Raw genomic sequence first — 71124 nt, forward strand, 5'->3', positions numbered from 1 at the left:
TTTGGTGGTGCCCGGGCTAGGACGGACCGGACCGAGCACCGACAGCCCGCCCCCAGGGTCTAGGCTCCCGACCGATCAAGCAGCTCGAGCCGTGAGATAACCCGAGAACCCCAGAGGCTCGGTAGTGCCCGGGGCCTTTTAAGTGGACCGAACACCACGACCACCATGAAAGACTTTGGTCAGACATTGCCGTATGTACAGTACACCTTTCTATTGTCTGTTCTGTCATTCCAGGAAAAGCGGACACGTGGCAGGGTTTTGTGCGCGAGGAGACCATCTCGCCGAACATATTAGAGTACGAGGGCCCCGAGGACAACTCGGGAACAATATATTACTGAATGTAAATTCATGTGAATTTAACCACTCACCAGACAGCTGTCAGCTTTTCGGCCAACCGATCCAGGAGAGGCATGCGCTCCGAGCTCGGAGTGCCCGGGAACTTGGTTCCCATGGCTGGGGCGCCCGAGCACTGGGGGCGCATGGGGAGCCCGGGGTCAGGCGATCCCGACCACTCATCCCCGAGCAGTAGGACCATGCGAGGACCCTTAGGGCCGAACAGCGACCTGGGCATTGAGGCCCTCGCGGTCGAGCTGCTTTTGCTTTTGATTGTCGATCTATGACTTGAGAAAAATAGAGAAATTCTTTGCTTGGTACGCTCTGTTAGTGCGGTACTCATTATAGACTGCTCTCGTTTTCGACCCGAGACCTCTCAAATACCCAGAGGTCCTATGGTTCGGTGGCGCCCGGGTATGACAGACCAGACCGAGCACCAACAGCCCTCCCCTGGGGCCTAGGCACCGGACTACTCGAGCAGCTCGAGCGATAGGATTACCCGAGAACCCCAAGGACTCGGTGATGCCCGGGAGACAACCACGACACCGAACACCACAGCCTACCACGACAGACGTAAGTCAGCGGCAACTGACCGCGCGCATACCGATCGGGATTCTTTTATCAATGGGGAAAATAAGAGAGCAAACTTTTCTCGCACAATCGAGCATCTCACCAGACAGATTAAACATATGGAATCTAGAAAAAAATAAAATTTTGACATAAGAACGGTACATTGATATATGTATTGTATTGACATTTTTTTACAAGGTTGGGTGGCTTACCCAGTTAGTGGTAGCCCCCGGTCAACTTGGGCGGGGGGAAGCCCCCGGCCTGGTTGACCTGAGCCTGCATACATGGCCATCTACGGGAAGAACTTGCGCAGGTGCTCGATGTTCCACGCGTTGGGGAGCGGCTGCCCATCTTTTGCAGCCAACCGGAAGGAGCCTTCTTGCGGGACACCGATCACGGTAAAGGGGCCTTCCCACATAGGGGATAGTTTATTCCTTCCTTCGCGCGACTGGACGCGTCGGAGAACTAGATCCCCCACCTTGAGAGACCGGGCCCGGATGTGACACTGATGGTAGCGCCGCAGGCTTTGCTGGTAGCGGGCTGCTCGGACGGCGGCACGCCGCCGGCGCTCTTCCAAATAGTCGACGTCGTCGCGCCTTTGCTGCTCCTGTTCGCCTTCAGAGTAGGTATGCACCCGAGGGGAGCCTAGAGTGAGCTCGGAGGGGAGGACCGCCTCAGCACCATACACAAGGAAGAAAGGAGTCTCCCCGGTAGCGCGACTTGGCGTGGTCCGATTGGACCATAGCACGGTAGGCGGCTCGTCGATCCACCCTTTCCCGTGCTTTGCGAGCACGTTGTAGGTCCGGGTTTTGAGCCCCTTTATCTCCGCGTTGGCGCGCTCGACCTGCCCATTGCTCCGAGGATGAGCGACGGTGGCGAAGCAGAGCTTGATGCTGAGGTCTTCGCAGTAGTCCCCGAACAGGGCACTTGTGAACTGAGTGCCATTGTCGGTGATGATCCGGTTCGGGACACCAAAGCGACTGGTGATACCGCGGATAAACTGGAGCACCGTGTTCTTGATCACTTTGACGACTAGAACCGCCTCTGACCACTTGGTGAATTTGTCGATGGCGACGTAGAGGTACTCATAGCCCCCGATTGCTTGGGGGAATGGACCCAGAATGTCTAGCCCCCAGACCATGAAAGGCCATGACAGGGGGATGGTTTGAAGAGCCTGAGCTGGCTGGTGAATCTGCTTTGCGTGGAACTGGCATGCCCTGCAGCGCTGAACCAGCTCGGAAGTATCCTGGAGGGCTGTAGGCCAGTAGAAACCTTGCCGGAAGGCCTTCCCGACCAACGTGCAGAACGATACATGGCCACCGCACTCGCCCTCGTGGACCTCAGCGAGAAGCTCGCTGCCTTCTGCCTGGGTGATGCATTTCAGGAGGATGCCGCCTGCGCTACGCCGGTAGAGATCCCCATCTACTATGGCATAGCGTTTGGACTGCCGAGCAACTCTTTCAGCAGAGGCCTCATCCCCGGGGAGGAACTTTTCCTTCAAGTACCCTCAGATCTCGTCCATCCACGAGGCATCTTGAGAACTGAAAGCAAGCGCAGCGCACTCACCAGACGGTAGCACCCTGCCGGGGCTTCCCACTAAGGACGCCGCCGGGGTCCCCTGAATTGAGCTCGAGGTTTCCCCTTCGTCCTATTCGGCAGGCAGGACGGAAGGCCGTGTGAGTCTTTCTTCAAAGACTCCGGCAGGGACGCGCGCACGGGAGGAGGCCAGGCGAGAGAGGTCATCGGCCAAAGTGTTGTCACGGCGAGAGATGTACCGCAGCTCCAGGCTGTCGAAGCGCTTCTCTAGCTTCCTGACTGCCGCCACGTACGCCGCCATTTGAGGATCCATGCACTGGTGTTCTTTCGATACTTGGTTGACCACCAGCTGGGAGTCTCCCTTGACCTGGAGGCGACGAATCCCGAGGCCCACCGCGGCTCGGAGACCGGCGATGAGGCCCTCATATTTCGCCATGTTGTTGGATGCGCGGGACTGCAGCTGCACGACGTACCGGAGTTCTTCACCCGTTGGGGAGGTGAGAACCACTCCGGCCCCCGCACCTTTCAGCGTGAGGGAACCGTCGAAATGCATAATCCAATACCTGGGCGCATCGTGCCCGGGATATGTGGAGATTTCTTCTCGAACGACCTCAGGGACGGGTGTCCACTCTGCCAGGAAGTCAGAGAGCGCATGGCTTTTGATCGCCTGGCGGCTGATAAAGTGCAGGTCGAACTCCGCTAGCTCCACTGCCCACTTGACGACGCACCCGGTGCCTTCTCGGTTTTGAAGGATGGGTCCTAGTGGGTACGTGGTAACCACCGAGACCTTGTGCGCCTGGAAGTAGTGGTGCAGCTTCCGGGAAGCAATGAGCACGGCGTAGAGCAGCTTCTGAGCTTGGGGGTACCTTGTCTTGGCCTCCCGGAGGACTTCACTGACTAAGTACACCGGTCGCTGTACCCGGCGGGCCCGGGCTGCGGCTTCACCCGAGGGCCTGCTACAGCCCCCAAGCTCGACGACGTGGTCGGGGCTGACCGAGTGCTCGGGCTCGACTCCCTGGTCGGGAGGAGCCAAGTGGTCGGGCTCGACCCCCATCTCGAGGGGAGCCAAGTGCTCAGGCTCGACCCCCTACTCGGGGAGAGCCACAAGGACAGGGGAGTGCTCGGGGGTGGCCGGGAGCTGGGACCCAGCACCTAACCCCGTGCACTCATCACGCTCCACCACCAGTACCACGCTCACGACCTGAGGAGTGGCCGAGACGTAGAGCAGTAGTGGCTCGCCCTCGGATGGGCCCACCAGTACGGGTGGCGAGGTGAGATACTTCTTCAGATCGCAGACAGCCTACTCGGCCTCCGGCGTCCAGTCGAAATGACCGGTCTTCTTCAGAAGCTTGAAAAGGGGGAGTCCTCGCTCCCCGAGTTTGGAGATGAAGCGCCCGAGGGCCGTCATGCAGTCGACGAGACGCTGAACCTCCTTGAGTCGAGCCGGGGGTCGCATCTGCTCGATGGCCCGGATCTTCTCTGGATTGGCCTCGATCCCTCGGCTGGAAACCAAGAAACCGAGGAGCTTGCCCGCAGGCACCCCGAAGACGCACTTCTCGGGGTTGAGCTTCAGGCGGGTAGTGCGAAGACTGTTGAAAGTCTCAACAAGATCTTTGAGCAGGGTGGCACGGTCTCGGGATTTGACGACGAGATCATCGATGTAGGCCTCGACGTTGTGGCCAACCTGCGAATCAAGGGTGATGCGGATAGCGCGCTGGAAAGAAGACCCAACGTTGCGCAAACTAAAAGGCATCGACACATAGCAATAAGTCCCCACCGGGGTGGTAAAAGCAGTTTTTTCTTCATCCTCTATGGCCATGCGAATCTGGTGACAACCAGAGTTTGCATCTAAAAAATACAAAAGATCACATTGCAGATGGTGGGGGATACTACCAAGGGTAGTCGCCCCACGCCTGCAGTACTGGCGGGGTGGTCGGCCAAGCTGAAAGTGATCGGGGCATCCGACCACTTCAGGGGCCTTACGGCCTCTTCGCCCGAGGTCACCGAGCACACCTCGCGCCGCATGGTCTTGACACTGCGGCGGGAGGAGGGTGTGTACGTGCCTCCGTCGATGAAGGCGACGATGTGCTCAGGCTCCTGGAAGCTGAGCTCTGGGTTGTTGGGGGCGGCTTCGTCGTCGCCACCCTAGCGGGGCTCCTCGCGGTCCCTTTGGTGCTGCTCGATGAGGCCCTTGACCGTGCGGCACTCCGTGAGGTCATGCCACCTAGTCTGGTGAATCGGGCACCACTTCCCCGGCTCAGGCCCCGCAGGAGCGGGGGCACTTGCCGGAGCGGGAGCCCTTGCGGGAGCCAGAGCCCTCGCGGGAGCCGGAGCCCTAGGAGGGGCTCGAGCCGGAGCCCTCACGAGCGCGGGCCGTCTGTCGGCGGCCGCCCGGCGTGCTTGCCGGCGGTCGGGCTCCTAGGCCGGCCCACGGGCGGGGCCCTGGGCTGGCTCGACGGGGACAGCCTCGCACCTCCTTCTCATTTTCTTTTCCCGCCTGTCGGAGCGGGAAGGACCTGGTTGATCGGCGGCGGGGTGCTCAGGGCGCGGAACGTGCCACGCCCGAGCTTCCGCCGCCTTGGCACACTTGTCGGCCAGCGCGAAAAGTTCCGCGGTGGTCTCGACCTCGTGCGTGCCTAGCTTCTCGAGCATTCGCTCGTCGCGGACACCCTGCCGGAATGCGACAATGATAGCGTGGGGGGCTATCCGCGGGATGGTATTACGGACCTGGCTGAAGCGCTGAATAAAGCGCCACAACATCTCTCCCTCCTGCTGCTTGACGGCGTGGAGGTCGCACTCCAGGCCAGGGCGCGTGAATGTGCCATGAAAATTAGCCACGAACTGGTGGCAAAGATCATCCCAGGAGCTGATAGACCCTGGGGGTAAGTTCATAAGCCAAGAGCGGGCAGAGCCCCTCAAGGCAACATGAAAGTAGTTAGCCATCACCTTCTCGCTGCCACCAGCCGCCTGGACAGCGGTGGTGTATATCTGGAGGAACTCGACAGGGTCGATGGACCCGTCGTACTTCTCTGGCAGCTCGGGGCGGAACTTGGTGGGACATTTGACCCGGCGGAGCTCACTGGTGAACGCACGGCAACCGGTGCCGTACCCTGCGACGCGGGCAGCGCCCTTGGGAGGTGAACGCCGGCGAGCCAGCGAGCCCCGGCAATCATGGGCCAGCAAAGAGGAGGCCTAGTCCTCGGCTTCAACCTCCTGCCGGGTCTCCCGCTGGCGCTCGAGAGTGACGCGCGCATCTTCGATGCCCCTCCGCTCGTTGAGGTGTAAGCGGAGATCCTGGGTTCTGAAGGTGGCCAGGGGGGCGGCGCTCCGCCTGGAGGCCCCTCGGCCAGCGCGACCGCCACCTGACGATGGGCCGGTCCTAGCGGCGCCACACTGGGAGGTGGCGCGGGAACTTTCGGCCAGCACCTGGCGGTGGGCCGTGCCGACTAGGGCGGCGACTTCCTGGAGCCAACAGCCCTCCGGGGTTTCCCCCGCCGCCTGGACTGGCGGATACCTGAGGAGAGCGTGCACCGCAAGCAGCACGCTCCGGAGACTGGCCTCGCCGAAGGCGAGCCTACGCCGGAGCGGCGCTCGGCGTTGTCCAGACGCGGACCTAGCGGCAGGAGTTTTGGCCACCTGCTGGGGGTTGGGTGCTGCACCGGCGATGGCGGCGGCGGCCCTGCTAGGCCCAACGCCCTGGTCCCCTTGAGAGGGGAACGCCGTGCGTGCAGATCGCGGCTGCTGCTAGGATGCAGCAGCGACTGGGGCCTCCTGAGCGAGGGGCTCCATTTCCCCGCTGGAGCTGGAGCCAGAGCGCTGGAGGTGATGACCACCGGCCATTTTTTCTACAGAAGAAAACAAACAAATTCAGGGATGCTTCCCCCCTACCTGGCGCGCCAGCTGTCGGAGGGTGAACTCCTGTCGCAAGGATCCTGAGGGACCCCTTTTTAGAGATTCGGTCGGGGGGATGATCCTGAATATGTTCGCCAGAGAAATAAATGGGTATGAATGCGATGGCCGGTGGGGTGGAATGATCTAGTGCGGAATGGAGTAAATGCGCTGGTGTTTAGACAGGTTCGGGCCGCACGGAGGCGTAACACCCTACTCCTGTATGGATATTATAAATGCCTTGAGAATGTCCCTCAAGGATGTTGCTGGTTACAAGAATGTTTGTCTATCTTAGAGCCTGAGGCTCCTTATTCTTCGGTCTGCGTGTATCTGCTGGCTTTGGGTGCTCTCGATCTTCTCTTCTCTTCGCTACTTCGAAAACTCTTTTTTTTCCAAAACCCTCTTTGTCCGTGCTGTCGGCGGCTTTAAATATCCGCCGGCAGTAGCGTGCCCCGAACGGGAGGGGGGCACGAGTTCCAAGATACCATAAATGGAAAGGGTGTCATCATAGCCTCTGTGCGAAGTGACCGGGGGTGGAAAATGCGCCCCACGCCCGGTATTCCATCACCATAAATGCACTGGCAACGTGCCCGCCCTGTCTTGTTCTCTTGCCACAGCAGCGCGGCAGACGGAACACCTCGGCCCTGACGACGTTATCCCGAGACGGGCCGGATGGCACTGGATGGGACCCGTGCATTCAATGACCCCACGCCCTTCTGCCAAAATGTGGCAGGAACTGACACTGAGCGTGGCGGGAGCAGTTGGGAGTGACAGGCCACGCGCGCTCTTTAAATGCGACCTTGGGCCTTTGACTGGCTGACACCTCATCAGTGGGCCCCTTGGGGGCCACTGTCAGGGGGCTCTCTGAGTCGTCAGGGAACCGAGTGCTCGGGGGTCACTGTTCACCTCCCTGAGCACTCTCTCCCGAGAATGCCCTTTCTTGATCCTCGGGGAACCGAGTGCACGCAGCCTCGAGCACTCTCTCCCGGAACTCCCTTCAGTGGGTCCTCGGGATACTTGGGTGCCCAGGGGGCCACCGCTTGCGACCCCGGGCACACTTCTCTCGGTACTTAGCTTTCCTGATCGTCGGGGGACTCGGGTGCTCGGGGGCCACCGTATACCTCCCCGAGCACTTTCTTCCCCGTATTTTAGACTTCGCAGATCATCAGGGAACTTGGGTACTCGGGGACCACTGACTGTGGCCCCGAGCGCCCTCTCCCGGGTTTTTTACCTCGCGGAGGAGACTCCGTGGGATGGCGCCATGTGGCGGATTGCTGGCCTGGTCTCGGGATTCGGGGACCTCCGGTTCCTAATTCATCGACACTATCATTCCTCAAATGCAACCAAACTAAATCACCCGGTTCAAATTTTATTTCCTTCCTACCTTTACTTCCAGCAATCCTATACTTTTCAATCATGCTCTCTATATTTTTTTTAGTTGTTTCTTGCAACTTAAGAATAAATTCAGCACGTTTCTTAGCATCTAAATTAAGTCTTTTAAAAATAGGCAAAGCTAGTAAATCAATAGGAGCACGGGGATTAAATCCATACACTACTTGAAACAAACTTACCTTGGTGGTGAAATGTACCAACCTATTATAAGCAAATTCAATATACGGTAAACACTTTTTCCAAATCCTCAAATTTTTGTTTAGAACAGCCCGTAACATGTTTGATAATGTACTGTTGACAACCTCTGTTTGACCGTCGATCTGAGGATGACATGTAGTAGAAAACAGTAGCTTCCTTCCCAATTTATTCTAAAGTGATCTCCAAAAGTGACAAAAAACTTTGTATCACGATCCGAGACGATAGTATTAGGCACTTCATATAGTCGAACGATTTTTCTGAAAAACAAATCAGCTATGTTTATAGCATCATCGTTTTTATGATAATGTATAAAATGATTTTCCTGAAAGATGATATCTATTTGAGAAAGGACGTAGTAGTTTGTTTCCTTTTGCAGTGAGTTGACTATGTATACGTGTCATATGTCTGGATGATGTGCTATTTTGATATGGATACATGCTATATGTATGGATAATGTGAAGGAATAGTCTTGAGGGTAGTATGGTCATACATAATTGCAATGGATGGAAAAGGAGCCATAGTGTAAAAAACTGAATATTAGAAATTTCGGTGCTACGTATTAAAGTGTCTCGAAATCGAATGGATGCTACATATTAAAATGTCTCAAAATTAAAACGAAGTTTCCTACACCGGTTTCTTTGGATGCTATAAAACAAATTTTGCCTTTCATATATGAGGAGGAAGACGCAAACAATTATAGTTAAAAGTACTACGCATCACGTAAATAGCTTTGGGCACCATTCCACTTTTCCTTGCGACTAGGCTATAGGGATGGAGAATGTCACTCGTAAAGAGGGATGGCAGCCTAACTATTTGATTGTCGATGCTGGGAGGTGGAACATAAAATTGCAAGCTAAAAACATGTGTGTTGTTGTGAAGAAAAAATAAAATAAGGAGCACCGAATCAAATTGCTATTCATGTAGGTTTAGAGAACAAATAAATAGAAACGGATATAAACATACACTTCTCGTTTGACCATGTGCCTACCAAGCAACGCCACTCACTCCTTTCCGTCCAATGCTTCCGCCGTCAAAATTTCCCAAATCTCTCTATAGTATAGACAATTCTTTTTTTTTCTCTCCAATCCAGTGCTGTTCATCCTTCACTTGTCAGAGTGAGTTATTGTTAGGGGAAGTAGTATTTGGCACCACGGTGAAGTGTCCAATGGTGGCAAAAGCATGGAGAGAAATGTAGTAGAATTCCTCAATGGCTTTTCCCTTCTATTTGTTTTTTTTTTTTGAAATGGAAGAAACAGTTACCAAAGGGGACATTTGTACGTTCCAAAAGCATTTATAGCTAATAATTCTAGATGAATTTCAATTCTTATTTTTCCTTTGGATTTCCACAAAACTATGGACGATAATCTACTTTTTTCACATATATCCCTTGATCCCTTCTTTCTACCCATAACCCAAACAAAACATAATGCATTTTTCAAAGGGCCTGCATACAAATGTGTCTCCTCGAAATGCAGGACAACTACCTTTTCTAAATTTCCTTCAAAGGAACGAAAAGCGCAGGTTAAAAGGGAAAAGAAATCGAAATCAAAGGCCATGGTGTCTCTCTCGTCTCAGCCTTCCCGTGTCAGGCTCTCTCCTCGTCTCCGCTCGGGTGAGTCCCATCCTCATCTTATATGACCAGGAGTTTGCGTAATCTTGGGCCGTGGCCATCGGCGATGCGTGTCCCTGGGTTTCGCGCTCGTTTTCTTGGTCTGTTTTCGGTGCGGATTTCGTCCGATTCGGGAACCGGTTGAGCGATTGAAGAGCATATTCATGGATTTGGGTCGCATTTTGCTGGAATTTGGTTGAACTCGCCGACCGAGCTATGTTTGATTCGATGGTCTGTTTTGCAGAGTATGTTTGATTCCCTCGGTTTTACCCGCTTGGAGAGACGTTAAAGTAAGTCCTCGGTGCAGGTTGGTGCATTTTTCAGATATCGATTTATGCTGAAATTTGGGGGAGTTTGGGGTTTTGTGCCAATCTGTGTGCACGTTACGCTATTTGCATCTGCAATAATTTAGATGGGTTGTCGTAAAGGTGCCACTTTTACATATATCTTCCCCTTTCTGGTTCTGTTCAGCATAAAGTTGTTCAATTATGGAGGAAATTAGTGATGGCACTATTCATTGGTTTTGGGTTCCTTTTACAGCATTCGAGATGCACATTCTCAGGGCTGTTTTTCTTATGGGGAAATTATCCATGCTTTCATTTGGTTCTTGCTTATGTGAAGTGAATCTTCTTACTTGCTTTTTATGTCCACTGTATAGAGTTCTGCTGTTTTAGCGATCAGTCTGCCTCACATTTTGCGCCCCTCATAACTTCTGAAAAGTTGGTTGCCCGTTTCTTTCAGGACTTGTTCCTATTTCTATTTTTTGAATCAATTCATGGTTGCACACATGGAATACGAGTAGCTTACTTTTTTTGCTGAGATACTGTCAAAATTTGTGAAGAATTATTTCAATTAATGCAATGAAGAGTTCTTGTCAATTTCACAATAATGTACACAATAATTTCTTTAATGACTAGAGATTAGGTCACACAATAGCACTAGGCCAGTAGCTATCAGTACTTGGCAAGTTTGGTGTCATAGTCTTGACTAGTAATGTATACTTTGTTATCTGTGAGAATGGCAACCACCTGATAGAGTAATGCCAGACAGAATATAGTGGTTGCTTCCGATCATATCAGTTTGGTTATTTATTGCATTAATCACTGGATTTAATAAATTGTGCTCATGATGCTTATTTTCGTTGTTCATGTGAAGACTCTTGTATATCTTTGTTCTTGTTTCAACAACATGCATGTGCTAGCAATTTGTTGCATTTGTACTACTAGACATTGCTTGAAATTCTGGCAATTGTGATGTTGAGTTTCTCGGTTGAGTGATAGTACACATCCTCTTTGTGTTTTAACTTTAGTTTTAAGCAGAAGGCGACTTTACTTCTTTAGTGCAATAATCACTGCAACATATTGGTCTTAGGTCATTGAATTAGCGAAAGGGAAGGAGGGGTTATCATGGGTATCTCATCCAAGTGGTTTAAATCGTTGGTCGGCATAAGGAAGCAAGAAAAAGGGCAGAATGCAGAAAAGCAAGAAAAGGGACAAAATGCTGAGAGCAGTGAAATTGTAAGTCATTTTATTCCACTCAGGGTTTGTATTTTGCATTTCACAATGGCTTATGCTTGACAGTTGGTCCATTTAACCATATTGCGACGCATAATTCTTTTATCTATGAATTTTCTTTTCTTTTTTCCTCGTTTTTGTGGGCACAACTTGGAGATGCAATTATTCTTGTTCTTTGTCTTTCTCTGTGAGAACATGACAAACCTTGAAGAATCAGAAAAACTGCAAAAGAATAAAAGTTTTACCTAGATTGGTTCGTTGCCACACTACTTCTGTTGTTGGCATGTCTTTGTGATGAGCTTGTCCCTCAACCAATATGCTTCACTCTCAATAGTGCCACATAAAGAGATAACTGTATTCCATTAGGTATTGGTGGAATTTTTAGATTTTGGTCCTTTTTGAAAACATTTTCTACGCATGGATCTATGGGGAAACAATGTAAAAAATGAACCCTTTTTACGGCGCCATGACATTTGGCGCCGTGGTTGAATAGCACGGTGCCATGATAATTGACGTCGTGGTAACTACCATATACAATCTTTCAAGTCCAAAATAGAAGATCGCTAGCATGGCGCCAAATATCACTGCACCGTGCTATTCAACCACTGTGCCAAATGCCATGGCGCCGTGCAAAAGGGTCCATTTTCAGAAATTGTTTTCCCAGGCGTCTATTTGTAGAATATGTTTTTAAAAAAGGTCAAAATGTAAAAAAATCCACTAGGTATTGTACCAAGAATACATGATTACATGGAACATGATGAGAAATATTGTTAGACATTATATGGCTAATGCCGGCAAATCTGCATATTAATTGTGCACTGATGTAGCAAACGGTGGTTAGCTCATAATATGTAGTAATTGTCAGTGTCAGTGCTTCTATCCCCCCACCTACTGAAGAGAAGAAAAGAACAAAAGCATAGTGGGACAAAGTTGTGGTTGAGCACTTGATGGCATCTTTCTGATTTTAATTTCTAATTGGTCTTTTAGTGATGGATAGATGATTGATTTGTGGACCATTATTGATTGAATTGTCCTTTACTCTAGGGAATCTTCTTATTTTTTTAAAGACTTGATTTGTTTTGCTTCTCTAGGCACTAAAATGTGAATGTGACTAAACTCAAGTGCTTCCGAAGCAGTTAGCTAGTTGCCTAGTTCGTTTATAGTTGTTTGAAGTTCTAATAGTTCTAAACCTTTTTCATGCACCAGTTCATTTTGATTGTTTACTTCCATAATTCCGTCCAATTAATTACCATACCAATGAACTATGTGTAGTCTGTCTGTCATGTGACTTGCATGCATTACAATGTTTTGATTTTTTTCGAACATCTGTCATACACCTACAGTCTGACTTGAATTGTTGGTTGTCACCATTGTACTTTTCCCTATTAACTTCTGCTTTTAATTGGGTTAGCTTGTCACCATGAAAATGAATTGTAAATGTTGCAGAGGAGCTCTTCTGATCAATCACTGCACAAACGGAAACATTCTTTGGATCCTGAAGGTGCACTTGCAGTGGAAGAAATTGCAGTACAAAGTGAAGCATTGACTGATGACAGCAACACACAAACAATTTCAAATTCGATTTGTTCAGACAGTACATTACTTGAAGTACGTGTTTCTCAGACTGACATTGGTAGCAAAGAGGATTTGGCAGCAACAGTTATCCAGTCTACGTTTCGAGCATTCTTGGTATGCTATGTCTTTAAAACACTCCGTTGCCTACTGATATAATAATAGACTTGTTATGCCATGTTGATAAACTAATTATACTAAATATTGATTATGTTTGCATTCATTTTTCAATGATTTATCCAACTAAGCAACTTGGAAACTTTCAGCTACTGTGATCTATATGAAAATCAGACAATGCAAGAAAAGGAGAACTTTCATGAGAGTTCTATCATTTTTGGAATACTATAAGGTCCTATTATTTTTCAATGGTCAAGAAGGCAAAAACACTATGAAACTGAGGCTTCTTTTCATGACTTAAAAGTATTCAGATACAACTTATGTTCTTGTAAAGCATGGGTTAAGGAATCAATATTTTAGTTCATGATTTTCATAGTGCTCTGGTTTAGAATTCTGATCTTTTGTGTTGCCTTCATATCTACCAGGCTAGACGTGCTTTACGAGCTTTGAAAGGAATAGTTTTACTTCAAGCCCTTATCAGGGGTCATGCTGTAAGAAAGCAGACATCAGAAACACTTCAGTGTATGCAAGCACTGGTAAGAGCCCAAGCTCGTATCCGAGCAAGACAAGTTCACGTTGGTTTAGAAAATCAAGTGGCACGGAAAAAGATTCCTGAACAAGATGATCATGAGAACCATGTCCGAGAAGTTGAGGTAGACCACATAATCCTTTGGATGTCAACATGCTACCATATGTCTCATTTGTTACATAAATTTGCGCTATTTCTTTGTTTGGGACATACATGTTATAGGAGCAAGTCAGCCATACTTAATTTTCTCTTTTAAAAAGGAAGAACACACATTGAGGGGGTCCTATGAGGTTGCTTTTATCCTTTTGATGGTAATAAAACTACACTATACTATCACGATGAAGGCTGTGTTTCTTCTGACCTAGACCGGGTTGTACCCGAGTTTCTATGAAATGCTTCACATTTTTCTGCTTTTATTATTTGGGAAAATTGCAATAACCCACTTGCAAGTCAGTTTTTTTTTTCAAATACCCACCTACATCTCAATTCCTTAGGGTCTAACACCTACAAGTTTTATGTGCTTTCAAATTCCCCCCATGTTTGTTGACAGACCAATGTGGCTGTCGCGTGTCCTCCAAGCATGACTCGGCTCGTCCAGCATAGCATCGGGAGGTGCTAGAGATACTCTAGGTGCAAAAAATTGTAATAGAGCTCACCTGAGTGGAAAATGATAAATTAAAGAACGGCGATGGCGGTTGGATTTAGTGAAGATGGATGAATCTTGGTGGTAGCCGCACCAAACTCTGAGAAAACTCGTAGGCAAGCTTGTCTTGGCAAGTTCAGCACTTAGGCGAAGGTTGGAGAGGCTACCACGCTCAGTCAACGAGCACAGGTTTTTTGGGAAACGTATAAAACTTGCAGGTGTTAGACCGTAAGGAATTAAGATGCAGGTGGGTTTTTGAAAACCTCCGTGACTTGTAGTTGGGATTTTGCAATTTTCCCTTATTCTTTATTACCTTTTTTCTGACATTTTACCCTGGCCCATGGTGACCGTGAAGGGAGGCAATGTCAGTTGGGTGGGGATGGTAGAGGGAGTTTGGTGGTAGCAGGGGATTATGAGATGACTTGCTCTTAACTACCGCTATAATATTCAATTTTTGTGTGATTCCAGCTGAATATCCTGAATTAGCAGTGTTTTTTGGGCAAGCTTTGATATGTTTCCATATATTGAAATAACTATTCCAGCAATATTTGTTTCAGTCCCCATTGGCCTGAACAATAAACATCATTAGTTATTTTTATTTGTCCATCACTTTTCGCCAACTCGGAAATTTGAGTGAGTCATATAAGTGGGATGATACTTCCCTACTGTACACTGTTTTTATATATATATTTCTTTGCTTCTGCAACTACGATAAATGCAGGGAGGCTGGTGTGGTAGTATCGGTTCCATGGAGGAAATGCAAGCTAAAGTATTGAAAAGACAAGAAGCTGCTGTCAAGCGTGAGAGGGCAATGGCGTATGCTTTGACTCATCAGGTAATTTTTGGGGGTACATCTACAGTGCTGAAAAGTGTGAATTTGTGAACTGACCAGAACTTGTTGAGTGAATTAGCTTATTGATCTAGCACCTGAGGATCTGTTGAATATTTTTTCTTGATTATAGTCTGTCAGTCAGAGATGTAGATATGACAATGATAAAGGATGGCTTTGGATAATGGATGCTATCTTCATGAATGTATATGCCCCTTTCATTAGGTAAATAATGATGTGTTACATGTTTGCTCAGCCAGCAAATTATTTGATAGGTTAGTGAAAAGACATCTCAATTGTTACGAGGGAAACATGAGCTAAGAAAACCATGACTATTGTGATTTGTGATAAATATGAAGTAGTAACTACATATATACCTTTTGTTTTGTTGAAATACATTCTTTCTTTGCTGCCCGCAGCACATAAACCATCACAAAGAGCTGGGAGCTTGATACACACTTTAACATGACACTCCACATATTGCACTAGTTTACTACAAAAATTAACAATCTGAATGGATGCTCATAGAAAACTATCAGTAGCTTTTTATATGCTTGTACAATATAAACAACAATTATTGCCCCTCCAACATTTTGCTTATAAGTGCGCCTATAAGTGCTGAAGTCACTAAGATGTGCTTTTATCTTGGTCAGCGGCAAGCTGGTTCCAAGCAACATAAATCTACAAGTCTGCAAGGCCTCGAACTTGATGACAACCACTGGGGGTCAAACTGGTTAGACAGGTGGATGGCTGTACGTCCATGGGAGAACAGGTTACTTGAGAATAATGCTAAAGAGAGTATACCAATGCATGAAGATAAGCAGGATGAGGAAACAAAGTCTCAGACCACACCAAAGGGGAAAGCGGCAATTTCAAATACTCCTTGTGGCCTGAGCAAGAAGAAAGGTGTAAACCACAAAAAGTCATATTCCGATGTAAGTTGTGCTTCATTTGTGCGACCAAAAAGTGTACTACCGTCCACCTCTTTGGGATCATCCAAACAAAAGGCAAAAATTTCGGATAAAGTTTTTGAGGAAGTCAGCTCCCAGCCAACAGATCTAGCTTCTAAGGCTGTGCGCAATCAGAAAAATAGGCTTGTGCAAACTAATACACCAGCCAAGAAGCGGCTATCCCTACTAAATAATGGTAAACACACAGTACTCTCAAGTTATCCAGTCTTTTTGTAATTGATGTAGTGGATGCTTGCATACTAGAGCAGTTTCTCGTCATGTTATTGGCAACCATTTAGAAAATTGTTGGATGGTTGTAGCTGAAAGCAATTAGAACCATCTAACACAGAATACCAATTGGTGTATCATGCAAGAGTTTTATTACTTTATATTTTCCCTGCTAATTTGGAGTTACAAATCATGTATTTTCCCCATTTTCCGTTGTCAAGCTCAAGTGATATGCTTGCCAAAACGTTTTTTTTTAAATGATAAAATAGCTAATTTAGGCTGCATGCTTAGTGTCTTACTGTGTATGGTTTAGAAGCACAGTAGCTAACTAGCTATACAACTCTGCTTATGTTGTCTTGCATTTCCAACACTCTGTAACTGAAAGTTTTAGTTCTTTTATTATGTATGTGCCCAAACAGTTGGTGGGGAAGCAGGAAAGGGACCAACCCGCAGAAATTCAATGAACCGGCCTGCTAGTGCTCAGTCTGATCCGAAAGCACGGGCAGACGCTCCTAACCAAGCTGGGAAGCAAGCTGAGTTAAAGGCCTGATAACACATTCCTGTTCCAGTCCGACGTGGGTAAGTTGTTCTTGGTGTGTTTCTCCAACTGTGCATGCTACATCTGTGTACATAGCATTTTCAAACAGCATCCTGCATCTAGGTTGGTGCTGTGTTTCATATTCCTGTTGTGCAATGTTGCTGGTGTCTTACTGCTGAAAGAAGGACCTGTTGTGCCTGAGGACTGTAGTCTTGTGCAGTGTGCACCCTTCTTTTCTCTCTGATTACAAAAATATGCGCGCCTTTTTTATTGTTCACTGCTAATGTACCAGGAGATGCACGCGCGCATACTTTAAAATTGACATATTTTAGGATGCACGAGCCCATGCTTTCCCTATGTTTTTTATTAGCATGTCGAGTAGTTTAGGAGCCATGGTTTCCTTTAAAAATGCCTTTTTTTTTATCCTGCTTTGTTCCATGGAAAGCTCCTCCATATTCTCTGGTTTGATAGGGGCCTTCGAAAAATAGTAAGATAAACAGAATATTGTTGATTGAGGAGAGCACTCCATGATTGCTGTGATCCTGCTTTCTGCAGAGCACCACCCTCTGCTGGTACGCCTTTGAGTACAATCATTCAGGTCAAAGCTGCATGCTCTGCAGATTTTTTTGTGATTGTTCATAATAAAGGCTAGGTCATGTGGTGTGTAAACTGTAAACTCCCCCTCTGTCTGTGATGGGATCATGTCTGGTCTGGAGTACACAAATTTGCAGGAATTATTACATCTCAAAACTTCCCGATGAAATACTCCCAATCCAAACATTTTGGCCAAAGATGTGGCGAAACAGTAAATTACTGCTCCTAGTGTTACCGCCAGGCCAGTCGTGGAAGAAGAAAGGACAGGCGTTGCACGATGCAGATCCGATGGTTAGAAATCGTCGTCACAAAACGGTATTTTCAGGCGTCCGAAGGATAGCAACTCCCTATGATCTCTGTTGGTGCCGACCAATCCTCTGGATCCAGACTGACATCGATCCGGATCAGATCTAGCAGCATTCTACTCTAGATGGGTAGCTGCATGTTCTCACGCTTTTTAAAAGCCTCGTTTCAATCAGATGTGGATGTGAATGTGATGTTGTAGAAGTGCTGTTGCAGATTGGAGAACGTGTGCAGCCGGGGCCGGGCCCTTTGGAAGAAAATGAACGAAGAGCGTGTACGAGACTCGCGCGCTCTTGTGAGGAACAGAAAGAAAGAAAAGCGTTTATGAAACTGGCTCGGGAGTGTGTTTTTGCAAGAGGAAAATCGATCGGGATTCATGTTAGATTCCCGCGTTTGAGAAATCTGAGTTGAGACAATATCCGTCATCATAAAATGTCTGAATGCAGATCATATGTTGCTGAAAATCAAGAAAAACTTCTTTTGCAGGGGAAAAATCAAGAAGAACTGAAAAGGAGAGTTTGTAGTGAGACTTGCTTTCAGCTTCTCTTTCAATCGTGCGGCAAAGTCCTTAGATCTTGACACGGGGTACTACCGTACAAGACTACAAAAGTCAAAACAAGATGACGTGCTCGTGTTTTTGGGCTTGAAATTTTCATTGTTTGTCCACATGGGAATAGTCCTGCTTAGCTCGCTCTACGACCTACGAAAAATGCACACATTTTTTCTGTCAAAAATCGCAAATGCAGAAAAGACATGCGGATACACAAGGGCTTTTCTAGAAAGCATGAAAAAAAAACATACGGACATGAAAAATCAAAAATGCATGAATTCAATGTCATGCATCATGAAATCTAACTCGAAATTAAGACACATGAATTATTCTTAGGCAGAAACAGCTGCATTATCCAGTTGCCCCGGCATAAACGGCTACAAACTCGATCAACAGTTGAACACAACCATTTGTTTATGTACTCGTGGAGATCGAGTTCGAGCTGCAGCGTCTTTCGTACATAGTAATTCCGCTAGTAAGTACTAGTACAAACAATATTAAGCCGTCGCGACCGACGGTTAGAGTTTCTTCCAACTACATTTATCTCGGAGTAAACATCACAACCTTGCCGGACAACATACTCATCTGTCACTGTCCAAAACGACATCCTGCATTTACTTTATTCGAGGGAATACAATTTATTCTTGATATGGTCTCATAAGTTGCTTAATTAATTGCTCCAGAATGTCCAGTACAGGAATATACGTTACCTATCAGGATAAAAAACGTACAAAATATTTCTGGTCAGCCACAATGCATGCACGGCAGCTAAGTTTTCGGCCAGCATCACCATAATGCATACACGGCTACCATACAACCATACAACGACTTTATTAATCTTTAAGTTTTATATCTACATCTTAATATTTAATAGATATAACATAAATACATAAATGTGATGATGTAAGACTGTCCCCAACGGTTTCCTTCCCTTCCCAGCCCAAAATCTCTTCCCAAAGGGATTCCCTTCCCAGATTCGTTCCCTTCAAATTCCTGCACTCCAACAGCATTTCCTTCCCCATTCCCTTCCCTAACAGACTTCAAATATTCTATTATTTCCTCATACCTGCCATAACGTATACAATACGGTTGCGTATACGTGCTGAGTAGGGGACGCAAACAAGATTGCCATGACACGAACAATACAACTACGTATACGGCCGCGTATACAAATATTCTATCATTTGCACCATAAATCTCTAAACCACTATGTTTCTTTGTATTGTTCATTTCCAAAATCCGAAGAGCAGAGGTCGATGCCTGGTACCATCAGTATGGATATGTGTTTCGTACAACGGTATTTTTTTGAACCCGTATCGCTTTTACGTTCGTGTAGTACATCCTTCTCATGGAAGAAAGGAATCACACGTGTCCTGTGTTCGTGTTGAAGTGTCTTCCCCTGGAAGCAATTGAGCACATGCCTGGGAGCTTACAGGGGAAGCCAGGCGCGGGTTCCTTGCACGGGAAGTGTGTTGTCGCTATAAAAGAGTGCACCTACCATAGCAGATAACCACAATTGCCTCCACATTTGACACTGGCAAAATGGGCTCATCTTCATCCGAAGATATGTTCATGTTGTCATCAGACTCCAGCGACGAGGAGGATGATTTGCTGTTCAAGGTCGCCATCGAGGAGGAACAAATTGGTGCCCAATGTCACCGCCGCCACCGCGGCTCCGTGCCCGGACATGCGGTCATAGACTGTGGGCACCAGGAAGGAGCTGCTAGGCTATTTCAGGATTACTTCGCCGACATGCCAGTGTATGGTCATACATTGTTCTGTTGTAGGTGAGACCATTTTTCGTACTTAACAAAGGTGTGGGTTGTGATTCGTAGTAACGAATGTTCACCTTCTTAGGTTTCGGATGAGTCGTCCATTGTTCTTGAGAATCGCCGCTGCTGTGGAGAACCACGACCCATGGTTTCGGCAGGGGAGGGATGCCGCTGGAAAGCTGGGCCTAAGTCCCCTCCAAAAGATGACAGCTGCCATACGTCAATTGGCATACGGAGTCAGTGCGGACGCAGTAGATGAGTATGTCCGGATTGGGGCTAGCACAGCGAGGCTCGCCCTGAGAAAGTTTGTGCAAGCCGTTGTCTGGATTTTCTCCGAGCAGTACCTCCGTGCTCCCACCGCGGAGGATACTGCTCGACTATTAGCCATTGGCGAGCAGAGAGGGTTCCCCGGGATGCTGGGGAGCATCGATTGCATGCATTGGGTTTGGAGGAACTGCCCGAAAGCATGGCATGGTGCATATACCGGTCATACACGCAAACCCACTATAGTTTTGGAGGCGGTTGCATCGTATGATCTTTGGATATGGCATGCTTTTTTTGGGATGCCCGGTAGTCTTAATGACATAAATGTTTTGCACCGCTCTAACATTTTTAGCAGGGTCACGGATGGAACTTCGCCCCCTGTGTCATACACCATTAACGGTAACACGTATGACATGGGGTACTACCTAGGTGACGGAATTTACCCCGAATGGGCGACCATAGTTAAGCCTATTTCAGCGCCTAGGGGGAACAAGAGCATGTATTTCTCTGCCAAGCATGCATCTGTCCGGAAAGATGTTGAACGCGTATTTGGCGTGTTGCAGTCGAGGTTCGCCATAGTTCGCGGTCCAGCAAGAATGTGGGATGAAACCACACTGCACAACATTATGACTGCATGTGTCATAATGCACAATATGATCATTGAGGACGAGGGGACCGGCCCAGATGTGGACGAGGTGTTTGATTACATGGGCGAGAAAGCGACCGCCCGCCGCAATCCTGACCAGGCTGTACTGCAGTACATAGAAGTCACTGAAGCAATCAGGAACCGGGCATTGCACCACCAACTACGTGATGATCTCGTGGAGCACTTATGGAGTCGTCATGGAGCACATTAGATTTGTCATCACGTTCCATCTAGATTACGCGCTGTCGTTGCGTTGTCAGTCATCGCTTTATTCAATGTCAATGTTTACTATCGCAGTGTATCGTAATGTCTGTTTCAGTTATGTCAGATGTAATCGTAATGTATCAATGGATTTGTAGCAATGATTCAAATGCAATCTGTTTTAGTTGTGTACTGAGCAATTGGAGTTTTTTGCCTATACGCGCATTGCGGTCAAACCAGTCGGCCAGGGCTCCCCTCTTCTTTCCTTTTCGAACATACCAACTCATGTACTTGTGCGTACAGGTTTTGCATATTTGGAAGCAACTTGATGTACCATAGGAAGCACACAAGTGAAATCATGGAAGTGAAGCAAACTGATATAGGTTTGTAGGGACTTTAGCCGACCACATTCAGCTCACACACAGGTCCACACAACAATTCATAACAGATTACACGACACATGTCTGCAATGGATACAGGTCTCGCAAATCCACACATCATCAACTACGGGATATGTCCTGCGGCCTTCCACCGCGCAAGGATCTCCTCCTGCCTCCCCTTGTAGTAGTCTCTGAGGGGACCAGTAACACTATCCAAATCGACCTTCATTATACGCTCATCCTGATCATTTACTCGGACGGATGCTTGAAGACGCATGACAGAAACCTGCTCCTTCTTCAGCTCCACCATAACCTTCTTTGTTTCAATGATTTCAGTTAGTTGTGTGTCATACATGCCGAGCGAAACGGTAGGCAAAGATGCTGTGGAGGCTGATTTGCGAGCACGAGCCGCTTTTGCTGTGTCCCTTCCAATGGGCCTAGAAACCTCGGCCGATGCATTGGATGCTGCGTCGTTCGGGAATTCTGTCCCTGCAATATGGCTGTTCTGTGCGTCGGCCACATCTTTCATCTTCTGCGCCTTGGCGGACTCATGCGCGTGCCACTTGGGGTGCTCGGCAAGCATCACCCAGCAATGCATGTAAGCAAAAGGCCTGCCCTCAATCCCCTTGTATGCTGTGCAAGCCCGCGCCATCTGCGAATAAAGGAAACCATGAGATACAATCTACAGAACTGGCACATTGTGTACAAAACTAAATATACATCAACACTTGTACCCAGCAAGCAGACAGGTAGCAAGGGTTCACAAACATCAAGCATACACCTGTTGAACACAATGGGTACTGAAGAGGCCTTCTACACATGTGATGCAAAAAATAGAATTCTACAATATCATACATAGGATTCAGTTACGTTCGCAAGCACGAGTTCACAAACAACCAGCATGCAGGATTGATTTGTGGACAATATCATACAAGTAAGGTTCATTAGCTTGTGTTAGTTACCTTGTCAAGCTCGTTGGTCCCGCTTGGATTGAGCTGCTCCACCTTCCTCACGTGCACAGCAAATTTGGTCACTGCGTCCGTGATGAGCTTCATGTGGTTCACCAAAGCCTTGTCCGACCTCGGCATCATATTCGGCTTCCTATACGTGTTGAAGTACTTGGCGATCCTGCCCCAGTATGTCTCCTTGCTTTGATCAGTTCCCACTACCGGATCCTGGCTCACGTTTAACCATGCGGACACGAGCAGCTCATCCTCCTCATCTGTCCACTTTGTCCTGTCCGTTTTGTTCTCCACCTTCTTCTTCCTCTTTGCGGAGGTCACCTTCTTCGCCCCTGTGTCATCGCTGCCAATGTTGAAATGACCGAGGTCCGGTTCCGTTGCGGGCTGGAATTCTTGACTGTCCGCAACCACGAAATGCCCCAGCTGTGCTGATGGTTCCTCACTGGACGGTCCCCCCTGCAGCGGCGGCACCGACCATGCCATCCGCTGCACGCCGTCCTGCAGAAAGCTTTCATAAAATGGATCCATAGAGCAACTGCAGAGCACAAGGACAAGTATACATTAGCATGATAATGAACCTAATCCTCGAGTATAAGTAGTTAACAAATATTGCAAGGCTCTCATGGGGGCACATTACCAACAAAAGTAAAGGTACAGGTTATGTTTTCAATAGTTTCAAAGATAATTAACCCAATGATACATCCAGGATAGAAATAATGGATTTGATTTCAGAAACAGAAATCACAAATAACTTTGTTTTATGTAATACATAAAAGAAGCTGCATGATCAAAAGGATACCCTTCTTGCCAACAGTTGTTTGTCTCAAATACTCTCCATACAGGATACTCCATACGACCAAAGGATACTGCCTATTCAGACTATGGTGCAGTAAGGTTGTCTCAAATACTCTCACAGCTTAGTTCATGCACATTAGCGAGAATCACCAATCCTACCACAAATTGTAAAAGAGACAAAGACAAATTACTGCAGTCCTGAGGTTGCCATACAGACAGTAATGCACCAAATTTGACATTAATGAAAGATCTGAGACTAGCATGGATATAGACAGAAGGTTTCATGCCATACTAGTGCCATCCTGTACAGGACCTCCTTCAAAGAGAACCATACTAGTTACCTAGGAAGAATAATGTAACTCATAATGTAAGATCTCAGATTACCACGAATAATAGGACTCATGGTACAAGTGCTTTGGTGCCAACAAACTGGTACATTGTAAATTTAAATTCTTCATGCCACAACTTGCCTCGAACAAAATTGAGGTAATTGACAGCAATGAACCAAGAAAAATAACCGCAATGCAACAAATTTGACAGTAAAGACGCAATAGTTAACCTTCATATCTACACATACAGACCTTAATAGCTACACATACTGGATCTCCATCGAAGACAAGCATACAAGGAAACCTAGCAAGAGATGAACAAGACATACAAGAACCAACACCTGAATTGCATATGAAATTGGAAGGAAACCCATACATAATAATGCTTCATAGTTCATACATTGCAGGGACTTAATACATCGCATAATGCTTCATAGTTCAGACATAGCACTCCCAAATCCTACCGATTTCAAACTAAACAAGTCTTGCGTACATAAAACCTAGCACAGCATACATCCATCATCAACAGTGTGGTTGCTACATTGATCATATACTGGCCTTGCCGGGTTCAAGTGACAGCTGAACCACAAATTATCAAAAGGCATCATGTCCAACAGTCCACACCATATGACACAACTATTTCACAAAGTACCGACCCGACTACAGCCTCCACGAACGATCGGATTCAACGGAGAAGCCGTCGTCCGTATCACCACATGGTTCGTCTTCTGAGGTCCAGTCGGCCGGAATGACATCATCGTCGTCAAGGTCGTTCGATCTCGAAGGTTCATCCTCAACAGCCTCACTGCTATTGTCGGCCAATACAACTTGGTTCGCCACGACACCACGTTGGAGAGCATCCTCTACTTGGAACACAATCTGCTCCAAATCCGCTGCAATTGACTCGACCTCCATAAGGGCTAAGTTGAACTCCGCAGCAGCAGGAGTGCTCTCCGGACTAAAGTTCTCGTGTGCCACCTTCTTCAACGCGGATGCCGCCCCCTGCACATGATCCTGCAGGTTGGACACAAGCTTGGCAAGCGTGGTGGCGTCCATCTACAACATGGAGGAGGGAGTCTCAGTACCCAGTGCGATTCTGTGTCGCCGGCAGGCATGCCGAGGCCGACATCGCATATCCAGCTGCCTACCGCCGGTCTACCGGCCCTACCCGAGACGCCCTTCCAAATCGACATGGCGCCCAAGTCCACAGGTCCCGTCCCCGTCGCCCACCTCCCCTCCGACGGCGCCACCCCACGCCACGGCCGAAACGCCTACTACCCCAACCGGCGCTCGTCCCCTGGACCTACTCCGCCCTACAACCTGCCGCCTCTCCTTCAGATCCGATGGAGTTTGAGGAAAAAAGGTGTACCTTCTGGACAGATGGCCGCTCCCGTCCACAGCAACGAGCGGATCTAGCCTCTGGGAGACCAGCGCCGGCGGCGGCGCCAACCGTCCGTTGCCTTCCTCGCCCTCCTCGTGCTCGCCTGCGTCGACGCCCCTCGCTTCCGACGCACCGCGCGAGCCCAACCGCATACGACTTCCCCGGACCGCTTCTCCGCGAAGGGATAGGAGAGAGGTTCCCTCGGGCGAGGGAACCTCTCTCCTATCCCCTCCCACGCCGGCCCGCGACGGGACTCCGTTGGACCTCGCCCGCGGTTCCCCTCGCGTCCTTTTTGCCATCGGGAAGGGAAGAGGAATGGGGACGAGACACCGTTGGAGACAGTCTAAATATGTGTCTTTATGCTGAATTGGGATTTCTTAAAAAATGGCCGAAAGGGTGCAGCACCCACGGCCGCCGACACGTGGGTCCACTCGTCAGCCTCCACCCGCCCACCACCATCCGGCCAGCAGCGGACGTGACGTGACGTGACTGCGCTGGATCATCGTTAGCCTCTCTCTAGTAAGACGGGTCTAGACGCGCGGAGGAGGAGGGGAGGGCGCCTGGAGATTCGCGCCCGCAGCCGGATCCAACCGCCGTGATCCAAAAATAGGCGAGGCGGCCCCCGAAACCGAAGTAACAGTGGGCAGCCACTAAGCACCCCTAATGGCGTCATCGATTAATTGCATCGCCCGCCCCTAATTAACTCGAAGGTCGGGCCCACCGTCCCGTTAGAGCGACGAGCAGGCCCCGGATTTAACCGCCCATCGTCCTCCTCCGCCGCCTCACTCTCCTCCTGCTCCGTTCCCATTCCGCCTCCCCCGTTTCGTCCCTCCCCTGCTCGGCGCGACCCAGAGATCTGTCGCTGGCTACCTCCTCCGCGCCGGGTCGCGCTCTCGGATCCGCCATTCCCCATTCCGCTCCGGGTTTGGCTTTGGCCCCGTTTGGGTTCTTGGCTCGGCTGTTCTTGGCCCTGGGTCGTTCTCGCGGTTTGCGGATCTTGCCCCAGGCTGGGATGGCCGGGGTTTGATCGGGTTGGAGCCTAGAGGCGCGGTGCCATTGGCCATTTCTGGAGGAATCAGCTACTCGATTCCTTCGGTTGCTCTGGTTCTTGCTATAGAGCAGGAAATCTCCCGATTGTTCTTTTTGTCGTGTTTCAATCGCCTTGGTAGCTTGTCCCTAAATCGCAAGATCCAGTTCGCCGGGCGTTTTCGTCGTTCCTAATTTGAAGGAGACTGTCTCCATCAATCGCTCTCAATCTCTTCTTCTTTTTCCCTTGGAGGAAAAAAAATCTGATCTCTGCCCCCCACCAAACCACGCACCCAAGATCCGCTGCATTGGCCGCGAGCTGCTCGCATTCTGCGAATCCTAGTCCAAGAGGCAGGTGCGGCAGCCGCTGGCCGGAGATGATGTCGCCGGCGACGGCGTACACCTCGCCGTTTGTGCTCTCCGTGCTCCTGCTCGTCTCCATCCCGGTCGTCTTCCTCCTCGGGCCTCGCCTCCTCCCGCCCAAGATGCTCCCTGCCATCCCGGACGCCGACGAGTCGGATGACCTCGCCCTCTTCCGCCGCGCCATCCTCTCCTCCTCCTCGGCAACTCCGATGCCCTCCGCGGCCTCCTACTTCTTCCGACGCCGCCCCGCTCCCAAGGTCGCCTTCCTCTTCCTCACAAACTCGGACCTCGTCTTCTCCCCGCTCTGGGAGAAGTTCTTCCGCGGCCACCACCACCTCTTCAACCTCTACGTCCACGCCGACCCCTACTCCGTCCTCGAGCTGCCGCCCACGCCCTCCTTCCGCGGCCGCTTCGTCCCCGCCAAGGCCACGCAGCGTGCCTCCCCCACTCTCATCTCCGCCGCACGCCGCCTCCTCGCCACCGCGCTCCTCGACGACCCCTCCAACCAGTTCTTTGCGCTCCTGTCGCAGTCCTGCATCCCGCTCCACCCTTTCCCCACTCTCTACAACGCACTCCTCTCTGACAATGCCGGCCCTCATGGCCGCCACCGCAGCTTCATAGATATAATGGACAACATGGACAACGATGCCACGCTGCTGCACGACAGGTACTATGCCCGAGGTGATGATGTGATGCTCCCGGAGGTGCCATATGATCAGTTCCGTGCCGGGTCGCAGTTCTTTGTGCTGACCAGGAGGCATGCCATCATGGTTGTGAGGGATATGAGGCTGTGGAAGAAATTCAAGCAGCCCTGTCTGATCAAGCGCAGGGATTCATGCTACCCGGAGGAGCATTACTTCCCCACGTTGCTGGATATGCAGGATCCTGAGGGTTGCACCAAGTATACCTTGACAAGGGTAAACTGGACGGATTCAGTTGCGGGCCACCCACACATGTACCAGCCTGGTGAGGTATCGGCACACCTGATCAGGGAGCTGAGGAAGTCGAATGGAACATATTCATACATGTTTGCTCGCAAGTTTGCCCCTGAGTGCCTTGAGCCGCTGATGGAGATTGCAGACTCAGTCATCCTACGTGACTAGGCCATCAGCAACCCCCATTTGGGGGTGTTGGAGTTTGTACACTGAGATGAATTGAGGTATGGTAATGTGCACTTGCTGCGGCATTGCTGAAAGAACTAATCTTCTATTTAGGTGTTGTGTTGGAGAGAAATGTCACCGAATGGAGTGTACATAGTACGGAATGTGAGGGTATTAGGCTGTTCAGTAATCTGTATGCTTAACAATTTCATAATAAAGCGGCATACTACATTAGATTGTTGTTGTGTCATCAATCAGAATGGTTGCAACTTGTAAAATTAGGTTGTTGTGTCAGGCATTGCAAGTTTTCTACTTATGTTAGACCAACTACGAAATGCTGGCCTATATGGTTGATCTAGTATTGCTGAACAATGATAAGGCCATCTTTGAATGCAGACATTTCCTTCGTTTGGTAGTTGTTTCTGTGTGTAGTGGAAGAAATTCTCATGAGGGCCCTACACCACAACCGTTGCATTATGATCTAAGTCACAAGCAGGTCATGCTAGATTTAATGTACATTGATATTCCTTACTGTCTGTTTCTTTATTCTGTCAAACCTGCAATGCCTTGTATTGTGATCTCAGTAAGAGAATACATTTTTGTGGCTGATACTTCAGTCGTTCATATGCTAGATCCAATGCAATGTTCATTGTTACGACCTATGGAAATCCTTACCGTCTATTTCTTGATTCTTTTGAATCTTTGCTCATGTAATTTGCTCGACCACATTGTAATGCACTGTCAATGCTTCCATGGTTCTGCGGAACTTGCTATTCTTGTTTCAGGTATCGAAGAATGTTAAGCGCAATGCAATTTTGCTTTCACTCCAGGGCTGTGATCGGATGGAGAAACAAGAAGTTGTCCATCTCTGCTCTCCAAAACCTTCTTGAGGAACAACGTATGCCCTTCTTGCCCAGTTTATTACCTGGAGACGTGGTGCTGCTCGGAGAGTATGGCATGGCTACAAATTGTCTATGTGAGTACACTGTTGGAACGTGACACTTTGTTGGCAAGTAATAGTGCAGTAGTTAGTGCAATCATCCTATGTGTTACATGGAGGCACACTGTCAATACGATGGATTGTAAATTCTGTTGAATATATACCAATCATGCAGCTTACTGTAATCCTCTTTTGATGGTTTAGCCTGTGCTAATGCCATGGTGTTGTTGCCTTGTTTTTTTAAGTCATTCTGGCCCTTTGAATAGATAATAAATAAATTAATAATAATAGACCATATTTGACTTTGGTTGTAGGATGCTTTTGCATAAAGTCTTTGTAAGGAGAAAAAGGAAGAGCCAATCTGACCTAACAGGGCAAGTCATGCAAGCAACCTTAAACCCTAGTATACCCTTCACTATTTCTAAGATTATTCTTTTCAATATTTTGAATCTACTGGGCGAACTTTGTTAGGTTACCTGTTTTCCCGCTTACACTGATTGTTACGTGCCCTGCATCTGCCCCACCTCAAAATTATACCAACCACTGTTATGTACTTTTGTGTCTAGATCATGAAAAGGATAGGACATGTTGTGTTGGTTATGCTGCTAGACTAGTAGTGGGCTACTACTACAAATGGTCTAGCCTAGGAAAGCATGTAAAATTTCAGGTCACAGATTCTGGATAGAGTGCATTTCTGTATATCCTGTCAGAAACAAGAAGCTATTTTTGATCAACGTCTGCTAACACCTTGCATTTCTTGCTAGATTTGAAAGTAAACTGTGAGCAATTGAGGAGCACAGGAAACGTCTTTCTCTGCCAAATATATATCTATGCCAGATCTAGATGATTCCCTTTGCTCCCGCTTTGCGGCGGCTGTCATTTTGTTTTCACATTCGCCAATTAGGTTTTTGGTTGCTCATTTTGACCTTTCTGATGATTCTTTTCAGAATGGTTGATGTTGACAACTAGTGTTAGCAATAACATTCTCCAGGAAATTACCAAACCAGACCGTTCTTATCCGGTGATCAATTTTTTTGTTACCTCTCGCGATAGACACCAAGCTGACTGCGTAGCATTTTTTTTTCGAGCACGTGTTTGATGAAGAAGATTGCCTATCGTTTGAAGTGTCGCACTACGACACCAAATCCTTACTGTGTGGTACACCTGTTCTCTTTTACTCATCGTTTTGGATATCAACATGGTGATGCATGCATACACTCGTTTGGTTATTAGTATTTCTAACTACATGGTAGAAAATATTTGAAAAAAATATAATGATTCAAATAAATCGATGATAATTCTAAAACTTATATGTGTATATAAATTTGTAGGACAAACTTATATGTATCGTGTTGGAAAAAGGAAGATGCCTGGTAAAACTTTGGCGTCTATCTTTGCCGAAAGGAAGTTTCAAGTTGAGGTTCCCCAAGCCTTTTCTGATTTAGTGCACCTTTTTTTTATCTGCTACATTCTTCAGCAGTTCAACGTTGACATTGAAGGTGGCCAGCTCTAATTCTGCGATTTATAAAAAGACAAAACAGAGAAAGGAATATACATCACACGCAAACATACTGCTACAAATAAAGAATGTCCACAAACGTTCGGCTTATCGGATAGTGATAGACTGACTCACTATCACATTTGTCGATTGCTACTAGAGCTGCTCGCCAATTAGAAAAGAGTTCAAGGCAAGTAATGAGGTCAAGGCAGCGACTGTCAGGTGCAAAGACAAGTATCTGCTCTAGATTTTCCTGACAGATCGATATATGTAAACAGTCGTACATGTTATAGAACGGTTTATGGAAAATCTAGCAACAACATTTTCGTTTTATCTAACAGAATTCGTTAAAACTATTATTATTTGAATTTTATGTGGTAAAGTTAACTGTGCTAAAATCTGAAAATGGAAGGAGTGCCGGCGGTACCGCTCCATCATCTTCATCTGTGGGCCAACATTACTGACGTGGGCTCAACACGCAACCTGAATACAAATCCAGCCCAAAAACAATCCCGACTTCCGCAAAGAGCTCGGCCCGTACAGTCGACGGCCCAAAAGGCCCACATCCAACTGAAAGGGATGGCCCACCACTCTCACCTTGTCCACTCCCTCACCCCACGAGCTCTCCCCTTCAAACAGAGGAGGAAAAAACGGCCAGCTCCCTAGCCTACTAGTGCTCCCACGGCCCCGCAAAATCTCGCCGCCGCGCCGTCGCGGATGCTGCTCGCCGCCACCTGCCTCGCGCAGCTAGCGGCGGGGGACACGAACGGGGTGTATGAGCCGTGCAGCGACGCGCGGATCCAGCTCCTTCTTCTCCGGCCCCACGCAGCTCTCCCCCTGCGACCGCCGCCTCAACCTCGCCTCCACCGCGCAGCTCGCCGTCTTCCGCCCCAAGGTCGACGAGATCTCCCTCCTCACCGTCACAGGCTTCAATCCCGTAAGAGATCCCTTCCTCCCCGCTTCGTCTTCTTGGTTGCTTTGTGTTTTACGATTTTCCGCTCGGAGTAAGTAGGTTGGGTGGATCCGGAGGGGTTGCATTGTACGTGCTCGTGGACATATCGGAGTAGGTGGATGTCAGTTGGCTTGGCCCTGATAACGTTGTTTTGCATTTCTTGGTTGTCCAAAGCTGGAGGTGGAGTGCTAGGCAGCACCTATTCGGCTACGGAAGTACGTCATTTTTCTAAGAAACCCAATACATAGATACGTTTTACTTTTTTTTTTTAAAAAAGTAACAGGTTACTTCCATGTAATACCTAAGCTCTACTACATAACATACTACAAGTCTCAAATTTAGGACATATTAAATTCTAGTAATAAGCTGCCGCTGCCATCAATCTGTCACTCGGTCACCAGTCAGTCTCCAAGCATCTATAAGAGTACAGATAAAGTTCTAGCAAGAATGTAAGACACATATAATCATACCTAGCTGAATTTCGATAAAAGCACAAGCTTGTAGGACATGTTTATATCATCTGAATCACTCAGAGGCTACTACTATTGCCAGCATGTCCTATCAAACCAGAGCATATTCCTAAATTTAACTCATCAGTAATTTGCATATGAGATGACAAAAGGTAGTTCAAATTATGCAGTATCAACACTAGTTTGCTTTGTCATCTTCAATTCTTCACAACATGCAAAATTGTTTCCACTCCATACGAATCATAACCACCATCCAATTTTGTTAACTTCCAGTGCACTAAATAAGTATTCAACACGCCATCCTTGCCGCAACGGGTAAAAACCGGAAGTTTACTCCAGCAACCGAAAAATCAATGCACCATCCACTCCGCAACCCGAAAAAACCGGAAGATTACTACCGCAACCAGAAAAAACAATAATTTTACTCCCGCAACATGAAAAATGTGTAATTTAGCGCGCAACCGGAAAAAGCCACCCTGCTAGCCTTTAAATATAGGTTATTTCCTTCTCCTCTCAAATCCCCCATAAACCATCGAAGATCTCCAGATCCGGATTTGTAGTCAATGCCTGGTGGGGTCGATTTGAGAGGGATGTGAATCCCTCCGTCTTGCTATGCTCGCTCCCCAACGTTCACCGACGAGTGAGACGTCGTTCATTGGTGCAAGTGAGGTTGTACATGTGGAATATCCATCGGCATCTCCATCCATTGCTCACGCATCTCCCATCTCCGCCATTGACCAATTGACGTAATTGGCGATGTCGGCGTGGGTTTTAGTCCAAGCGTTGAGTTTCTTTTGTGTACAATTTTGATCTTAAGTTATTGTGATGTGTAAAGGGATTTTTTTCTGTAATCTTTTCTAGTACAGAAATAAACCTGTTGAATCATATTGTGACAATTGTTTCATCTTTGTTTGGTAAAATTTCGAGTGGACAGATCATTTAGTTCATGTTTTTCTCGTATTTTTTTATCTTCCTGTTCTTTACTCAACTGGAAACAATAATTGTTAGAACCAGAAAAGTACTGAGGAAATGATGAAATATTTATGTTAAACACGGAAGTTGTCTTTTACTCAACCGAAAAAGATAATCGTCAGAACCGGAAAATAATGTAAATAGCAATAAAACAAGTGATTTCACGATATTAAAATAATAAAACAAATTATTTCACACATCACATATATGACCACAACAATAAAATAATAAATGTCCCGAGGAAAGCATCAGTTGTATTGTGTTATCACCTAGGTTGTATTTTGTTATTACCGATCAAGTTTACATTGTCATGGCACATTGATGGTCACTTGTCAGCTCCAAGTAGCTTTTTTGTTTTCTGTATTCATGGTTAAACGCATGCATCTAATGTTGGAATTGTCAGTCTATTACCCAGATCTTGTGCATATTTTCTAGGCTTCAGTTGGTGGATACATGGTAGCATTTGCTGGTAGGAAGTATGCAGCAATATCTGTTCCAATCTTTGTCTCCAACTCCTCGGTTACAGTGTCCAGCTTCACCCTGGTAAGGAACTACAAATGTACTGTTATGTCCAGCATGGGTGAACTTGGAGACTAGAAATTCTGAATCTTTCTGCTACCTGATGACACTTCTCTAGGTTCTTGAGTTCAGCAAAGTCTGACTTGAAAACTTGCACTGGAAGAAGGATGGGTGTGATGCTTGCTCAGGCAAGTCAAATTTTGTTTGCCTCGGCAAACAAACTTGCGCCATTAGAACACAAAGCTGCAAGAACCAAGGCCTGTCGATTGCAGCATCGGCATCCAGCTGGCTTTCTCTGGCACCGACAAGCACGAGTCAGTCCTGAACTCATGGTATGAGGTGTCCAACCTGCGACAATACTCCCTCTGTGGACTCTATTCAAACCTCAAGGACACCCTGAGCGGCCAGTTCAACAAGATCTTCTAGGCTGTTTGGCCCGGCCGTTGTTTATTCTCTACTGCTCCTACCACTTTCGATCTCCCTGAATCCTGATGTTGCACGTAACGTTGCCCCGTCAGGTTGCTTGCATTCAGACTGATTTTAGCTTGTGTGGAAGGCTCAACCATATGCATCATTGGTGTCATTTTCTCTGAGTGTTCTTTTTATTGCCATTTGCACTTAACTTTCATTTTGTGATGACCTGTTGCTGACGATGTTTACTGCTCAAGACAAATTCATATTGTCCGGTTTGCATAATTGTAAAGTGTATCTTGGTCCTCGTGATATCGACAGCTTGTACCCATCATCGATTGCCTCGGATTTCTGAAAATGTCCTGTGATCGCCCGGTAGTTGAGCTGGTTCAGACTCTTGGATTTTCCTTTTTTAATTCTGTCCTACCTTGTTGAGTAATTTTCCTTTGTCTTCTCCACAAGCTATTGCGATTGTTAGTGACACGCAATGGCATTATTGAGTTGTTTATAAATTCACAAAACAATAGAGTATGTATCTGACTTAACTGGGAATTCATGCTCCTAAGAATAGGTTGAGCACTATCGCTGCCCCGTTTGGAACGGAATTTTTTGTATGAATTACACTGTTTCCTGCAAAATCACAAGTTTCTCGTAGTCCAAAATACAAATATCAGCAACATGCGAATCTGAGTAATTTCCGAAGGGAGCAAAAACGAGCCGTCTCCCCTTCGGCAACAGAGTCAGAACAACAAATTATCGCCGATGGAATGACAGATGAAAAGGGAAAGAAAATGTGAGCTGGTGAACTGAATATCCAATGCTGGGTTGTCCCATTTGCACATGTATTATACGCTAAGGGTTATCAGTAAACTAGGATGCTGTTCCTTTAAATTCGCCAGACTGACTTAAACCTCCCATTTCATTTGGTATTCTTGGAACAAAGATTTGCCGGTTCTTTTCTCCAGAGCAGTTTAGCATTTCACAGGCTGCTGCTCTGGCCTGCATGAGTTACATGAGCTAGGTGAGGACACGCAGAAAAATGCTGGATGACCCACAAGCATCACCACTCCAGGGACCGTATTTGCATCCTGGGTTTCTTGGCTTCTTTGCCGATTGTTGATGGACCACAGGACCAGTGCATGATATCACTCTAAAAAAACCACCTAGGCAGAATGGCATGAAAAAGATACTCCCTCTGGTCAAAATACATAATGTTTTTGATTTTTTATGGTTTTTAATATGCAACTGTGACTGCTATTTTCTATTAGAATACAGTTATAATATCTAATAAAATATAATATTATAAAAATATTTTTCAAAATAAATCTGCATATCATTTTTAGTTTCTAAACTAAAATTTTTAAAAGCTATTGACAGTCAAATTTTAAAAATTTAATCAGATTTTAATTAAAATATTAAATATTTATGATCGGAGAAAATACACATATACAGCTCACCAAAGCTGAAGCAAGGGGAATCAAACTTTGTGTCATCCAAAAGAGGTTAAAGATGCAAAAATTTGCACTATGAGAGGACAGCCAGGAGACAGAAGCAGCGCTAAAGGGCAGTCAAACTCTTGCACAAAGGGAGCATTTAAGGGTATATTTGGTTGCTCGAATGATATTTTATAGAGCTGCATCGTATAAATAGGTTGAAGGGAAGCAAGTTGAGTGGAGTTATATGTGTTGAAAAGAAGAGTGTTTGTTTGGTCGTATCCGTCTAGATATGCTAAGATAATTTTCTGTTTGATTGACTGAATCTGAGGTTGCATGAGCGGATGCAAAAGTTGATATTGTGATTAGTTACTTGTATGAAAATGATTTTGTGATACTAATAAGTGAATTCACCTACATGAGCAAATACAGAGCCTACATCCGTCGAGCCAGGCTAAGAAGTGAAGATCGAACTCCTCAGCCAGAATAAGACCATATATTTACATCCGCTCTTAATAAATATAAACAACTAAACACATTTCTTTATAAGATTATACGTATCTGCTCATACAGATTAAGGAAAATTCAAGAAACCAAACTGACCTTAAGTTTATTCTACGGCAAATGAGTACTACCTTCGGTCCGATTTACTTGTCGGTTGGGATTTAGACGCATCCAATTACGTACAGATTTGACCATTGGCCATTAAGTTTTCTAAATATGTATAAATAAAAAATAATAAAATTATATGTTGCTAATGAGAGAGAGAGATATATCATTGATAAGTTTGAATACTTTTGTATATAGTCAAAGGGTAAAAGTTGGGTTGGACGTATTCTAAGACATACTCTTTTCGTCTTAAAATAGATGATATTTTAAAATTAAGTATAAGTATTAAGATGAAAAATAAAATAATTATCTTACTCTTTTTTAATATCATTAATTACATTAGAAATGAGACTCAAATTAGGAGGAAAGTTACTTAAAGAAGGGATAAAATTGAAAAACTTTGACTAAAGTTATTTTGAAATTGAAGACACCATTTTGAATATTATACAAAATGCTAAAACATCAGCTATTTTGAAATGGATGGAGTATTTATTAGTAAAAAGCTGTCTGAATCAACTCCATGTAGGTTAGAATCTGAATCTTCGTTCTCTACTAGGGCAAAGTGAGCAGTATATTTTAGTCCTAGTAGGATGAATGCAGGAAGTTGCGAAGGAGTAGAACATGAGGGTGTCAACGATAGGCAGAGGATAATGGGGGCTTTTGTTGCTCGAATGTTTGAGACTGTTCGTATTTACAAGTTAGGCTTGTCTCAGTTAGACTAAATGTATGTAATAGTAATTTGTTTGGTTAGTTATATATGTTTAATCTGGTTAAGAAGAGATTGTGTTTGGTTGAATGTATGAGTATATATTGTATGAGATTAAAATAAAAATTAATTGTTAACGTGATGTTTATTTTGCATAAATACACTATATAGTACTTAATTTATCATATTAAATCTTAATTCAATTTGAAATATACTAATATAAGTTATTACTCATTAACTATATACTAATAGCATTATTAACTGTGCTAGGCATGCATCCTGCGAGTCTAGCTCTAAAGAAATGCAAGTTAAATCCATTTTTCAGGAGCCAACTCATACAGTGATTTTGCATCTCATAAATCAAACTCCAAGATGGCACAGGCAATCAAACACCAAGATACTACATCTTGTGAGTCTGTTTGGAACATATACAGCTAATCAAATAAGCCTTAAAATAATAACATAAGTCTGTTTGAAATATATACACCTAATCAAACAAGCTTTAAATTAGTAAGGTGAGGATGGAAAAGTGGTAGGAGGGAAAGAGCAGTGGTCACACATCAGGGCACCACCAACCAATGTAAAAAAGATTTTGAGTGCAGCATCGGGAAGGAACTCAGTGCAGAATCAGCCCCACAGCTGAGCTGGAGATCCAACACACGTTTGTATTGTTTGCCATATCAAAACCTTTTTGAGGAAAACTATTGCATGCCTTACTATTGAAGTGATTTTAAAAAAAAAGAAAGTCACTGACAATTTGTATTCTGTGCTTTTCACTATATTGTACCAGACTGATTCTTCACTACTTTTATGGTTGCACAAGTGGAATTTGACTACTACTCCACTGAATTCTTTTTTCTTGTATTCTAAGTCACTCGCTAACTGTGTATATTTTATATGGATCTAGTAATACCATTATATATATATGGTTAGAACTTAAAAAAGTTTGACCAATATAGATAAAACGACTTATGTTCTGTATCACAGAGAGTACACGAAAAGTCTCCACGGAACTAGTGTTAATTCTTACCCTGCACAGACACTCCGTTTACTAAAGAACTCATTTTATTGTCTTCTATCTACACATGTGGATAACATGTGTAAAGTGGAAGAACAAGATGAATCATATCTCTCAACCTTTATAAATTTTACAAGCTGTAAATGCAGGGCTTGCAAGCACCCGCAATAAACTAGAGTCCGACAAATTGCACATATTTATTTACTCTGATCCTTAGTGTTAGAATCTCACTTAAGAATGCCCAAGTTGTCAATGAAACCCTTTTGCTATAACAACTGGTCTATACAATTATTATTTGTTGAAAGGTTTTAAACAAGCATCACTCTAAATCCTATCATTTATGGACAGAATTGAATAACAAGGACGTACAAAATATTTCTAGCATACCTGTCGTGCATTATTTATATGTCTCCAAATTAAAAGTGCATCTCAACAGCTCAATCGAATTTCTTCAGCTGCAACTGTATAAATAAATAAAAAAAAGTGGCTCCAATGACGATAGCGCTTCATTAGATCTTAACCTACCACTACCTAACAAGAGTTCTATTGAAACCAAAAGCAAACTTGCAATGCAGGAAATGACCTCCACTAATGGTTTTGTTCATCAAATATGTTGGTCATATATAGTACTTCCTCCCAAAACTAACAAGAACAGGATCATGTTGCAAAGGTTGCTGATACTGTATCTCTGCAGTTTAAAAGATTCTGGCTGCTTCTCCACTAATGAAAATACTGCTAGATCACTTTGCACTTTTTTTCCATGGAGTTTATTTTGTGGATAGAGTTTGGCATGATGGCCCATGTTACATGCAGTGGCTTCTTTGATCTTTCTCTACTAGCAAGTGCTCAGTGCACAAGTATCAGATGTGGGGTATACTTCTATTTTCACTTAATAAAAGTTTCATAAATTTTAAACTAATGGTTAGACACGATGAGTTTGTACTATATGATGGAAATTTTAATATGTCCTTATCCGTACGTTGAAATGGTGCAGCTTGACGTCAGCGATGATTTTAGAGCGACCCTTTGTCACAATGGTAATGCAAATCCAGGAATCAAAAGTGGGCTCCTTAATTTGATAGTTTATTTGGACCCACCTTAGTGGAGATTATTATTTTAATTTCCTCTTAATTTTTTATGCTCCATTTCATATGTATCTACTAGTAGTTCATAATTTTATTAGTATGACAGCCCAATTATATAAGAGAGTTTCTCCAACGCATTCATTGGTTTGGTGCGCGCGGGCATGTGTGATATGACACATTATTGTCCCTGCTTCATCACAAATTGATATATCTTTTTTAGAAAAAGAATGATTATTTGTTATTCCCCTTTATATAAATGTATTTATTTTTAATATGGCACAAGGTTACTTCCTACCATCATAAAAGAGCAACATTTCAAAAATGAATATATTATTTAATACACAAATATGACAATTTTATTGCAATATATGCTTAACACATGATAATATTATGCAATTCTTTCTGTCATGAATATGCACATATCATTTTTTATACGAAACTGTTGTATAATGGGCAGCATTTTTGTATAGAGCATATTAGCGCTACTTTCACTTGGCCAATATGAATACTTCCTCTAATCCAAATATATGTTCATTTGGACTTGAGCACAAGAATTAAGGTGAGAGGTACAATAACCCTATTGCACATCTATTATTTTTTAAAGTTAAGGTGGGTGACAAGTTTACTGTATTGATTTGGTACATTTAAGTAGGGGTAGACATAGAAGAATGAAATAAAAAGATGCATTTGAATTATTGATGGACTTATATTTGTGAATTGAAAGAGTGTTAAATGGATTTAGGCTGGTTTGGCAGAGCTCTAAATAAAAAAAAAAATTAGAGCTAGGTATTTCTAGTTTTAGAAATTCGTGGAGCTGGATCTAATATGTACATCGAGGATGTTTGGATAAATTCTTTTATCTCGATTTTAGTCTAAAAATAAAAGTTTAAATCATATTATCTTAATCTACAAACTTAAGATCTAATATGGAGCTGAAGCCTACCAAGCATGGCTTTATATTTGGGATAGAAAGAAGTATGCTTTTTTCTCATATATATTAGCGGTAAAATTTAAAAGTCAGTGCCCCTTATTGAAATGACATACATTTATAAATGAAAGTAAGTAAGAACACATCTCTTTGATAAATTCCATTACTTATATTTTACTATTAAGAAAGTACTTGAACTATAAAAGATGACATTTAAGACAGACCCTGGCACGATTATGGAACTTGCGCAGGTTCATCTACTCATTGTGCACTGGCTTCACTCCTGATCCGACTCCTTGAGCACTACGCACTTATTAGGTTTTTAATACGTTCGTTTACCTAATAACAAGCAGTGTTGAGCTGTCTGTTATTATTAACCAGTTTTATTTATTTTTAATTAAAGCTATGTACAAATAATAATGTATAAGGGTTCACTACTTCAGAACAGGTTATTATAGACAATTATGTGTTATGTCTCTATAAAAGTCTATGTGATATCAAACTTGTTATAAACGGTTACAATTTCGTTTGTAACAGAGTTACACATAGACAAATATAAATAAGACTTGTATCTGTGATATAGCTACACGTATATACACATGCGTATTAAGGGTTACATACGATTTTTGTTGAAGCCCACCTATATAAAAAAAACATTTGTGTGACTATTTTCCTCTGAGAAACTATTTTGCTTCTTGACTGCTTTCATGATATGACATATATCACACTTCATAATATATATAAGAACATCACAGACATATACATATCACAAATAAGAATATCACACAAATATATAACGTATAAGAACACAGATATATAATACATAAGAATGTATTTTTCTATATACATAATCACAGCAGCATACATTATTCAGAACATAAACCTATATACAATCTCTAATTATATCGTTTGGTCTTCCAAAAGGATAAGATGATTGACAACATTGACGTCGTCTTCTAGAAAAGATGAGATAATTAGCATCATTGATGTCATCTTTAAAAAGGACGAGATGATTGACATCATCTTAGTTGCATGTGTTTCACCACAATGTCAACCCAAACATCACATTCAATCATCATCTCGTTGTCCTCTAGATCAGGCTTTATCCTGACTAACTCAGTCATGTGCTAGAACCAAACTACATTACTTTCAAATTATCAGCCCTTATTAAGTAAGAGATGACGGTTTTAAAAAAGTCTTGCAATTCACGAAAGTGTTTCCATTGTGAGAAACAACCATAGAGAAGTTTTCATCGGGAATAAAAGACAATAGAGCGTGATTCACAACAAAAATTAAGTCTACGATGGTGCCCTTCACAGCAACGAAGAATACATGTTCCACAGGACCAAAATCAACACTAAGCATCCAAGCAGCCATAGGAAAGACCCTATCCTCCCAACGCTTGACAGCAGTGAACAAAAGCAATGCATATATGGGACACATAAACACCACATTACCCTCAGTACATAGATCGAATTGAACCCTAACAAAACCACAATACAAACCCTACTCACCTCAATTCAGGAAGGGGATTCGGTACCCAGATCTCAAACCTCCTTTGAGAAAACAAACCATAGAAAAACTTTGCGAAAGGGGCTCGGATGGCAATGAGGAGAGCGAGGGGGATGAACTTCTAGTTGCTTTAGTAAAGGAGATGAGTGGTTTGTGTCTATGGGTGGTTGGGAAGCTGAGGAGCGGGCATCAAATTTAAAATAATACCTAGGTCTTTAACTATATATGGTTTTTCAGAAAATTTGTTTGTATCTATCATACAGATGCAGACAGATCTTACAAGAAACTATCTGTAACAATATCACAGACGAATTTTTCTAAACTCTATCTGTATCTGTATGATAGAAACATATATATTTGTAAAAATCGTATGTGAGTTCTAGCACACCTAGACAATAGTCGTGTTACAAACGTAGTCTTAGCAACCATCTATAGGTATTTTTGTCAGTGATGAGTCTAAGAAACCGTCTATGACACTTCATCTGTTTTCACTAATTTTGTAGTATTGATCCATTTGGAACGTATGAATGTCACAATAAAAAAGTTTAATTCTCACTGGAATAAGAAAAAAAGACTCCCATGTTCCGGACATGGCCAGTGAGTGCACAAATCCTGAATTTCTCTTTGTCCTATATGATTTCCATCTTATGAAAAAAAAAAGCACATGAATAGGAACTGGCTACAATGAAAAAAGAAAAAATACTAAAGGTCAAGGGCGCCCAAAAGAAAATTCTGGATTCTAGATCCTAATATGATTGTGGGTCTCATCTTTCAAACAACAAGTGCACCATGCATATAGAATGTTCACACCTAATTTATATTGTCCTCGTGAGTTCTTATTATTAATATCATCTGTTTGGGTTATATATGTTATGTGAGGAAGAAAAGTAGTGATTTTGTTTTGTTTCCTAACATTCGTAATGACAGTAGGAGTTAGTAGGTGGGTCTACCATTTTAACTATCTAAATGAAAGTTTATTAGTTGTAATACAACCATTTGGTAGAGCATGTTAAGAAGTTTCGAAGTTTTCGTTAGATTTCAAAATTTCCAGTTGGAGCACCATATCCACTCAACTGAAATTGATGGAGGTAACATTACAAGAGAAATTATTTGTATAGATGGTTTAGAAATCTCGTGCGGAATACTTTTTAGAACCGTCTATAGAAAAGAGTCTATACAAATCATTTGTACAGACAGTTCCAAATAAAACCGTCTGTACTAAGTTTTATAAGCTAAAAAACTATTTTCCAACCCACATCAACCCTCTATATTATTATATAGGTACGATCGTAAATTATACAATTTTTCATGTGAAATGTCACGAGTGCATTTTCTAGGAGTCGAATTCTCAACCTCTGACCTCGTGCGAACCTTTCTTACCATCTCACATGTCGTTCATTGCTAATCATTGTATGAAAATAATTTGTATAAGAGATACGCTCAAAATAAGTGAGATATTATTAGTACCTATGGTTACAAACTACAACCATCTGTACTAATAATATAGATAGTTCTAGTCTAATTAAAATTGTTTGTACTGTTCTTTTTTATATAGATGGTTCTAATACTATTACAGTATATAGTATAGACTGTTCTAAACTAGAACCATCTGTATAAAAGGAACAGTACATACGGTTCTAAACTAGTACATACTGTTGGTACTAATAGTACAGACGGTTGTAGTTTATAACCGTATGTACTGTAGCATCTTATTTTGTTGAAATTACTCGTTATTATTTTCTCAGACGGTTCTAGTTTGAAGTCGTATGTAGTACCCTTTGTACAAATAGCTCTATAGATCTGTCTGTATAGAGACGTCCCACTATATAAATTTTGTAGTAGTACAAACAAACTAAATAGGCATGTCATTTGTACAGTGTTGATGAAGACAATATCGTCTTCACCAATGTGATCTACGTCAGCCTATATGATGAGGAAGATGATCCTGCACATAGTTTAATCCTTATGAGGGTTTTTTTTTATCCAAACTATTTTATATGTGGTTTGTAGTTAATATTAAGTTATGTAATAGTTGTAATGAATTATCTATTATTGTTAGTATTTAATAATAGTATTTAATGACTATTCGCAATTTGCATCTCCCTTGTGGCAACCTGTAGTCATTATGTTGTTTATATTTAATATTAATTCAGACTACTGGTTATTCACAATTTATATCCCTGCTCGTCATAAGCTGCTTGCTACCTTTGCTATCCTTTATTATCATACTACCTATTGAGGAACAGTTTCTATGCTTTATAAATCTCCTTTCCGACTTGTATAACCGATGAATTGCGTTGAGCTTGTAGTGGTTGGGAACATACAAGTGGCTTTCCTAGCCTTGCACCTCAAACACCGTTTTTTTAATTTATGTTGATAGTATTATTGCCAGTTCTAGTTACTAACCGGCAATGATAAACTATCATTGTTGGTTGCAGTTGTGAATCGACAGCGATAGTCTATTATTGTCAGTTGGTTATTTGATCTAACAGTGATAGTATCACTGCCCTATATAACTTTCCTTCTCCGCCTTTCTTTGACATGCCCCAGCTCCCGCCTCATTTCGTGTGACCTCATCCACCGCACAACCTCCTCAACATCTCAAAACACCATACACCAGCAGCGATAGTCTATTATTGCACGTGAAGGTGCTAGGAAGACATAGAAGCAATGAATTAGGTCGATGCTCAATGGATAGAAGGGATTTGGTGATGGCGTCGTGTCGGTTTTGGCAGCCAGAGCTGAGGAAGATGAGCTCTGAGCTTGGTTTTCCAGGCCGAGGAGGGGTGTAACAGCTCAAATTCCTAAAACCAAGACAATAAAAACTTTTTCAAAAGAAATTAAAAAGAGTTTTGCAAAATTAAATAAATCTGTAAGTGTGTATGTGTGCTTTATACATATATCCGTATATGTGGATATATGTGTGTGTGTGTGTGAGGATAGATATATATATATATATATATATATATATATATATATATATAGTATATGCGATGTATAAGTATAATATACATGTGTATATACATGAGAGAAAATGAGAAGGAATAGAAAAGCTTGTAGAATGAAAAAGGCCGAAGCCCATTATCTCACCTCTCCTCTCTGCTCTTTGATCCGACCCAAGCTAGCCCAGCCTGGTCTTTCTCTTCTCTCCCTCTCAGCTCAGCTCAGCGCAGCATGGCAGCAAGCAGCCGACCACCACCGCATGCGCCGCTATCGTTGTCGTTGTGTCCGAACCAGAGGTCAACCACCTAACCGCCAAACGAACTCGCCAGGACATCTATAAGCTCAAGCTTGTGCCAATTTTGCTAAAGCCCGAGCTAATCACGTGGTGTGAGCTTGAGTTCATCCCCCGATCACCTGAAATATAAACCAAATTCACGGTATAAAGATAGAGGCAAGCAATGGATCAAAAGGAGGAAGAATATCATGGTTATAACTTAATATTTTAGTTAGTCAGGTCAACTGTGATTGTGAGCATCATAGTTGAGGATGGTCAATCATAGTGGTGGGAACTATGATTGAGGGTTCAACCTTAGTAGATGGAACTTTGGATTGAGGTGTTGGTTAGTTGGTTAAGATGGAAGGAATCTTGAGGTGGTTTGTTATTCACTTAATTATTATTGTTTTTCAAATATTTTTACTTAAATGTTAATTATGCAAGAGAGTCTTATTAGCCTTATTCTTGTTAAGCCTTCATATGCATATTGTTTCCTTCACAACTTGCTGAGTACGATAAGTGCTCACTCTTGCTATCACCAAACACTTAGTTGGAGTAGGTATTGAGGAGTACGCTGAAGGTGGATCGTTCTAAGATGCTTTCTACGTCGATGATGCATGTGGAAGAGTCATAAAGGATTAGAGCCTTCGTAGTTCATTTAGTTCCGCTACAGAGTTTAATTAGTTCTTCGACCCTTGAAGGTCACTTTTGTAAGATGGTTTATTCGATTAACTTTGAATATTGTAATGATTATCATCAATGAAGTCACTACATGTTGGGATTGATTCTTAGGCTCAGCACATAGATGAGATTTATTTGTTTCTTGAACCGGTCTCGACAAGGGGGAACGGGCAGTGGGAAGAGGTCGAGGGGCTTACGGCGATTGGAGTGAAGGTTCTCGCTGGTGGCCACCATGGAGGGCAGTGGAGGATCTCGCCGGCGGTGATGGAGATAAGAAGAATTTGGGGAACAAGAGAGGTAAGAAGGAACATGAGGATGACATGAGGGAGATAATGGCAGGGGCAGTTCAGTCCATACAAAAATACAGGATGTTGAAAGTAGGACAAAAAGCATCAGATGCGTACATAATGGCATGGATCAAACCCAAGCAAAATTATGATGGCACCAGCCCGATTTCGGCCTTTGTAGTGGTATTTTTCGAAACGGGCAAATTTTTTATTGCTAGGTCTAATTAACCAATTAAATAAACCATGTTAATTATAATATCGCATTCAAATTTCGGGTCACACAACTGAGGTACAAATGAATAATTTTTGTTATCATTCCTTGACACCATAGCTTGCTCTCATTTTTTTATGACTAAAGTTCACAATAGCTCACATGAGCCTATGACGATTATGCACTTATATGGTTAAAGGTCAGTAACTTGACTGTCACAATTACACAATTGCACTTATATGTTTAAAGGTTATATTCTGTGAAGTGTGGAATAATAAGGTGTGCAATTATAACAACCCGCATGTTATTGATTTTATGACTTGTGCCCTCGAGCTTAGACCCTTTTTACACAAGCCAATGAGGGAAATGATTGCCAATTATGATAGTTGCCATTGAGGTGTTATATCTTACATTGCTTTTATCTGATGTAGGGTTTCACTAATAATATTTTGAAGTAGATTTCATAGCCACCGTTGAGAGATCATATCAGGACAGATTAAACCTAGGCATGGGGAGAGGAAGGTGCATTAGGTTTGGTACCACTTTCCTTCTTGCTCTGCCTTGGTGAAATTTCTTTTGCTAGGATTAGCAACCAAACTTTGGGAGATCATAACAGGGCATATTTCAATTGGGTAGGTGGTGGAAGATGCATAAAGTTTTCTAGGGTGCTTATCCTAGGGCTAGTATAGCCACCCTCTCCCTCTATCTCGGTAAAATTTCTTTTGTTAAACATATTAATGCCTACTTTTCACCAACTCGCACGCTTTCTGCGATGATGAAGACAAAGTCCTCTTAAATGATGTTAAGATCACTTCTACATATTAATGCTTACTTTTCAATTTCTGTGTAAATAAATGATGAAACCACATATGAATGATGAACTGCACGTCAATCGTTTGTGATATGTGACTTGCATTGAACCATATGTGATATGTGATGATTACATGTATTGAACCATATGTGAATTGTGATGATTACTTATATTGAACCATACATAATATGTGATGATGAACTATATGTGAACCATATGTGCTATTTTTTGTGAAAATTATCACTGCTGGTTTGAGCCACGAATAGATAGTGATAGTGGAGACATCACCGCTGGTTCGTGACTCAAATTGGCAGTGATAGTGGAGATATCATTCACTACTACAGAAAGGGTCATCCACGCCCCCTCTTCACTGTCAGTTCTTAAGCTCTAGGAGGGCAAAAAAGTCGTGCTAGTAAGAACCAATAGTGATCTTCAAATTATCACTGCCGATTCTTAAAAAGACATACCTTTAATAACTGGCAGTGATAATATTTATCTCAATTAGTTTGTATTCCAAACCGGCAGTGATAAATGTTTATCATTACCAGTTCTTAAAAATACGCGCCTTTAATAACCAGCAGTGATAATGTTTATCTCTGTTGGTTCGTAAGCTGCACTAATGGAGCAAATAATTGAGGATGACGAATCGGCATTATTAATTATTATCACTGTCAGTTCGTATTCCCTACTGGCAGTGATAATTTTTCTATAAATTGATCTAGTCTCCCTTAGCCACGCCCATCCCTCATTTTTCTCTCCCCAAAGTCGCTCTCGAGGGGTAGTGGCAGTCCAAGTGGAGCCATGGTCACCGACCGTCTCCACTGCGGCTACCTCTATCCCTCGTGCTCGACTTCAATGCCACTCATGCGAGCTCCTCGCCGTAGCCACAGTTCGTCGAGCTCAATGTCTATTGTGTCCGTCATCTTTCGAGTCAACGCACACCTTCCTCGTCTCCTCATTTCTCTCCCCGCGGTCTCTCACCATCTCCTCTCACCATCCTCCGAGTAGGTAGCCACCTCACATATGTTCGTCGAGTCTGCCATCTCCCAAGCCAATGTGCAGTTGCATGCCTTCTGTCTCCTCATCTCTCTCCATGTCTCCACTACGCAAATGTTGTGTGAAGATGGTTGTGACAATAGACAGATCTAAAGGAATGGCAAAAAGCATAGTCGTTTCAAGCTAAATTTGAGTGTTAAAGACTGTACTTTTGCCATTCGTTTAGACTTACTATTGTCAATCTCTCGGATAGTAAATTCAGTCAGCTAGCATGCTAGATGTGTAACGGATGGCGTAGGGCTGCTGTATCAGGAGCTCTTTGATGTGGAACGTCTGAAGATCTCCTGGCACAACAGTTTCTCAACATCCGTTTTTATTTTTAGATTTAGGTATAAAATACTCTACCACGAACATTTTGGTATGGGGTTTCTATCTAAACTTTGACATCAAACTTAAGATAGATCCCCATGCTGAAGAGTTTGTGGTAGAGTATTTTTGCACATTTGAAAGGATTATCACTGCTAGTTCATGTTATGAACCAGTAGTGACAGTAGGGTTATCACTTTCGGTTTAAGGCTTAAACCGGCAGTGATATTTACTATCAATATCAGTTCATAAGCCGACAGTGATAATCGATAATCATATATTATCACTGTCGCTAATTTGAACCGGCAATGATGTCAATTTTGAACCGACAGTGATGACCTTTTCTGTAGTAGTGATTCTTGGTTCATGGCTCAAACATGCATTGATAGTGCACTACCACAGAAAGGGTCATCCGGGTTGGTTATCAGTGTCGGCTATGATAGAACTGACACCGATGAAGTATCAGTGCCAGCTTATAACTTTCTACGCTCGATGACATACTAGTGTCAGTTTGTAACTCAGTATTAGCATCGGCTCTTGATACAAACCAGCACTGATACTATCAATATCGGTTTTTTTATTTTGAACCGACACTAATGTGAGGACTGAACCTAAAATTTTCATTAAATCGGATTTTGCTCACCCTCACGTCCGCTGATTTTTACTGAGTCCTCACGCGTTCGCAGTTCGCCCTCAGCCCCTCACCTCCTCTCTCTCTCTCTCTCTCTCTCTCTCTCTCCCCCCCCCCACCCTAATACCTCACCTCCCTCTTCAGTGTGCACCATCGGCCTCCTCCATCCGCCTCGGTCGGTGCCAGCTAGCCCGCCTACGCACGATTACGCTCACAACCCTGGGTCGCCACAGCCTAGTAGCTCGCAAGGCCATAGCCGCCACTTCGATGCCACTATCATGCTCGAACCTGCTAGCGCCCATCCTCCAAACTGTCACTGCCTTCTCCTGCCACCTCCTCATTGCCCCCGACACCAGCCCTGACGACCACTGCCTATGCCCCCTCCTATTGCTCTCGCTCTCCCCACCATTGAAGGCCCTAAAGGCAAGTTGTTTTACTCCATCCTCATGAACTTGTCCTTTTCCGTTTGGCTAGAGGGGGAGGCGAGTTGTAACTAAGGTTTTCGAGTGAATGTGCAGGAGAATGATGCCAAGGCAGTGTTGCTGACGAAGGAGGAGGTCGACCAGGCCATGTGGATGCTGCTTCACACCATCGCAGCATAGGTGCTCGATCTCTTGCCTTTGTGAGTAGCACGACAAAGCACAAATTGTTTGATTTATGCATTTCTTTTGGATTCCATTTGCTGTCAAATTTGATTCTTGTAGTATATGTGACTCATGTTTGCACAAATTTGTTTTTTTGTTCCCCATTCGATTGTGTTGTGAAATTAATCCCCTTTCTATCTCCTCATTTAGGATTACTGATGGGATTGGATGAGCGGAACAGGGTCGCGTATTCGCTCGCGTCAGTGCAAATGTTTGTGATTACTGATGGGATTCTCCTTGTTTAGGATTATTGATATGTGCAAATGTTTGTGCAAGTGTTTGTGATAATCGGAACTCATCGGTGCAAATGTTTGTTCTGTGTATCTGATTTGTGTTTGTAATATACACTGTTGTGAGATGATTGGAATAAAGGTACTAAGAATCAGTGCATTCGAGTTATGTGTAATATATATGGATGACTATTCGTATTACTTTATATATTTGTTATAAGACCGTGATTAAATTAATAAAATCTACTGATAAGATGGCATGTTCATAAGAAGATAGATGGATGATCATTACAACATTACTTTGCATCCGTTGTTGAAAAACATTGTAAAATAGTACTGAAAAAATGTAATAAACTGGTTCGTTAATTACCGAGCAACGCTGTAAAAAAACCCTAAAGCCAGTCGGTTTAAAAATCGTAATGGTTATCACAGCCAATTCTTTGATCTACGGGCATCTTAAACCGTTCCAGTTCAGTTTCTAAACAAATATCATCTGTTCTAACCGAAAACCGGCTGAAATGTATTCCAGTCGGTTCGTCGCCGGGGCGGACAGTCGGTTCAGGTACAACCATCTGCGACGAGTAAGGCTCGGCGGCATTTAAAAAAAAAAGAGCGCGCGCGTGGTTTGGAATGGCCCAGAGCTTTATCCGTTCCCAACTCAGCGGCGGTGGATCCCAACCGGCAGTCGGCGGCGGCGCATTGTGCGGGCACCAGCGACGAGCAGCCTCCTTCGTTTTCCTCTCCAAGCAACTGCAACCAACGCTCTGGGATGTGCCGCCGGTTTCCAACCCTCCGCTGCTCCAAGGAGATCCCACGTCCTCGTGCTTGGGCCACTAGACTATTAGAGTTTCGGGCGCCGCCGGCCACGGCGACCTCGCCATAATTCGGCCGTCATCCCGCAAGCCATGGTGAGCGGTCTCCTCTCTCCCCCTTCTATTGCTTGTTCGTTGCTCGTCTCACCCGCGAAGATCTGTAACCACCTCCGCGTTCGGCGGCATCCCCGCGTAGATCCGCAGCCAACACCTCCTCCTCCTCCCGACGCCGTCACACCTCCGCCCCCGTATTCGCACAGATATGCCAGTGGAGAAGCTCATCGCCATGTTGCAGCTTCATGGCCTCAACATCTCCGGCACCAAGCACAACCGTGGAGCCAGGGTGGGAGCTAGTCTTGTTCCCAATGAACTTAGTTGCAACGTCAACAGAGGGACGAGGACGATGCTGGTGGCTTCTTCTCTACAGTGGATGACCAGGATGCACACACGATTTGGCCACGCCATCGATGATGTACTCGGCGGCCATAAGACTATGTGTAGAGACTAGAGAAAATTGCATCTACTTGTTTGCTCTTCTTCAAATAAATTCTTTTGTCGTTCAGAGTTGAAACTGATTGCGTGCATGTGACCGAATAGTTTATTGCTCCCCTTCAAACATTTTTTTTTTTGTTCAGGGTTGAAACTGATTGCATGTGAACCACGCTCGAACTCACCGGCCGCCATCGGTTATAGAATCCCCAACTGTAACAGCCTTTTATTTTCCAGTGTGCTAAGTACCAACGGTCACTAATAAAAAAAAGAACCGACGGTCACATGCTAGAACCAACTGATGATACCAAGTATCAGAGTCGTTCTACCAAGTCGTTTTAGACTATCACTAACTATGTTCTCTTCATTTCGTTTCATTTTTCTTTCTGTTATTATGTTTTTTATTTTCTCTCATCTCTAATAATTTTTCTTTAAAGAGATTCATGAAGGGAAAGTAGAGAGAATCTCGGTATGAAGGGAATGAGAGAGAATCACTTTGTGAGGAAACCGTAAAAGGAAGCCGTTAAAGCGCTAAAGTGAATGAGAATCCCTTCGTAAAGAGAAACCATTGGAGATAATCTTAGTACCGTTAGTTTTTCCCGTTTGAAGGTAGTAGGTTCGGGAACCGACTGTATGACTGTAAATGGTCTTATTGTGATAGTGCAATTAGCTGTGTGATCCCATCAAAACGTTACTCGGTATCTATTACCAACATTATACTGGTAGAGGTGAAAATATTCTCGATTAAATAGCGATAAGGTTTAATGCAACAGATAGGTCAGTTGATAAATAGATATGGATGGACGGCTATATCCTCTAGAAGGTTAGCTATGGGGATAAAAGAAGGACCCTTGTGAAAGTTCGCATATGATGATGCAGCTTGTTTGCACTCAACTGGATGGCTCAGATTTCTCCCCACATCACCAATAGTTGATCTTGCTAGAATCTCTGACCAACGTAAGGGGGAAAAACCATGATGAAATGCTCAATGTTGTTCAACCTCAACTGAAGCAATGACTAGAAACTTGTATTCTCATGCCCTTCTTAAGACGCATGGCAGCAGTCCATCGTGACAGCAATCAGTGGCTCACACGCATCGGTTCAATCTGGGTCATTGATTCTTGGCCAAACAAGAAATACCGATGGTACAACATACAGTACAAGGTAAAAAGGCTCCACTGGACTAGGGTAGAACCAAAGGGGCCCATGACATGGCACTACACAAAGGGGTGGTGGCCGTGCAGCCTGCAGTAGACTAGTAGTCCTTGTTGCTTGGCCTTTTTGTGAGGGGCGTAGGGAACAACAGTCGGCAGCTAGGCAGTAGCTCCATGACCAATTTGGAAAAGGAGCTGCCGACGGCTCGCCGTTGTCCTGGGAATCTTACCCAGGTTAGTAGCTGCAGCCTGCACGGTACAGAGACTACAGTGTACAGGGAATCAGAAGTGCCCCCTTGCTGCGCTTGAACTAGCAACGTATAGTCATCACAATTTATAAAGAGAGAAGACTGGAGTACCATGCACCCAAGGAGAGCCAGTGGCAATCTTCCTTTTTTTGAGCTCAAATGGGGAGGAGAGAGAGAGAGGGGGGGGGGGGGGGGGAGACTTTTCTTAGCTTCAGCCTTCACCTCTGTGCCCACCATTTGCCTTTGTATACACCTTCTCTCTCTTTCTCTCTATAGCTGTGGGTTACTGTTGTCCTCTTGCGTCCATTATTAGATGGCCTCCTTCTGCTGGTGAGATGTGGGTGGGCTTTGTTTGCTTCCGCCTCCTCTCCTTGTGCATCCATTCCATTGTGCTCATGTGTTGGTCCTCCTCCTCCCCTTGTCTTAGTTTGTCTTGAATCATTGGACACAAACTCAGGTACTGCATCATGCTAAAGTTGCTGGCTTCCTGTGCTCTTCTTGGAAATGAAATATCTTGCACGCTGCATCATCTGGGGGTCACTCTGATCTTGCTTGCCACCCTCCCTTCTTTTCATGCTGATCTTGGTGTGGGCTTCTCTTTGTTTTGTCCATCAAGTTCTTCTGGTTTTATGCTGCCACTCTCTTGGTTTCTCGTTGCACGTTTCTGTGGGTTACCCTTCAGTTCATGCTTCATGCATCTCTGTGCCTGCCTCTCAATTCTTTCATCAGGTGTTCTTGTTCCCTTGTGCTTGTGAGTTTCCCCTTTTTATTCGGTTCTTGGGGATTCTCCCGCTTGTTTATATATATTTTCCTGCATTTGATTGTTCCCATTCCACCTCAAATTGCACATCATTTTAGGAAAGAAAAAATTCTACACCATACTCTCTAATTTATCGTTTAATTATTTGGTGACAGTGCTTAAGCTAAAGAATCCTACAAGAGCTTTGGAGGGTCGCTGCTTTGTCTTGGGTGGGGCTTGAATTTCTTTAACAAGGCAAGGCAGCAATGATGAGCTTCAAGAGCCATGAGGGATTTGGGCAGGTTGCTGCTGTCAACCAGGCTTCCAATGGTGCCGGCGCCCCACTGCCGTGGTGGGCGGGGCCCCAGCTGCTGTACGGCGAGCCGGCACCCCTGTCGCCGGAGGAGGCGCGCCGGGACGGCCAGTTCCAGGTCGTGCCGGGAGCTCAGGGCACGCCGGATCCGGAGCCACCGGCGGTGAAGGCCGGGCAGCCGGCGAAGAGAGGGGCCCCTGAGGAGCTGAAATTCTGTGTGTTCCAAGGTGACTTTTTTTTTTGCTCTGCCCCTTTGAAAGTTTGTAAATTACTTGCGAGAATTTGTTTCATTTTTAAGACAAAAAAGGATTAATTGCAAGAATTTGGCATGGCCTTGTTGGATCTGTGCATGCTAGTAATATGCTAATGAACATAAGTGAATGTCACAAGGTTTAATCATCGTATTGTCTAATTACAAGATGATAGGCCTGGATAATAGGCTTCCAAAATCTATATTAATCTTGGTAGCCCTTTTTTTTTTTTTGACTTCTCAGGCACAGCTTTAGATTTTGGTGTACGTTGCCTTTTTTTCCTTTTTTTTCGAACACTCAGACCGCCTCACATTTCATTAAGAAGGGTAGGTTAATTTTATTCTTATTATTGTTTGCAAAATCAAAGGTTGTTGCAAGTAGTTGGCATGAAGTTGATGAATTTGCATAAAGAAAGACAATGTTATATATGTCAGCTGCATGCCAGAGGTTGCTATTAGTTGGGATGTCCGTTGCTTTGGGACCATAGTACCATTCAGAGGGGCGGTTCCTTTACTTTGGGATGCCACTGCCGACTGTTCTATTATAGGCACCTCCATTATGATTTCTTGTGTACCTCTCACTATTGCATTCCCACCCCAAAAGACGGGAACGAAAATACGTCGCCTCACCAACCAACCAACAGGATTGCCAGCCTCTCTATTGCAACACTTGCCGGCAAATGTGAAGAGAACTGATGGCTGCAAGCTTATTTGTGGGGATTAATTCTTTGTAAAATTATTTCTTATTCTCCGGGGGGAAAATCTAAGAGTGAGGTAAGCCCATGAATCGGTAGAGAAACAGACAAAATAGAATAAGCTATGCCATGTATTTACATTGGAGTAGTTAGCAATTGGATCTCTCATACTCGTCTATATTAAGCTTTTCTTTGATGAATACGACACTGCAATAGGTCAGCAACTGTGTGCAGGATATGCTGCCACTTGTTTGTGGGATGTCCTGCAGAACACAATTATTAGGATGTTCTATTTTTATGAACAGAAAAGCATGTTCTAGACAAAAATTTACATAAGTAAACAGGATATGCTACATCGTTGATTGCAGTTGTTAGTCTTTGCTAGTGGTTGTTAGCTGTTGGTAGTTATTGTTTTTTCTTTTTTTCTGATTATAGTCTTACAGGGCTATTTTTTTGTATTTTTCCTGCTTTATCAATAGAATCAGACACTGTGCCGTCCGTTAAAAAAAAGTAAACAAGAGAGAATATGTGATATGGCACATACTTGATGGTTATAAGACAACTACTACCCAGTTTCGAACCATGGAATGTTTTTTTCCAGTGAGTATAAACTTACAATAGACTAGCAGAGTAGCTCTTGATGGAATTCAATAGCTTCCTCGGATTCCTTGAGTAACATGCACACCTTCCCAGCAGTAGGGTGTTCATTCTATAATATATAGCCTGTCACCTCATTTTCTAGAGTATTAGTAGAGATAAGGAAGCATCAGTGCTTTGCTAAGACATAGTATAATATTTTATACTCTTTTGGTTCCGTTAGAAAGTTCTGGATGGTGCCTAAATCCGCTGTGTGTTTTTTATCTGAGTCATTTAGAACATTTATCCAGTTTTTGGTGGTTTTAAAAAGTATGCTGCAAGAATGCCCCTTTTGAAGCTTACGTGATTGGACACGAGACTTGAAAAAATAGAAGTCAAAGAATGGTACTTGTCCAACTTATCACTTATCAGAATTCAGAAATACTCTTTGAAGCCTTCCAAACTTGGTTCTTTGATGGTAACTAATAAATAAATATTTTACTGTAGTTTAGTGGATTCCTAATCACATCTGAACAAGTTTTAGTCTATAGCAACTTAGAAATTCGAATATGCTCTAATGGTTTTGAGAACCTATGATGTTCAGGGAACTCAGAGTCGGGAGATAAAGGAGAGAAAGCCCCAGATCACTCTACGACTGTTGCACTGCAGTCACCATTCCCAGAATACAATGGTCGTTTTGAGATTGGTCTTGGTCAATCCATGGTAAGATTTTCCTTTTCTACGTTGTGTATGGACAGAAAAGAAGATAACTACTATTATGTTCAGAATGATTTTGGAAATTAGCCAATTTTATAACTCGAAACTGCTTTCTTAGAGTCTCTTCAGTGTTATGTTGCTAGCTGACTGCTTGTCTTTCAGGTAGCTTCCAATTATTCGTGTGCTGACCCGTGCTATGGCCTGCTTACCCCTTACACAATGAGATCCATGGTAATGGTTTTTCCTTTTTGTCTGAATAAATAGTCCTTCAGAATTTCTCTTTGATAGATCCTTAATTGCGTCCAGAACTATTGAGAAACTAAGAAGTACTAAATATTCACTTGAATTTCCTAGCTCCTATAAATATCACAAACTAAATTTGTAGACTGTAAAATGATGTAAATCATACATATTCTTGACCGTACCACTAGTCCGCTACTGCATTTATTTGATGTGTTCTGCTGCCCAAACGTTGTCACAAAGTCCACCTTTTCATTGTAACTCAAATGGACGAATAGATTGGGCTAACTCAAGGAACTCAGAACTTTTATAGCACATATTACCATGTTAACAGTAAAAAATAGTGAATGTAAAATAACTTCATTGAGTAAAAACAGAGCATGTGAAGATTAGGAAGCGTGGTACTAAAAGCATCACGAAAATTTATCGTGGCAATATCTGATCTCTTACATTACTTTCGGAACTTGGAAGATCGGTCATGGCTTTTTCAATAATGGAGGATGTTAAAAGTATGTTCATTGCATTTGTATGGGACCATTTATTCATTAAGAATGTAATAGTTAACTTCCTCTGTGACATATAATTCTGTAATGCAGTCTGGTGGGAGAATGCTCTTGCCACTGAACGCACCAGCTGATGCACCGGTCTATGTGAACCCGAAGCAGTACGAAGGCATCCTCCGTCGCCGCCGTGCTCGCGCCAAGGCGGAGATGGAGAACAGGATGGTGAAAGGCAGAAAGGTGAGCCTCTCCTCTCAGCTGACCCCTTCACTTGCCCGACGTCCATGGCAGTTGCCACCTGTCTGCCATGTCAAGAAGCATTTCCTCTCATATTTCACTGTCTTGTCTGATCGCTCAGCTTGTCATGCCGCAGCCGTATCTCCATGAGTCGCGCCATCTCCACGCGATGCGCCGGGCGAGAGGCTCCGGTGGGCGCTTCCTCAACACAAAGAAAGAAGGGAACGGCAAGGACGCGGCCGCCAACAGAGGCACCAGGATGGCGGGACCTGTGCGCCTCGCCACGTATCCTTGCTCCGAGGTTCCACGGCCGGGGCTCGGCAACAATCTGCGCAGCCACTCCCGGAGCAGCGCCTCAAGCCTGTCCGGCTCAGAGGTGTCAAGCATCTATGATCATCACCACGACGCCGACCACTACAACGGGATCGAGCACCTCCGGACGCCCTTCTTCACCCCGCTGCCATCCATCATGGACGGCGAGCACGGGGCCGCCGCCATCCCCTCCTTCAAGTGGGCAACCGCCGCGGCCGCCAGCAGCGGCGGCTGCTGCGAGCTCCTCAAGGCGTGAAGCGAGGAGGGGATGGCTACTCAGACAGCCAGCCTTCACTCGGTCGGTTGTCTGTAGGCAAATCATTCTTGGCTCTAACTGCATTGGGGTGCACCTCGTCATCACCCAGTCCCTGAAACTCCACAGTGTTAGGTTTCAGAGGTCCTGTGATGCTGGAGCTCCCAATATGCCTGTAATATAGTGTGCCTAGAGCACTGCTACTTAGTACTTGCTAGCAGTGTGTCAGTACGAATTTTGTGTTGTCATGTTGATCAATGTCTGAATGATTGAGGTGTCAGACTTCAGGGTTAGTTCATGGGGATGTGTCAGAGTCTGCTTTTGTAAAAGTCTGAAACTTCAGTGCATGGTACTACTTGGTAGAGTTGTGTTTTAGTAAGCTGGAGTTTGTATTTGTAAGTTTGGGACCTGCAGTCTGCTGTGATATCTCTGTTGTTGTAATTGATATGCATGGCTTCTAATCTTGTCTAACCTTGTGGTGACATGGTTTTTGAATGACTATGTTTTGGTGACGTGCACCTGCCGACGGCGGCGGCAGGAGGATTTCCTCTCGGGCGGCGCCGGCCTGTGCTGTGCGTGCATCATCATGCACATAACATTCACTAAATCACTGTCATGTGGATCAACTTTTAATAAGCCTCGTGTGTTAGCGATCATATCACCCTTTAGTTACGAGAGAGTAACCGTTTCCGATCTGTCGCACGGCTGATCATGGATGGATCTGCACTGCATATGCTTTTGGGTCCCACCTGCCAGCCTCTCCCCTCTCTTTCCTTCTTTCCTGCCTCTGCCTGGCCGCTTGGAAAGGAGATAAATTTTATGAGACCCGCACGCGTGAGACTTCGGTGAGATCCTCATCCGCGTCGTACACGCGCGATCGCACAGCACACACACGTACATACCTGCACACGCAGGGACATATGTCAAAACGCTACACGGGTCTCACCGAAAGACCTGGTCTCATAAAATTTGTCTCCGCTTGGAAAGGCGACAACGGCGAGTACCTCTGCATAGGGATGGGTGTGGAGCGAGCTATTAATAGATCTATTTTAGCTTAACTCAATTAACTACTCTTTCCGTGCAGAAATAATAGACATATTTTTTAGGCTCGGTCTTCAAAATTGAATTTTGACTAAGATTTTCTCACAAAATATATCATCTATAGCTACAAAACATATATAGTGTGAAATCATTTTGAATTATGAACTAGTTGTATAGTTTTTATTTACTAGATATTCTTATAATTTGATTAAATATTAGTTAAAATACATAAAATTTACTTTTCCGAAAAAAAAATATGCCAACTATCTTTGAACGGATGGACTAACTTAATTAAAATAACTAATTAATTAATTAATTTATACTAGTATAGATCCACGGATATCCATTAGTGGTCCACACCCATCCCTACCTCCGCACAGCCGAGACGCGGCAAGTCCACGTTCGAGATTACGGTGGGCATGATGCACCGGCTCCCGCTCCGGCTTGTCTCGCGGTGGCGGCCTTCACGCTGGGCAACGTTGAGCGCTACGGGGATAATGCTAACAATTAGCAAGATCTTCGTTGCTTCTGTTGGAAAACCTTAGATAGACATGACTCAGGAATCGTAAGACTCGATAGGATTTCGGTGTTTCATCGCCATATATAGCGAGCTGGCGATCTCAACTAACAAAGATCAACCACGGTTGCCCGATCCAGAGTCCTCTCTCCATGGACGACGTAGCAACAATGATCCAGCAGCAGCAGCCATGGAAGTGTTGGTAGATCACTACGTGCCCTCGATATATAGATGAAACAACACGAGTAATTAAAGAAACAGGTGGACCGTCGCTGGCGCCCATCATGGGCTCAATGGCGCGGGCAACTTCAACAGCAGAGAAGAGAGTGCTGCCGCAGAACAGAGAGCGATGCAAGCAGAGTTCTTGCGATACCGGGCGGAGGTTGAGGTGCCGGCGACCGCCATCGCGGAAACGACGCCTTCGCCTACTTGCGCGGCGCTGGACGCCATAGAGCCTCATCTTTCTTTCTCACCTCGCCAACACCCCCCCCCCCAACCCACCTACAGGGGTAACCTCTTTCGCCCTTCGGATGTTCCGGCCATGTGACGCCGCCGCCTCCCCTTTACCCTGCCGTCACAGTTTTAACGGCCGCTCCTTCATCATGAGCGTCAATCACAACATCCTCACCCTCTACTTCCGCTGCAGGGATGAAAACGGACGAAAACGATCAAGAAAATATCTTAACCATTTTCATTTCTATATTTTCTCTCAGAAAGAAGAACCAACTTAGAAATGTCAGGATATCGAAAACAAACTAATCCAAATAAAAACACGTCGGTATCAGTTGAGAACCAACCATACACTACAATTGCTAACATATCCCCTAGAACCAACCATACACTACAATTGCTAACATATCCCCTTGTGATCTAATTTCGCCGCTTGCTATAATTTATAAATCTACACCATTCACTGCATGCTGCATGCGTCAGCTATGTTCACCATACGCTAAACTACGTGTACCTCTGTTCACCAATAACCATATGTAACATACACAGGCACACAGCAGGACTGCAGCCTGCAGCTTCTTGCAAGGCTGCAAACCGACACCCATGATACTGCCATGTGAGTGTTTCATCAATTAGCCCATGATACTGCTAGTCTGCTACTACGGTAATTTTTTAGTAAACCATACCATACCTCAGGATATATATCACTATATCAGACTAGATAGGACGACCCCTTCACATCTTGATACGGAAAAAATGCGTACGAGAGAAGGAATAGTCACTAACCAAATTGCTTTCCTAACATCGCTAGGAATAGCTAGCAGCCGAAAGCACTCGTTGCCAGTGCGCTTCCATCGCACCGAGCACATGCACAGAGGGGGGCGGAGTCGAAGCGACTCACCTCGCAGGCGGGTGGCGTCAGGCCGCACGGAGAGGAGGGACGGCGGGAGGTGGAGCGCATCCATCGCGGTGCGGCGCCCGGCGAAAGCGTGCGGGTGAGTAAGTGGCAAAGCGGGGCGACGCAGTGGTGGAGGCAGGCGCCGATGGCGACAGCACGCAGGCTGAGGGTGGGCAAGCGGCAGCGAGCACCCAGTGGCTAGGGTTCGAGGGCAAGGCACTAGAGCACAGTCGAAGGTGCCCCGTGCGGCCGTGTCGTGCCCAGGTTTGAGGTTGAGGCATGAGAGAAACATTTGCTATTAATTGTGAAGCTCCAATTCTTAACTGGAAGGGACACTAAAGGACCCTGTCCTCCCTCTCTATTTATCTAAGAGATGAAAGGGTAGAGTTTTTTTTTTGTTTTTTTTATCTTTCCAGCAAAGAGTTGAAAAATAAAGATAGATAACAAGTGCCTGATCGATTTGATCAGGTCATGTAGAACCAAGATTCAAATCATTCGATTTGATCAGGTCGTGTAGAACCAAGATTCAAATCATTCAATTTGATCAAGCCGTGTAGAACATGGTTCAAATCATTCGTTCGTTAGGATGCTTACATACATCACTACACTTCCACTTAACACCTATTTAAACGAGTGGAGTGGGGGAGTTGGGCTGTCAGGACTAAGTTTAATCGGACTAGCATGTCACATATAAGCTCATATGAAAACAGAATTCCCGCGAGATTATCCCGATTAAAAATAGGATTTAAAAATACGATCAACAAAACATCAAAAACATTTTTACTCCGTTTCCGTATAAGTACTGAAAATAAAAAACGGTCGAGATAAAAATAGAAAATAGGCCGGGACGGGATTTCTCCCACCCGTTTTCAACCTACTCAGCTGTGCCGCTGATCTAGTCCATGACGCCTGAGCCAACTCGCTCACCACAGTCCTCCATCTCCATGTTCTCCCACTGTAGCTGTGTAGCATTGGGTCCATGGTTACCGTCCTGTGATTAGGGTTCACAAATTCATCAAAAACCACTCGAAATTCGTGGTTTTTGATCAATTCGATCCACACCACATTCAAAATACAATCACAGGCCCAAACACGCCGGAACAACCCCCATGAATGCAGTTGAAACTTTCAGCGACACAGCTAATCCAAACAAGATTGTCCTCTAGTTCAATTCTGCTCGCGAAAACAGGCGAAGTTGCGAAAGGACAACAGCTGAAATTTAATGTCAAAATGCCATTGGCTACTGTTAAATTTTAGCTAAGCAGAAGGTGCATTCCAGCATCAAATCATCGCAAAGCTGAGCCACAGAGCAAAATATGCCAAGAATCAATGCAAGAGCAAATTATGTCAATTAGTGATCTGATCAAATCATCAGATTATTAAAGCATGAGATGCCCGTACAATTCACCAGAGTTGGAACTCAACTGACAACGTGTATAATTAATTTCAGCCAAAAGAATCGCATCTCCTTGGAGAAAGAGCAGAGATCTATCTATCTCCTTCTTCAATCTCGCCGTGCACATGTTAATTAATCCACGAAGAAAGAAAAGGAATTCACATCCTCAAACCCCTCACCAAAATTTTGAAGATGTCGCCGCCTTTTCGCCCAATCAGGCCGCAGGATCTCCGCTCTCCTTCTCATGGACCGCCGCCACGGCCACCTGTTCCTTCTGGCCTTTCTCCTCCGACGCCGGTGCCTCCGGCGGCGACGACGAGGGACTGGTCTCAGAGGCGGCGTCGCGGGCCTGTGCGGCCTCGAGGTCCTCGGCCATGGCGCGCTCGACGCGGAGGATGGGCTCGTAGTAGTCAGCGTGCGCGTCCATGCATTTCCGCAGCAAGGCCGTGGCCTCGTGGCATCGCTCCACGACGTCGCCGCCCCCCGCCGCCTCCGCCTCCTCCACGCACTTCTCCCAGCCTACGAACTCCTCCTTGCACCCGCCGCCCTTCATGAACAGGCAGAACCCGCACTCCCCTTCCTCCTCCCCCTCGCCTTCTTCGCCGGCCACCGCGGAGGCGTCCACTACTACCGTCTCCGCGGCATCGTCTGCGCCGCCTCCACCGGAATCAGCCGCCGCCGCCGCCGCACCGGCCGCGGCGGTGGCAGAGTGCTGGGGATCTTCTTTGGCTGGTGGATCGGCGGGAGCGGCGGCCTCCGGGGGAGGAGTAGGAGGAGCGGAGGCGGCGGCATCTGGGGGGGGAGGCGGAGAGGAGGAGGCGGCGATTCCCATGGCGTTAGGGTTTTGGGGCTCGAGATAGCGGCTGAGGCGAGCCTGGCGAGGAGACACGAGAGGAACAAAGCATAAACCCTGCGGAAGAACGAGTCTGTTACGGATGGGCCTAAACTAGGGACTCCTTAATATGGAGGGCATCCTAAACTTGCTCAGAGGTAGGACAACCCAGCCCATCACTAAGTGGGCCGGCCCACAAACTCAGGTATGTGTCTTTCATTTTTATTTTTTTTCCTTCTCTTTTTTCTGGTCTTCGTAATTAATTCACAATTTTACTACATTTATGTTTTTCTCCTCTTATATGCATTCAACATTTTAAAAGATTTAGTTCAACATTTTGCAAAATCTAGGTCAACAATTTTGAAAAACTGGTGCCATTATAATAAGTAAGAGGGTGCCCCACCAGGCAGGCGTCCTGCTACCAAATGTCAGCCGACGGTTGGATATCCTCAAGACCACGACTTCACCTTGCAACCAGAATAGAGCTTCATCTATTGATCGTAGGGCAGGTACTCACCTAACCAGTTAAATCACATTCAATATCGTCCACTCAAGTATTTTCCTTCCACATGCACCTCCTTTCGGCAAGTAAGGTCGTAGGTAGGTGTAAAGATGGAGTGGCCCGTCCTGTAGCATTAAATATTATAGGGTAGCCTCACAGCAAGCGTAACAGTTTGTAGCGAACGGGGCAGAACTTACAAGACGACTAGAATAGGTCAGGCATGCAAATCCCCCGTCATGATGAGCTAGGGGGTAGGTCTACCACCGTAGGAATAGACTGGCTACAAGGTTTGGCCATGTCTATTTGTACGTTCTCCTTTTTCCCTGCTGTATAAAGGTGGAAGGGGAGACCGTGGAGAAAAATTTCATCCAATCTATAAAAAAATACATAGGATGTAGAGTTATTATCCTATAGGAGACTTGAACCTGGATAAACCTATGCGTTCTTGCGTCCGTTTGATCCAACCACAAGAAATGCTGATCAACATGTCCGTTGTCCGGTACACACAAGATTCATTATCGGGGATCATCCTCTGATAGTTGGTGCGCAGGTAGGGGCGCATTTTTCATGTTTCTTCAGGTTTTGAGACTATCGTTGGGCTACCCATGTCCGGATCTATGATAGCCATGGAGTCCCGTTTCGAATACCCTGTTCGTCACGAGATTTTTGTCCTGGAGTACGACCTAGATAAGCCCAGTGTGCTCCGAGCATGGGACACCGTAACAGAGTCTGAGGATTTAGATCAAACGTGAAGTCTATATGACGGATCATGCAATGGGCAGCATAGATGCTCGTGTCTATGGAATTGAAGGTGAGCCCTAGGCCATTGCCAAGAGGGAAACTAGCCCTAGACCATGGAGGTGATCCTTTGTCACATAAATAAACCTCTTAAATTATTTTTGGAATGCATTTATTCTAACTTATTTTTAAAAATGAACCTTGCTTGCAAGTTGTTCAGACCAGGCACTTAGAAATAAGCTAAAGAGATGTGTTTCTTTAAGGTACGGTAAACGCATAAATACCGTAATTGTGTATTTTCTGCTCTTAGATTTACTGATCGGTCAAGCCTAAGGGCCGGTAGGTCAATCGACAATCGGCAAGCATAAAAGAAGCACTAAGATGTTAAGGTTACGATATGAGCATTACAGTTACATGCTACCCCTACCGTTGTTCTGCATTAAAGACATTTGCCACTAATCCGATGTACCACCGCCTCTGAGATTGGCTGCAATAGGTCATGTTTGTTTCTCCCTTGTATTTTGGATTGTGAATTATGAGCTCACATTGAGTGTTGAGTGAATTGTGTCATAATTCAGCTATATATTTGTAGAATCCACTTCTAGAATCTGACTATTTATTTATAGAATCCATAATCTATAATTCAGAATCTATAATACGGAGGCAAACAAACAGGACATAGTGCTTTGCCCGGGTGCACTATCCACCGCCATCGATGATGGAGGAGTTAGTTGACTAGATGCAATTTGCACAAGCTTAGGTAATCAAGGTGCAACTCATTCTGCAATAAAGTTTTACGAATCAGGGTGCAACTCATTCTGCAATCAAATTTGCTAGAACAATCAATTCGGTTACAGAAACTTCAACTAACACCCCAGTTGTGCCGTCCTTGTTAGTCTCAGGTGCTCCCATTAGCCTTCCTCGATTGCTTTTTCTTGCCACTGTTTCATAGATTGTTTCGATTTGGATCGGTCGGCGCGGAACCAGTTTCTTGTCGCTAGTGGGAGTTCTGTACGGGGGAGATGGTGGGGTTGTTGGGCTCGAGAACAGGCCAACAAGTTTGCGGTCGTGCGCTCGTGACCAGTTGTCGATCTGGCGGCCGAACTCAATATCGCGACGGCGGGCCAAGCTCGTCATTGATCCGTCACGTTCGGTTTGGGGGGAATACTGGGGATGCGGCGTTGGGGAACATGCTGCAGGTTCGCCGATGTGGCTGGCGGCAGAACTCGGCGTCACTCGTGTCGGTCGAGCTCAACGTCGCCTTCACCGCCGCGCACCCGTGAGGCCTTCTGATTAGATCTGCAGGATTCAGCGAGTGGTGCTGTTCAGATATTTCTGTGTTCATTGAGAGTTTAGGATCTAAACGGTAAAGCTAGCGTCCGGACATTTAATATATTGGATGGTGTAACTGTCTATTACATCAAAGACTAATATCTGTAATATTTGAAATCAACATTCATAACATAAAAAATAAAAACACATAGATCCGAAAAAAAAAATCCATTTAAGTTAATTCCTATATTCTGAGATACAACATACGAAAATAACTTCTATAACAAAATTATATAATGTCTGAAACATTCAATTTGAACGTCTGGAATATTAGAGATGCGAAAATATAAGAATTAACTCGAATGGGTAATTTTTCAGATCCGGATTGTACACAAGAGATTTCGGGATGCAACGTTCTTGAGAACTTCTACAACAAATTTTCATAACATCTGAAACATTGAAGTATATAGTAATTAACTGGAATGGATAATTTTTTCTGGTCCAAATCTATACACAAGAGATTCCCAAGATGCAACATACGAAAATAAATACGACAATAAATTTTCATAACGTCTGAAACATTAAATTTGAACTTATGAAACATTAGAGATGCAAAAATATTTTTAGATCGGCCTAATGATACTGTGAACTGAGTGGACCGTCTATCCGATGCATCGGACGTGTATAGGGGAGCATTTTCGGACCATAAAACCCAGTAAACTGGATTCATGGTTTGATGGAAGCCGATCTAAACCCGATGGCGTCTGAAACACAGCATGCACCCGATGGACACAAATTCAAGTACTAATTTCTGCACGTAACCCAATGCGGGTTTGGGTTTGGACTTGGCTTCCAGGTTTCACGGTAGGTGGGTTTTTCTCTACCGGACCCATTGCTACCTTTGCTGTTCTAGGTTAACGGCGTCAGTGGCAGTTTGAATTCCAAAACATCTTTTCAGACCCCTTTTCAAGTTTCATAGTTGTTTCAACTCCCTTTAAAAGTCATATGCATATAATGTAATATTCTCTAAGATGCAAAAAAGAGAGGGCGACCTTTAGGCTTTTTGTGGTCGAAGTGATTTCTAGATCAGGTAGGCCTAGAGCTCTATTTGGTGGGAGGGATTCCTCAATTAGAAGAAGGTTCTATTTGGTTGAAAATAATTTCTAACTACGAAGAATATTTTTTTAGGGAATATTCTCCACTAGGTGAGTTCTGGTCAGGTTGAATTATCGACATAATCTAGTTACCCTCTTCGGAGCGTTAGTTGAGGGGCTAGTTAACGAGGAATGTGTAATTAATAATTATATATTTACTATGAATACAATATATCATTGTAACTTGTATCTACCATACATATTTTATTAACCCGATACACCTCCCAAAAGGTAACGGAGGCGTGCAAAGGTTACCCGGGGCCAGACGGATATTGGTCCTTAGGGTAAATAAGACATATACTGATATTCCAGGCAGTTCATCATGATGTATACATAAATCATTCCAAAATAGGAAGGATTCTTCTAGTTATCCGGAAGAAATACAATATGCAAATGTTATGCTTGAAGTTTTCGAGTATGATACGACTCCTCTACCTCGACTATACAAGGGAAGTTGATTCTAAGCCAAGGAGATCCCGATCCGATCCGAGGGTCAAGAGAAAAAGGCAAAGATCTCGTGCCAAATCAAATTCCTGGCAAAAAAACCGGATAAACAATACAAATCAAGCTTAGCCAGGTAGGACCAGAAAAAACCCTATTGTTTGTGATCTTGATCACAACTAGGCCTATCCGCGGCCCGGTACTGTGGGCACAATATGACCCGTTTATAATCGTGTCAGGCTGGCATGGCACAACAAGCTGGGTTGTGCATAGGTCGGCACTGTAACACACTAGGCTAGCACGGCATGGCTCGGTCGGCACTCGGCACACGCGTTGCACGGGCTGTCCGGCACTCTCCTATCGCACGGCCGCATGCAAGCGCTAGCGCCATGCGTGTCACCGGTGCGGGTGCGGGTGCGGGTGCGGGTGCGGCTGCCGGGGCTAGGGATGGGCCCGTGCAATGACTCGTTGACGCCCGAGTGGATGAGTGACCGAGTCCTTATCTGCCGGTTGCCACATCTCATCGCTCATCGGTAGTACTCCCTTCGTTTAGAAATAGTATGCATATTTCTTTTTAGAAAAGGCAAATTTTATGTAATTTGACTAATATTTAATCAAATTATAAGAATATCTATTGTATAAAATTATACAACTAGGTTCCGTAATTCAAAATGATTTCACAATATATAGGATTTGTAGTTATAAATGATATAATTGTGAGAAAACATTAATCAAATTCCAACTTCGAAGATCGAGTCTAAAAAAATATCTATTATTTCTAAACAAAGAGAGTAGAAGTAGACTAGTACTTACTAAGTACAACCATAGGCTAGCACTATACAACATGGGATGTGTCATAGGCTCCGAGATCAGAGGCTCCGAGCTCGGTTGGGGGCCTGGAGCATAGCCGCTCAGCACAGCGAGGCACCAAGCCAGCATAATAACGAATGAACGGACCAACGGTAAAAATCTTAGATCTATCTGGTTGAATGGGCAGCGTGACATGGGCTAACGTGCTTAATGGCCAAAAAAGTTCCATCAAACCTTAAACCTAGGCTAACGTGACACAGGCGGGCACGGCATGACCTGGCCTTACTTGGGCTATACCTAGGTTAAAGGCTTGGCATGCGGACCGGCATGACTTGACCCGCTTAGCTAACGAGCTGAACTGGGCCATGCCTAATAGGTCATGCTATTACCAGGCCCAGGCCATGTCACCCATTTGGCCAACTATAATCATAACATAGTGGACAATAGACTTGTAACATTATGTGTAATGATTGTTCCTTAATATTACATTAGTTATGTGAAAGTATTTATAACGATATCTCAACCACCACAAACATCATTATATTTGTGTCCTTTATCCACAGAAATATTCCACTTAGCACCAAGGAATATCACAAAATATTCCTAGGGTATTACTATCAATGTATTTTCACATAGCTTTGTCCTAACTGAGGTTCAACACATGTCCAAAGGGACACGCATCAGGTCTTTCTTGGGTTACTAGCGAGTTACTTCTGATTATCTTCTCGCCAGATTCTTGCTAACCCGTAGGTTTCTCATGAGGTAAGCCTTCGTTCTCTTATCGAATGCCTTTTTGGTTGCATCCCTTCATCTTCAGTGCTTCGCCGCATCCATTCATCTCTAGGGCTTCGTTGTATCCCTTCGTCCTCCGGGCTTCGCTGCATCCCTTCGTTTCCAGGGTTTTGTTGTATCCCTTCGTTCTCCAGGCTTCGCCGGATCTCTTCGTTCAGTATTACTATCTTTGTGTGCTCCCTTTGGGATCATCACTTTTGTCCTCAAACTTCCAATTCTTTGCTATACATTTTTCGGTATAATCCCTATAGAGCATAACAAAAACATCTCTGGCCTAATCCCTATAGAGCATAACAAAAACATCTATGTAGTTTTTATGTGAAACATAATAATTTGTCTAGAATATCCATATATGACTTATTTACCCTATAGTGGATATTAAACCTACCGTACAAGATAACGAATACACGTACAATGATACTCAATCCTCAAGATATGCCGTATTTCTAGTAATTTCTTAATTATTGATTATCAAATCCTTATTAATAATTATCTACGTATGTATCTTGTGATATTGCTTCCTTTTTATTTATTATTACTGCTTTTCTAAAGCTGAAACCACTCCGAATTGAAGGTGTTCTGCACCGCATTGATAAGTAATAACCATCCCTAACATTTGCATGTGCGCTGCTAACCATTACTACATTTGCATGTGTGTCTTGTCTGAATTAAAGAGTGGCTATATGTTGTCCAATAGAACGCCGCGACGCGTCTTGAAGCTCCAGTGTCATAAAAAACCTCATGAGAAACTGTCGCCCCTATCAGAAACCAGCTTTGGACTGGATTTCCATATCCATTGGTTTTTTTTAAAAAAAAAACTCAATTATGAGGAGAAGCTCCATAGCTTTATCTTAAAAGAGAAGAATAGAGAATCCTTTATAAGGTGCTCACATGGCTTGCGAACACTTGGATTCGAGCATTAGTGAACGGCCTCCTACCAACGGAGCTATTGCTCTGTTCTCCATATCCATTGGATTTGACATTTGACAGATGTGAAGTCAAAGACTTCGTACTGACGATGGAATTAGATTCCTGAAAAGAGAGCTAAGAGATCAAAAAGTAGACCTTTTTCTGAGCCTGCCTTAAGTCCTTAACATGTGTTGTCATTTCTTTTTCCTTCTTTTAAATGCTTAACATGTACTGTCAGTGAGACTCGAACTGCAGCTCTAGCCATTCGACTTGGAACGTTCGTTAAAATGGATCTCAATCCACGCTGCCCCTGGAAGTGCACACATTGGGCACGACAAACGTGTAGCTATGGGAACCAAAGATGACACCCAAGATTGGGCTCCGAAACAACGGGATATATGAGAGCCAAATTGTTCCGTCATGAGTAACGGTGACATTTTAAGAGATGAGTAAATTAGAATATTTAAAAAATTAAAATAAATTAGCTTTATAAATTTTGTAAGATAAATCTATATCAATTTATATCTAAATATGCTCTAATTTTATCTAATGTGTCTACTCTATCCCCTAAGAGGATTGTAGCTACTCTAGCAAGGTAAATTATAAGTATGTAGATGAAAAAACGTAAATAAGGTAGAGAGATAAATTCGGCATAAGGGATTTTTATCTCATGATATCAATGACATGAATGATACCCCTAATCCACATTAAAGATCTACAAAGGATATCCTCCTAGTCACCATGTTTGTTTCGGTCATGGCTCTTGAACTACCAAGTCACCGAGACAATGTCTCAAACGCGATGAGTCACCAAGTCAACAAGGTAAGATCCCACCACTAGCATCTCTTCCGATCACTTATTGTCGTGATCACTTCGAAGCTTGAGTCACCAACGCAAGGATCTTTATGTCTCCATACACGTGTCTTGTTGCTGTTCCACATCAACTTAGAGGGTCAACAAGCTTGAGCCACCAAGGCCCAAGATATCGACGAGTCACCAAGACTCTAATGCGCTGACGTACCACTCGGTACAAACTAAGATCACCCATTGATCCCTTCTTCAAGCTGCAGCAGCTAGCTATAACTCACTCTGAACCTATAAGCACTAAACACTATCTAATCTTGTGCTTAATTGCCTTGAATAATCACTTTAAACAATTTAATGGCTTAAATATCTTCTCAAGTGTATATGAGCTTCCTCTAGACTTCAGCAGCATGTCACACCATCAAATGACTGAATAGAAGGGTATTTATAGTCTCAAACCTGCCAACTAGCCGTTTTTCCAACGGCTCAGAAAAATTGTTAACACTTGATGATCCGGCGAGAACGGTAGTACTAACACCAGATCATCCGGTGAGTACAAACTTGAAAACTAGTCGTGAGAACTCCACTCAATGCCTATGTGAATACTGTACACTGAGGTGTGCCGTCAAATCCATCACCGGACCTTTCGGTGAGTTATCTTGAGCCATCCGAGCCTTTGCAGGTTCTCTGTATAAAATGCCCCGGTGCATTCATACGGTGTTCATTCTATTCACATCAGACCATCTGTTGAGTTAAGACTTCTCTTTTTTTTCCCTAAAAATGCTCTGGTGCAACTATCTCTGAGATCACCGGACTATCCGGTGAGTTGATCTTCATTCTTCAATACTTGCAGTCGTCGCTACAAGAAATACTCTGGTATGCACAAACCAAGCACCAAACCATCTAGTGGGTTGATCTTCAATCTTCTACACTTGCATTCTTTTCTGCAAGAAATGCTCTGGTGTTACCCTGTACAGATCATCAGGCTATCCGGTGAGATCCTCAGCCTTATCACACTTTGTCAGAAATACTTGATGAGTTTAACACACAGAGCACCGAACTATACGATAAAGCTATCAGTCTTTATGCACAATGCTTCGGTAAGTACAAACTTCTCTGCACCGGATCTTCTGATAAGGTCAATTCTCCCTGAGACTTCTCCAGTTAAATCCAAGTTTATCCTAGCTGCGATAGCTTCTTAATATATTGCATCCATAAGACCTACTAATCTATATTCTTAAAAAACATATTAGTCTTAATAATTATATTATTATTAATAAAAACACAATCATAACATAATAGTAACATTTTCACTATATCGGCCAGCATCATGCTTTCCTCAGTATCAGATTTTTCTAGGAGATCATGAATAAAAACTCTCAATATAAGTTCTAAGTATTGATCAAGGAGACCAGTTTGCTTGGCTGAGATTAGACATCGACGTCCATTCAAAATTAATCTTGCGCATCCATCGAATACATGCTTCGATCGATCCAATCAATTGTCGTCAGAGTAGTCCTCATCCTCATCGTAGCTCTCGTCCCCGTTGTCTTCATCCTCCAACTCGTTATCGTCATGGAGCACCAACTCAGTATCGATGAATGATGGTGGTTCTGAGCACGACGTCGTCACCTCCACCAGAAGCATTGGGCATGATGCAGAAAAAGTCTTTTGGCAGCTCATCAGACAACGATGAGCTTCTCCTGGGTCTAGTACAAGACTCATGCGTACTTCACAATTGAACCCGGTTTCAACTCGAGAGAGAACACTTTACCAGATGATCTCTTTTATCTTATTTACGACAACTTTCATTTGCACAAACATAGCTACATGATCTAACCTTACCATCAGACTTCCTTTTATTTGTGTACCTCTTTCTGACCTTAAAACCTACGTGATCTCTATGTGCTACCCAAAATTTCCAAGCCCCATCCACATTCTGAAATTTCATCCCAAATTAAGACACCCAACTAGTTACCATACTCTCTCTAAAAAATATGAGCATTTTACTAGTGCAGCATTGAACAAGCATATAACTCATGTGCATATAACAAGCATAAAAGTGGTATTGTTTACCTGTTGGATTTATGGTGCTCTCCACCAATTCTAGTTCGGCAGCTGACTCTTTGCCCGCGAATGTTTATGGTATGCTCACGGACAAATAAAAAACGGACTAATAAAGATATAGATGGGTACTTTCTGTAGTTATCGTACCCAATTATCATCCTAGTTCGGTAGATGGTGGTCAGCCCCGTTCACGTCATGGTAACCGCACCGTACACACGCTAGGCCAGTAGGTCAACAGTATCGCACAGCCCGAGGAGAAAAGGTGAACGAATGGGTTTTGGGAAATAGAGAACATGGACTCGATTGAACAAAGGTGGCACCGGAATGTAACGCGACTACCTACTGGTGTACATGGCCAAAAGGATAGATTCCCTAGTACTCGCCCGGCCGACCATGACTAGTTGCTCCACTTGGAACATTCACAGGCCAATAGTTTACTTACGATGTGGACGACGAGAAGGGCTGCTAGCTACCAGTGATCAGATCTCAAAGACCTAACATTACAATTCCACCCACCCCCCCTCCCCCGGGTTCTGATTTGGCTCTAAGTGCTGCCCGTTGCATCATGCGATGGCAATACAAAGATCTATGGCATCGTTGCATGCAATTGCTGCTTCCAGGATATATATATCTCATAAAAAATACCATGATCCACATATGCAACTGAACCAGGGAGAGAAGAGAGAGAAAATAATGATGTCAAAAAAATTTATGGAATACTCACTTC

General features: G+C 44.3%; 4 protein-coding genes, 1 long non-coding RNA gene and 1 pseudogene across 19 annotated transcripts; 5 read left to right on the forward strand and 1 right to left on the reverse strand.

Annotated features, from left to right (window-relative positions):
* The first annotated feature begins 9422 nt into the window (after nt 1-9422).
* Nucleotides 9423-17351, forward strand: LOC133915796 (protein IQ-DOMAIN 5-like). 6 transcript variants are annotated; one of them, XM_062359102.1, is made up of 8 exons: nt 9423-9529; nt 10898-11043; nt 12487-12729; nt 13155-13382; nt 14623-14736; nt 15384-15876; nt 16328-16487; nt 17002-17351. In XM_062359102.1, the coding sequence occupies exons 2-7, from the start codon at nt 10933-10935 to the stop codon at nt 16456-16458; spliced, it is 1320 nt and encodes a 439-aa protein (XP_062215086.1). In that variant the 5' UTR covers nt 9423-9529; nt 10898-10932; the 3' UTR covers nt 16459-16487; nt 17002-17351. The 6 variants fall into 6 exon arrangements, with proteins under 6 accessions (XP_062215086.1, XP_062215085.1, XP_062215091.1 ...); XM_062359104.1 differs by lacking the exon at nt 17002-17351 and adding an exon at nt 9771-9833 and having other exon boundaries at nt 9425-9529; nt 16328-16721; XM_062359105.1 differs by lacking the exon at nt 17002-17351 and adding an exon at nt 9771-9816 and having other exon boundaries at nt 9425-9529; nt 16328-16721.
* A 7919-nt stretch (nt 17352-25270) lies between these two features.
* Nucleotides 25271-28887, forward strand: LOC133915797 (glycosyltransferase BC10-like). Of its 5 annotated transcripts, XM_062359110.1 has the most exons (4): nt 25272-27171; nt 27898-28088; nt 28367-28455; nt 28817-28887. In XM_062359110.1, the coding sequence occupies exon 1, from the start codon at nt 26027-26029 to the stop codon at nt 27113-27115; it is 1089 nt and encodes a 362-aa protein (XP_062215094.1). In that variant the 5' UTR covers nt 25272-26026; the 3' UTR covers nt 27116-27171; nt 27898-28088; nt 28367-28455; nt 28817-28887. The 5 variants fall into 5 exon arrangements, with proteins under 5 accessions (XP_062215095.1, XP_062215096.1, XP_062215094.1 ...); XM_062359109.1 differs by lacking the exon at nt 28817-28887 and having other exon boundaries at nt 28367-28616; XM_062359111.1 differs by lacking the exons at nt 28367-28455; nt 28817-28887 and having other exon boundaries at nt 25271-27171; nt 27509-28296.
* Nucleotides 27865-33046, forward strand: LOC133914626 (uncharacterized; annotated as a pseudogene).
* A 16035-nt stretch (nt 33047-49081) lies between these two features.
* LOC133915798 (uncharacterized) lies at nt 49082-49680 on the forward strand. Its single transcript, XR_009909392.1, has 2 exons — nt 49082-49147; nt 49248-49680. It is a non-coding gene; the product is annotated as an uncharacterized LOC133915798 (long non-coding RNA).
* Nucleotides 49681-51130: 1450 nt separating this feature from the next.
* Nucleotides 51131-56245, forward strand: LOC133915799 (nuclear transcription factor Y subunit A-10-like). 6 transcript variants are annotated; one of them, XM_062359116.1, is made up of 6 exons: nt 51131-51279; nt 51858-52221; nt 54120-54238; nt 54395-54463; nt 55069-55212; nt 55331-56245. In XM_062359116.1, the coding sequence occupies exons 2-6, from the start codon at nt 51948-51950 to the stop codon at nt 55775-55777; spliced, it is 1053 nt and encodes a 350-aa protein (XP_062215100.1). In that variant the 5' UTR covers nt 51131-51279; nt 51858-51947; the 3' UTR covers nt 55778-56245. The 6 variants fall into 6 exon arrangements, with proteins under 6 accessions (XP_062215100.1, XP_062215098.1, XP_062215103.1 ...); XM_062359114.1 differs by having other exon boundaries at nt 51133-51399; XM_062359119.1 differs by having other exon boundaries at nt 51135-51399; nt 55346-56245.
* A 3302-nt stretch (nt 56246-59547) lies between these two features.
* On the reverse strand, nt 59548-60979 carry LOC133914230 (uncharacterized). The gene is made up of 2 exons (XM_062357361.1): nt 60256-60979; nt 59548-59671 (listed from the first exon to the last, which is right to left on the reverse strand). Exon 1 carries the CDS (start codon nt 60906-60908, stop codon nt 60291-60293), a length of 618 nt encoding a protein of 205 aa, XP_062213345.1. The 5' UTR covers nt 60909-60979; the 3' UTR covers nt 59548-59671; nt 60256-60290.
* Nucleotides 60980-71124: the final 10145 nt, after the last annotated feature.

The sequence above is a fragment of the Phragmites australis genome, chromosome 4 (genome assembly GCF_958298935.1).
Source record: "Phragmites australis chromosome 4, lpPhrAust1.1, whole genome shotgun sequence".
Lineage (NCBI taxonomy): Eukaryota > Viridiplantae > Streptophyta > Magnoliopsida > Poales > Poaceae > Phragmites > Phragmites australis.

Bases quoted from the DNA above. Each gene is read 5' to 3' on its own strand.
- LOC133915796 (XM_062359102.1), top strand. From the start codon at position 10,933: ATGGGTATCTCATCCAAGTGGTTTAAATCGTTGGTCGGCATAAGGAAG. The intron at 13,383-14,622 runs GTAGACCACATA...CGATAAATGCAG, and splicing joins ACCATGTCCGAGAAGTTGAG to GGAGGCTGGTGTGGTAGTAT. The intron at 14,737-15,383 runs GTAATTTTTGGG...TATCTTGGTCAG, and splicing joins CGTATGCTTTGACTCATCAG to CGGCAAGCTGGTTCCAAGCA.
- LOC133915797 (XM_062359111.1), top strand. From the start codon at position 26,027: ATGATGTCGCCGGCGACGGCGTACACCTCGCCGTTTGTGCTCTCCGTG.
- LOC133915799 (XM_062359116.1), top strand. From the start codon at position 51,948: ATGATGAGCTTCAAGAGCCATGAGGGATTTGGGCAGGTTGCTGCTGTC. The intron at 52,222-54,119 runs GTGACTTTTTTT...TATGATGTTCAG, and splicing joins GAAATTCTGTGTGTTCCAAG to GGAACTCAGAGTCGGGAGAT. The intron at 55,213-55,330 runs GTGAGCCTCTCC...CTGATCGCTCAG, and splicing joins GGATGGTGAAAGGCAGAAAG to CTTGTCATGCCGCAGCCGTA.
- LOC133914230 (XM_062357361.1), bottom strand. From the start codon at position 60,908: ATGGGAATCGCCGCCTCCTCCTCTCCGCCTCCCCCCCCAGATGCCGCC.